The 72,089-nt window shown below is 36.5% G+C and overlaps 2 long non-coding RNA genes across 2 annotated transcripts; one reads left to right on the forward strand and one right to left on the reverse strand.

The window, feature by feature from the left end:
* Positions 1-3,061: 3,061 nt before the first annotated feature.
* LOC149787070 (uncharacterized) lies at positions 3,062-9,754 on the forward strand. The gene is made up of 3 exons (XR_016425252.1): positions 3,062-3,235; positions 5,139-5,187; positions 9,262-9,754. It is a non-coding gene; the product is annotated as an uncharacterized LOC149787070 (long non-coding RNA).
* Positions 9,755-24,976: 15,222 nt separating this feature from the next.
* LOC149787071 (uncharacterized) lies at positions 24,977-31,804 on the reverse strand. The gene is made up of 3 exons (XR_016425253.1): positions 31,475-31,804; positions 29,625-29,687; positions 24,977-25,134 (listed from the first exon to the last, which is right to left on the reverse strand). It is a non-coding gene; the product is annotated as an uncharacterized LOC149787071 (long non-coding RNA).
* Between the last annotated feature and the right edge of the window lie 40,285 nt (positions 31,805-72,089).

Consider the following 72,089-nt stretch of genomic DNA (forward strand, 5'->3'; position numbering starts at 1 on the left):
TGGTATTGACCTCTATGAAGGGTCACTATTTTTTTTGGGTCTAAACACAAGGTGACCATTCCCTTAAGTGGTCTGTTCACCCCCTCTGCTGCTACGTGACCATAGCCTAGGTTATTAGTTCTGCATCACCAGTTTATTTTGGGAAAATGTCAGGATTGCTGATGAGTACATATTTTATAAATAAATCCATGAATATTATTGTTTCTAAATAATATCCTTAACCTATGTTTTTAGATAGAATCAAAATCTTCTTAAAATTGCTATCACTGTAACAAATTGTTTAGCCAGTTTGTTGTCTGATAATGTCCAATGATGTTATACAAGAGTTAGATCACTTGATTACTGTGATGGTCAAGGACTGGGAGATCTAATCTATGGTAGCACATAAGAGTCAAAATGTGAAGCATGTTAATGTCATATTTTGGCGGCTTTCGCAGTTAACAGATGTTGACTTGAAAGCTGCATTGTACACGATTTATTACTTTTCATTGGAACACCGGTTGTTGTTCAAACAGTCTTAGGTTGATATGTACTTTCATGCTCATGTTGAATGTTCGTTCTCAGCAACAATCCCAGAGCAACTCCAGTCATCATGGGTGGTTTTTTGCAAATGCATTTCTTTAATTCTTTCTTATAAGTTTATGTTGCTGTATGGCACAGGTGGCATAATGAGTGCCATATAATTAGCATCCATATATATGCGATATCTTAGTAACTCCCCTTTCATAACTAGGACTGTACATAGCATCTGTTTATTGTTTGTTTCCCACAGTTATCTGATTTATAGTGGAAAATAAATTCATTTTAATACAAACAACGACAACCAGACTTAAATTATATTTTGAGGGTCATTGTTTTTATTAACTTATTTGCTGATTGCAGACTTCATGACTTGAAATATCATAGCACTCATGATAGTAGAAAACAGAAAATTGAAACAAAATGAAAGAAATAATTCAAATTTTGAATCATTTTAAATCAAAAACAATTGACTGATTCTCATAAATTCTGTGACATAACTACACTAGCATTAAGACCTTTTTTGGTCGGCTTAAATGGTAAATAATAAAAAATATACATTATACATCTACATCACTAAACTGTGTATTACAGTAGTAGTTGTAAAAACTTTGCAGGGTCTATATACTGGTCCAAATCTGCCCATATCCTATATGTACCAAAATCCATCAAAAAATCTCCTAAAACAAACATTTTACAACCTTGATGGTAGTCGTATTGATATTTTACAATCAGCTGATCATTCTCATCAGAAGTCTGTTCAGCGGATGCATTAAGTTGAATGATAACTTTATCAGTGCTCATCCATATCTGGTGACAGTAACAATCAGTACTGTTCGAGTTTTACAAATAACAAGTCCATATAAATGTACATTTGCCAGTATATTATAGTATGTGTTTTAGATTCAAATCGCAAAGATGTCTGCAGTGGCAGTTTATAGTGATGTCTAGCACTGGTGCATCATTCCCCAGACATGTATCATCATCTCCCACCAAGTCACATTATCCTGACACCAGGCTGACCAGTCCTAACACTAACCTCTTAATATTGAGTGCCAGGCGAGGCTGCTGTTAGTACCATTTTTTGAAGTCTTTGGTATGACTCAGTCGGGGTTTGAACCCACGACCTTCCACATCCGAGGCAGACGCTCTAATCACTAGGTCACCAGAGCGGTCACTTGTATAATATATAATAATGTATGTGCTGGTAAATCTTGTGATAATGACATGATTAGTCGCTTTATTTTTTATGTGACACTAATAGGTCGTGCATAAAGTATGTATTCATTGAATGGAGGTTGTTTTTTTTTTTAAATTCAAAAAGCATTAGCCTGTGTATGTGGCATTGTGACTGCTAAGTATGTTCTGCAGCGGTAGGGGTCAATATTCCTTGATAACTGTGATGTTTACGAAGAGTAGTCAAGTCAGAAACATAACTAGTAGATGAGTTAGACGCAAAGTGGCTGGTATGCCATGTCAGGCAGAGCCAATATCTGCTTAAAATTATGAAGTGTGATATGTTGTAGTTTTATTGCCCATGGTGCACTTTGTGGAAGACGTATTTTCCTCTTCATTTTCTGACATGACCAGTTATTTTATCTCATGATTCCGACAGATTCTGCATTCCAGACCCTGGTGCCTCGTGCGAATTTGTGAAGCCATACCTTGCCAGATTGGGACAGTATTGTATTTGGATAGACACATGGATTGCTTTTTTGACACCTATTGTCCTTTTCTTTTATAAGAGCGAGATTCAGAAGCATGTCTTAAATTTATTACTCATCCTAGGCCAACATGAAATGTCACATGATCGCACACACCTTACAAAAATTGTCACCCGAGAAAAGAACTGTTATTTTTCCTGATTTGGATGATACTGAAGCTGATGATAAAAATTTGAGGTCCAGTTATTCCAAATGATGATAAGGTTGATAATATTCCAATTTTCCACTGTTGATATCAAAATTTTAGTCACTGGCTGATACTTGACTATTAAGTTAAAGTCTACTAAATATTAGCTGCTGTCACTTGTTTAAAACTATCATTAGAGATATATATTTACATTTTCCTTAGAAAAGCATTGGTTATGATTTCTGAAAAATTCAAGCTATGTATCACTATTATAGTTGATGTTAATACTTTCCTACTTTCATTTTCAAAGTTTGTTTTACATGGTATTAATTTAAACCTCTGCTTATTTGTAATGACTGTACTAATAACTTCATCTTTTAAAATTCAATTGTCCCAGCTATTCTTGGAAAGGGGATGGTGACTCAGCAGTGTACATACACAAGGGTGGGATACAAAAATGTATGCTTTGCAATGAGTAATGGGAAAGGGGCTAAAAAATCACCAAATTGTATGCATATGTGCTTTATGGACAACCCCTAACATTATTATCAGAATATTATTATTGCCAGTGTAACTGTTCTTGGGTAAAGTTATTGGATCGATTAAATGTTTTAACAGCTGACCATAATGTCAGTATAGTTCATTTGTGCATGAAATATCATTCTACATTATAACTATTTTCTCTTCTTTTTGTTGACTTTGCAGATTAGTGTAGATTTCGGCTGATTTGGGTAATTATATGGACTTTTACAAATGGGCCTTGTTACCTGATAGGCAAAAAGATGTTAACTTGACCATTCCTCTGATAAAGGTGTGTAGATGTGTCAGCGGCTAAGGACAAGCTGAAAAATGTGATGCTGCAAAGGTATATTTTCCATTTGATATACCATAGATGACTCATATCAGCATCCATACTAGAAGTATGGGTGTGACTGACTATCCCATATTCTGCATGAGACAGAAAAAGTTATCTAATGTTGTCTGCCACATCTCATAACATATATGCTATACATTATGTGTATAAGGGGAAATATTATTTATTTTGTAATAGAGTGGGAACATTTTAATTTGTCATAAAAAATGGTACATTTTCCTTAAGCTATGGATCGCCATTTTGAATTATGTATTATTTTTAACATTAACATGAAAAATGTCACCCCCAAGGTCCTCCTTCCGTAACAGACCATACAGAATCCTTAGTAATGTCATTTTGGTGTCACCCCCTCTGATGGTGTCACCCGGTGCAGTCCGCACCCACCGCATCCCCCTAGCGACGCCACTGCTGTGCCTGCTAGTCATGTATTTAACTATGATCGGGGGGCCCCAAGTGGCCGAGTGGTCTAAAGCGCTCACCGTTACAGATCACTGCCATTTCACCTCTGTCTGCGTGGGTTCGAGTCCAAGGCTCGGCCAGCGTGGGTACGTGGGAAAGCCTGCCAGTAGCTTCTCGTTGGTCGGTGCTTCTTCCCAGGGTTCTTCCTCCACCATTAATACTGGCCGCCATGTATAGCCTATCTTGTGCGTTAAACCCTAGAACAACAACAACTATGATCGGTTATCCGCTTATGTAATCCTTCTAGACCGAGCAGTGTGTGCTCTGTAAAATTTGCAATTTTTCATTTTAGTGTCACCCCTCTGAGATGGTGTCACCCGGTGCGGTCCGCACCCCCCTAGCGGCGCCACTGATTACTCCAATACACTAAATCGTTTAACCTTCTATGAGCAACAATTATTAATTTTTCCTACAAACACTAAAGGCATCACATGCTACATTTCTGGATTAAACACATTAATTCCATTATGTCTTAGATATTTCACTTTGAATTGTTTGCATGTAAATATAAGTTATTGCACACATATTGTATTATTATGTGCAGTATTAATTTTAATCTTTATTTGGGGGGTATTCATAGTGATGATTTAGTATCATTTAATATTGAGCTTTACATGCTGGGTATGCAGATGAGTTTGAATGTTTATAAACCGCTGTTGCTTTTAATTGCTGCTGTTCTAGTATGTTGATAGCCTCTGTATCACAAGTAGAGCAAACTTTTACCTAAAGTTCGGAGTGAAAGCAATTTTTCATTGTAGGTAATAAGTACAGGGAGAGAGAGAGAGAGAGTTAGTTCACAGGCACTTTACTAAGAAAAAAACTTAGTATGACGTATCCCAAAAGATTACAGTCTACCAAAGAATCTTGCAATTGCCAGTCACGAAAATATATCGTGTGTTAATTCTGCCAGAGACAAAGAACTCTTTCGTCCTGTGTCCAAAAAGCTTAGAAATAGACAGCATTGTAATAAGTCCCAAATGAAATCAAAGCACAAAGTACTGTGATAAAACTTCATGTAGCAACACAGTTTTGATTCAAAAAGATGATTTGTCACTGACTGTGCACAGCTTCTAACTTACAGACAACTGTACCAAAGTGACACTGTTACAAAGAGTAACTAAAATACTTTCCAATCAATAAACAAATTATATGAGCACACTATTGGGCCAGCAGGGTATTTGTTAAGAAAGGTAGGGACTAAATTCTGAGTACTGACTTAATGTTAACTCCGATGTAAATATTAATCACCTAAATTTTCTGATAGTTAGAAATAGACTTGGTACCTCTTTATGCAATTAAATGTGACCTCTGCTTTATGTTGGTGAAATAAATTATGTAAGATGGGTATGTTTTGATTCCTTTTTGTTTCCACCAATGGTATGCAAGGTGTTCAGACATCTAATGCAAAATGTTTCTTTTTCTTTCATTTGTTCAGTGATCCAATAAAGGCAGTGGGCAATTTCGGAAGGATTACAGCATCAAAGGTAAAGTGAAATGCTGCGTTACCAGATTACATTCAGTTTTTTGGGTAAGTTAATCAGAATGACGAATGTTGATTTGGATGTTAAGATTTTTGTTTCTTGAACACACTGGATACTGCACTTTTTCTGCAATCATTCAGGTTCAGTTGTATGGATAACACTCCAATTTCATGTATTTGAATGCAGTTAAAGCAAGTTTTGGTCTGAATTTATATTATGCAAGTTAGAGGCATCATTTGTCTCAATAGCAATGTAAGGAGCATTGTTGACAGCACTTTGATTTTAGTTTACTTTTATAACATCAATTTTTATAGTTTAAACTGCTGAAAAAATTAGTTCAGTTTATCAGTGTTCAATGTTGCTTCATTACAAGGTATATATTTATGGGATACTTTTTGTCTTAGTATTATATAATCGAAAAATTAAACTAACTTTTGAAAAATCTACTACATTTCACAGCATTTTAGAGAGAAAATTGGGATGGTTCTAATAAATGGATGATCTATTTTGAACATATACATTATTATTATTGCAGAGGCTTCATTGTTTATCAATATTGCTATAAATTAGTGTTACTTGACTTTTAATAATAACTGTATATATTGGACCCAATAAAATAATTATTTCCTGTACTAGAACTTATGGTGAAACTTTTTTACACCTAGGTCATATGTTCCAAGACTTAGAAAGTGAAATAAATTTGTGTTTAATTTGTACCCCCATGTTGCATTAAAATTGATAAACAAAATGCGTATTTGATAATAAAATGAAAGAAGTTAACATTGTATTGTTATCACTTATTCCTCTCTTTTTTCCATCATGAGCATTAATGAAAATGTATCCACAAAGTCCTTATATGTAGCGTAGACATCTATACTGTAGCATGTTTCACTTGCATCAGATTACACAAGACACAATGTTTACTGACATGAATATACAGAAACAGATCGTGTTTGGTTCTTCTCAGAGGTTTGAATGTGTTATCTGATTGAAAACTGGATCCAACAAAATAACAAACGAGAGTGAAAAAGTGAAATGATTGCTTGAAGGTATGTGCCATTCACACATGACGCAGTGGTATGTGCAAAATAACCAAGATTGTATTATATCCAGTTCAATTATATGACAGTATCTTGCAAATAAAATATTATTTGTCATTTTGCCAACAGGATATTGAAGACAAGGATTATTTTTTTATTGCAAAGCAAGCTGACCTTGGAAACCGACTTTGGATACTTTCAAGCCGATTATATTTTAAAGGATATCAATAAAAAGGTTTTTTTTTCTTCAAGCAAGCCGACTTTGGATTCTTTTAAGTGTGCTGATTATATATATATATATATATATATATATATATATATATATATATATATATATATATATATATATATACACACACACACATTCAGCGCACATAGGGAAACTACTTTACTTCCATTTGACCAGTATTCACAGGAATTTTTGAAATAAAATGAAAAAATGAAACAATTTTTAAAGTGACATAATATAGTACTTCGTACATGGACATCGATGATCGAGGGTCACTTAGATGAGTTGGAGAAAATAAAATCATTTGATGAATTTGTGAAGGCCAGAAGAGAAGATACTTTTGCAGACAATAAGATCATTAACATGAATGAAATTCCAGTGTGCTTTGATCTCATTCCTAGATGGACTGTCAATAACATGGTGGTTGAAAGTGTGAGAATTAGCATGACTGGTACAGATCTTAAATAAAATGACTTTAGTCCATGCAGTTTCTGCTTAAGGAAATGTGTTGCCTCCAACAATAAATTTTCACTGTATGACAAAGCTAAAAAGATATTCATGCACTGAAAGAATGGATCATATATGTGCAGGAGAAGGGTTGGGTTAATGAGATGATGCTGCAATGGATTTAAAAAAAGTACACAGTTTTATATTTTTTAAAATAAAAATTTAAGTTGGAGTGCATTTTCCGACATGTAATTTTCAAATGATTTAAAATTGCTCACAACTTAAGACTGGAAAAGAAACTATGTGTCCCAGAACATACAGTGCACAAAAATATACATTCAGAATTGAGTTATGTTGTCTCAACGTAAACGGTATATATAACTTTTTATGAATAACAAACTTTTGATTGAGTTGCATAGCTAAATGTAAGTGAAATTGCCATAATGCTTCCATGCTCTTACATACAAATATCAATACTATTGTCACTGTATGAATTGTTTGCTAGTCATTTAAAGAGTGATATATTTATTTCATGATCTTTATATTATTATTTGGCAGCGTAAAATTTATTTTTCAGCACACTGATGCAGTTCACTAAGCTCTATAACTGTTAAAAATTTCACCAAAATGTTTCCAAAAGTGAAGAAAAAAAAGTTGCTGCAATTATACTGCAGAAAAAATGTTTTTCCTTTTCTTGATGAAATCCACACTAAAATCTATTAACATACAAATTCCTAATAGTAACTTTTCATCTGAAATGTTAATTGTCATAACTTTTTCCATTTATTATGATATTTTTAAAAAGAAAACTGTTCTGGAATGATTTGAAAAAAAAATCTTTTAAATCGATTCATTCCTTCATAGAAATTCAGAAAAAAGAAATTCATTTTCTGTTTGTTAAATAAAATCATTCTTACTTCATTCACATTATTTTCACCCATCCATTCCTCTTTTCTGGGAAATAGATATAAAATATATGTTATGGTTTTAACCGTGACAAGTAAATCCCAGTCCAGGGGTTACATTATTTGTCTCCCCACAAGGCTTGCCGAGTGGGGAGACATATAATGTAACCCCGCAACTGGGATTTCCTTGTCTCGGTCCAAACCCCAATGTAGATTATTTTTCTCACCCAATATTTTCCTTTAAAAAGAACTCTTCATTAGTGTAATATAGTTCATGTGCAAATGTTTACATGTGGCTCATTAATACAAATATGTTAATGAGGGGTGTGGTGTGACCATTGCATCCAAAATACAGTTTATGCAGATGTTATGTGAAATTGACAATAAATAATTAATATTTATTACAAGAAACTTTCATTTTCATCAGTTTCAATTTTGAAAAGTTATATTGTAAATAATGAAACGATACTGGCTACTCAGCTCTACTGTAGTTATACTTAGTACAAGCTGAATCGAAGAGTAACGTCTTGCTTTAGATTATTCATGGGTAATTAGAGATCTGTGTCACTATCGTATATAACTCTCCTTTTCTTTGGAGGAGGTGAAACTGTCTGTGACATGTGTTGTCCTTAGTATTGATTGTAAAATTACCCCAGGTGAAACTGTTTGACATGTGTTGTTCTTAGTATTGATTGTAAAATTACCCCAGGTGAAACTGTTTGACATGTGTTGTTCTTAGTATTGATTGTAAAATTACCCCAGGTGAAACTGTTTGACATGTGTTGTTCTTAGTATTGATTGTAAAATTACCCCAGGTGAAACTGTTTGACATGTGTTGTTCTTAGTATTGATTGTAAAATTACCCCAGGTGAAACTGTTTGACATGTGTTGTTCTTAGTATTGATTGTAAAATTACCCCAGGTGAAACTGTTTGACATGTGTTGTTCTTAGTATTGATTGTAAAATTACCCCAGGTGAAACTGTTTGACATATGTTGTTCTTAGTATTGATTGTAAAATTACCCCAGGTGAAACTGTTTGACATGTGTTGTTCTTAGTATTGATTGTAAAATTACCCCAGGTGAAACTGTTTGACATGTGCTGTTCTTAGTATTGATTGTAAAATTACCTCAGGTGAAACTGTTTGACATGTGTTATTCTTAGTATTGATTGTAAAATTACCCCAGGTGAAACTGTTTGACATGTGTTGTTCTTAGTATTGATTGTAAAATTACCCCAGGTGAAACTGTTTGACATGTGTTGTTCTTAGTGTTGATTGTAAAATTACCCCATGTATAAAAGACCCTCCAAAACTTTCAAGTTCACGGATTCTTTGAAAATTTATTCTTGTCTTGGAAATATGGCAAGTGATACAGTAAATTTGCTTATGGATTAATGATTTCTTCTGGCTGGTAAGTGCATTATTTGTCATTAAATATTGTAGGTTTATCTTTCAGATCCAGTGCTGAATGTCATTCTCATGATTGAGAGGAACAAAGTTATGCTCCACTGAAATCCATGTACCTGCTACAGATTGCAGATTTACACAGAGAATGTGACCTCTACTTTGTCTGTCAGAGCACAAGCAGAATTCTAAAGTCTTCAACAGCACAGATTTCCAAGAATCACCAATTATTAGTACTAAACATGTTATTTGTATTGCTAATTCAATATACAGTAATACTGAAAGGGATGTACATTTCTGACCACACTTTCTGTTGTTCCCATGATTTCACTCTTCACAAAGCAGTACTGGTTTACTTAAGTTATAATGTTGCTCTTTTGCAAGAGCAATTAATAGAGCTCCATTTTTCATTATTGTTTACCTTTCTTGTTTAGCAAAGGCATCTGCTCCAACTGTATTTTACATGATTGTGTTATTGAATAATGGTTAAGATCTTGCTCATTATTTCAGCTTGGTAAAGAAAGTAAAGGAAATATAAAAACATATTACAGATTGCTTTTTATTGCTGATTAAACTTAAATGATGGCAGCCAGATTAACAACTATTCCATTAAAACATATGTGGGACCCAGAAAGGCACTTTCAAAGTGGGATACTCACCCATTGATGCAGTTTAGAATTTTCTTATCATTTTAATATGATATCTGTGAAATCAATGTACATATATTTTGTTTTAAACTGCCTTCCCTGGGTACTATGTATGTTTAAATGGAACAGCCCTAAAAGCAAAGCTTACAAATATGGAACATATAGTGAATAAGCTAAATTTGAAAGAATCGGGGGGGGGGGGGAACGCTCCATTATTTAAATAATTAGATTATTATATGTGCATGCTTTATATCTTGTACTTGTGACAGTCATTGGCTTAAAACACTAAATATGTATATATGTTCATAAATATATGAAACATGAACAAGCATCAAACCATGGGCAATAATTGTTGTCCAAAGAGTATTCACATAAAATATTTTGGTAGCTATCTGGGTAGAAAGTAGTTGCCTATGGGCACGAAACGGTGGGTAGTCGACGTGTTCCTCCTGTCAAGTAACAAAGTGAACAATATGTACGTACGTGATAGAATGTTGCCTTTGCAACAGTAAACCACTTTTGGATACCATAAATTTAATTTATTGATTTTATAAAAAAATGACATCCAAATGGCCAACATTTCATGGTGAAAATTTAGTCTGATGAATTTCCCAGAAAAATTGTTCTTTTGGTAACAAAAATTAGTTGTGTATAAAACATATCCACTGTTGTTTCATAATTTACTTACCTAGTTTAACATGCTTTGAAATGTATATATTTTCTGTATTCAGTCCAAACAATTTCATTGAGATTTTCTAATCGTGACTGCAGGCCATTTGCAGTCGCATATTGTACAGTTCTTTAATGTAAGAGCACAGTATACGTGTTAAGTGTTTCGACTGAACTTTTTAAATAATGGTACAATGTACCTCTGCAAACAAAAAACATGTGTGCAGATTAAAATTATTGAGGTACATTTATTGTAAGTGTAAATTTTCTTTTCAGTAAGTATACAGTATTTGGCTTTTAATTGCTTTATAGACTTTAAATCTCTGCACAGTGATGCAGTGAAAGTTACATAGAGTGTTTGCAAATGAAGAATTGAGGAATTAGGCGTACAATATTTATACCCAATAAATGCAGAAACTGTACTCCAATTTTATGATCAGAACTATTTAGAATTGGCTTTTTGTCATAGCCACCATTATATGGCTTCCCTGGACACTATGAAAGGCTTTTTCCCAGCCTACAAATGCATACCATATCTGTCCTTTAGGTCTACAACAGTGATCTATATGAATTGCAAGTTGTACTATGTTCTTCATAATTTCCTACCATTTCATTCAGTATATGCTTTAATAATGTTTTCAAGTAGATAAGATGCTGTACATAAAAGATGTCTTAATTGTCAAAAACTTTTTACCAGTCTTCCACCTCCATTGACCCCCATTGTGTCCCAAATCTTTTTCAATAATTTACACACCTGGACAGCCTCTGACGAGGCTATGAGTTATATTGTGATTTGTAAACACCATTAATTTCATTGTAACTATAATTAAAATTTATATACTAAGAAGTTGCATTTTTGGTGCTTGAGCTTTTGCATTTAAATAAAGACTTATTTCACATGTTAAGAGGTCTTGTAATAAGTATTAAGGAAAGAAATGAAAAAATAGCAATGTCTATCTTAGTTATATTTGAAATCTTTTTAATTACATGATTTCAAATTCATTTTGTATTCAGATGTTGTGGTCTTGAATGTTTCTGTGGGAAATAAAAAAATTAATAAAACATTTAACATCATACAATATTTCTTTATTACTTGCTTGTTCATTCGACCATATTTATAGGCCACACACTGTCATAATTCTAAGCATCCACAATATGTTTCTTCAGATAGGGCAATACTTGAATCAAAAGAAATTATTTTCTTTGAATTATCTGTTTCCATTCTAGATTGTATATCTACTATCTTCTCACAATTACCTTCTCACAATTATCAAATGTATTTTTATCATCAAAATTAAAATAAGTATTAGTCACTATAGTGCACAGGCCAAGAAATAAAATTACTAATGGGAAATGATAATTAAGGCAAAATAATTTACTTTTGTTAAATTATTTTCCATTTCAGGAGATGTGTGTGTGTGTGTGTGTTACAAGACTGCTATTTTCTCAGACTACTCTGGTGGTCTGGTTGCCCAGTGTCAGGATAATGTGACTGTGATGCCCCAGTGCTTGACACCACTATAAACAGGCCCCTGGTGGCTGATTGCTTGAAGACATCACCATACAAGCTCTGGGTTTATACACTCTCATTAATATTACCAATATGTAAAGCCCATAAAGCTACAGAAACCCTAATAACTCACAGAAACCCAGGTAACTCTGTAATTATATTCCATCAGTATTCAATTCCTACATTTGTATCATAGGAATTATGGTAAATAAATGGTTCTGAATTATTGGAGTGAGATCCTTATCTGATTTCTTGACCTTCTCGCATATCATTCTACCATTATTGTTTCTGTTCCCCACCCCACCCCAACTGGCACTTCATAGAAAGTCTTTTGACAAAATAATTTCTTGCATTATGTTGGATTCGTAGTCGGCATGCATGACTATAAACAAAATTCCCATGCTAAATTCAACGACAATAACTGCATTTGTTTTTTCCTCTCCAGTTCAGAAGTTACAAATGTAGAAATGGCTAAAAGAACAGCACACTCCTTTCCCAACCACAACCCCCAAGCTGAAACTTCAAAACCTTAACTGTCTAATTCTCCCAAGTGCAGGTCCTGTACTGAGGAAAATACGTTGTCTATTTCAGCAGCTTCATACAATGTATATATGCTGTCTTACTTTCATGGTGAGAACAGGAGAGTGACTCAAACATGAAGGCAATCAACATGCTAACTGACTTAAAATTGACAAAATATTATTTGTTGACTAAGTGAATGACATTAATATCAGTCAAACAGAACAAATAATTGTGGTTATTTGTTGACTGAAAGAGGCTTGACGATTTATTCAACAAACTAAATGTTTCATAGAACTAATGCCATGTTTTTGTGTAACACTCAAGATTGGCCTTACTATATATATATATATATATATATATATATATATATATATATATATATATATATATATATATGTATATATATATATATATACCCTGAATTTTAAGTTCAACTCCATGTGTGTTTTGATGTAACAAAATCTAATGGAAAAAAGTTGCCATATACGCATAAACGTCCACATGATTCGGGGACGACAGATTCTTTATTATTACTTACAGCATCTGCGTAAAACATTAATATTTAACTGGGACACATGCGGCCAAAGTTCAGTCCCATCCGTGTTTGCATTGACTTAAAGAAGAAGGCTTACATCTTTCCTTCAAAACACATAATACACTAAATGGTGAGCTACCATTGTACTAATAATGACATTAGTGGTTAAGCAGAGAAGAGGTTTTGAAAGGATACATAAATCATCTTCCAATTATAAAAATCTCTTTTAATCTAAATAGACTTTTAACATAAACAAGATGACAATTAGTTCCATTAAGATCTTGTTAAATAAGCACAAAAAATTACATTATACACAAAATAAGATAACAGAGTAACATGTAAAAGACGCGTACAATGCAAAGCAGAAAGGTAGGTATTATACACAAGTACTACTACTACTACTACTACTACTACTATAATAATAATAATAATATTCCAAGTATTAGTATAGTCTGGATAAATGTATCAATGGAAAATACCACATACTGAGACAAAAATGCTCAGGAAAAGAATACAGGTGAAAAATAGCTCAAGTTGATTCCCTGCAGAAAAGGTGTTTTCATGAATCGTGTTGCAGTTACATTATGATTAAGTTCAAGAGGCAGACTATTCCTTAAAGTTGGGCCCTGGTAATCAAAAGGATGCTTTCCAATGTATTTTAATCTAACATTGGGAATAATGATGATATGAATACAGGAGATGAGTGCAATTGTCTGGAAAGTGTGTATACACGATGAACTCAACAATGTACTTAGGGTTTGACATATTAAAAATGTTGTAACAAAGAAGTAACTTTTTATTTAATCCTTGATATAACCAGAAGCCTGTCAAGGATGCTACACATAGAAAATGAGTACTCACTGATAGGAATTCATTGACAAAATAAGGAGCATTTTGCACCTTTTTCATATTTATTTTTTACTATGTACTGGGGAAAAAGCAGAGAGACTGGAATCGAAATAATCAAGTACAGAATTTATAATGTAAAGATGCATCTTGAGGAGACGAATCCAATGATACCTCGTTGATAAAAACCAGTTGAGGCATTTGTGAGAAAACTGTGTTCTTGTGACAGGGTTAGGGTTACGGTTTTCCGAACAGATAGTGCCATTTTGGATACCGTATTCACTGAAATACTTGTCTCATGGAGTCCGATAGAAAGGTAATTTCGTTCATGAAAATCGGTCGAGTGGTTTATGAGAAATTGAATTCTTGTGATTTCCCATATATTTATATAGGTTATTGTTAGGGTTACGGTTTTCTGGTATAACGTACGAATGGACCCGGCAATTCTGATGCGCTTTTTGCTGCAGTACGTGTGTCATAGAGCCCAATAGATAGGTATTTCTTTCATGAAAATCGGTCAAGTGCTTTGGGAGAAAACTGGATTCTTGTGATTTCCCTTATGTTTATCATAGGTTAGGGTTAGTGTTGCAGTTTTGTGGTAATACGTAAGAATGGACCCGGTGATTTTTATGGTCTTTTCACTGCAATACGTGTCTTATGGAGCCCGATAGATAGGTGCTTGGTTCATGAAAATCGGTCGAGAGATTTTGGAGCAAAAATTTTTTTTTTTGGTCACTTTGTGTTAGGAATTAGGGTTATCCATGAAGTAACTATTTTCTCAAGATCTTGGGAACTTTTCATGCGGTGTGCTTTGCTTGATCTGCCTTGGGTAAACCTAGGTAAAGATGTGCGTATGTCTTTCTGCGACCTGCAGCACCCATTATAACGCGAAATGAGTGTTTGGTATTATAGTGAGCAGACGGATCATCGGAGTTTTATGATACCTGTATCCAAATACGGATCTTAAGGAGATAAATCTATTGATACTTTGTTGAGAAAGAGAGCTTGTTTTTTTTGCTAAGTTATAGCCTTTCTTATAAAATTTTGACTGCGTCATTTTTAGATGAATTTCGTCTTTTTTTGGTGAATATCTTGGTAACCCCTTTGAATTGCTTGCTGACATTGGCCCTACCAAATGAGCCCGGTAAAGACGCATGCTGAGACGCTTAGCCTATGAAGGTAGCTTGAGGACTTATGGAGTTACTTGGATTCAAGTGACAAACAGACCCTGTACGACATAAATTTGAATGAAGCCCGTCTTCCAAACAAAAACCATAAGACAGTCTGCTTGACGTAAATTGGCCAAGTTGCCACAGCACTATTTTCTGATTATTTCGATACCGCCTTGGAATTTTGACATGCGATTTGCTTTGCTAGATCGGACTTCGTGAGACAAACATAAGGATGGTTCGTCTGCCTGTCTGCGACCTACAATGTCCACATAATAAAAAATGAGTGTTTGGTACTAACGTAGCGGACGGATCGTCGGAACTCTATGATACTTATGTCCAAAGATGAGTCTTCATGAGAGTAACCCAACAATACTTCGTTGGTGAGAACCGGTCGATGCATTCGTTAGAAAATCGGATTCTTGTGACTTAGGGTTAGGGTTATGTGCTTCTGGTAATAACGCAAGAACAGACAATACGATCTGAATGCTCTTTTTACAGCAATACGTGCCTCATGGAGCCCGAAAGAGCAGTACTTGGTTCATAAAAATTGTTTTTAGTAGTTTGGGAGAAATTCAGATTCCTGTGATTTCCCACAGATGTAGCATAAGTTAGGGTTAGGGTTACATTTTTAAGTTGATAGCCTACGAACGGATGTGACGATCTGGATGCAGTTTTCACTACGATACATGTCTCATGAAGCCTGATGAATAGGTAGTTACTTCATAAAAATCAGTCCTGAGGTTGGATAGGAAAATGGATTTTGTCATTTAGAGTTAGGGTTATATATGAAGTAACATCAATATTTCGGTAACTCATGGGATTTTGTCATGTGGTTTGCTTTGCTAGATCAGCCTTGGCGAGGCCTAATTAAAAATGGTTCGTCTGTATGTCTGTACAGCGCCCCCTATAATGTGAAATGAGTGTTTGGTGCTGTATCGGGCAGACGGATCATCGGAGTTCTACGATACATATGCCCCTTTTGTCATAAGTTGTTTCCTATGCTGGATAAAGGTAAATCTGTAATCATAGTTAATCATATGGAACTAAGTTTTATCCCTGGTATCGATGACACGTCAAGTACTAGTTCACATCAGTTACACGTATGCAATGTTTTTGTTTTATAAAATTTCAATTAATCTGCAGTTGATAATTCCGATTGAAAAATATGTAACATAACAGTTACTGACCATTAAATGTTGTCTTCTGCTAATATCTTCAACACTCCCAGGACTCAGGAATACGATGTTGTCAAGAAAATTATTGTATCAGTTACTTTCCTATATATATATATATATATATATATATATATATATATATATATATATATATATATATATATATATAGTGATTGGACATATGTGTATATATTTATGCGGGTTTGTAAGGAAATTAAATTTCAAAATACATTATTGATCGGATGTTTGTTGTATCGATATTAGTTATGAACAAATATCATTATTTTATTGAATAAATGCAAATAATTACTTATTGGAGAATTTGTAAATGATTAGTGTACAGGGGCTTAGACCTTGAGATTACCCGTCTGTTGAATTAAAAACTGATTTTTTTTGGCCATGCGGCTTGAAAAGTGACCAGGCTTATATGACGGCGGGGGGGGGGGGGGAGCAGTCGCCATTGAAGGGTACGAATACAGGTTGGATGATAGTCATTTTCTGAACGTACGTGCTTGCAGTGTTTGTCTACGCACCTTATCACTTGGAAGGCGTGAACTGGTATTTACCTAGGTGCAACGCAATTAGTGAAGAATTGGTGTCAACTATGTTTTTTCTGGGTCATACGGATAAAGAAAAACCAAAAACAATGTGCACATACACTAGAACTAACAGGACACAGCATACAGTACATAGAAGCTCAAAATGTAGATAACAGAAGAGCAGAGAGAGAGAGAGAGAGTGAGATACAGAGCGAGCGAGAGACAACGTGTGTGTGAGAGAAACAGCACGAGAGATAGTACTAATATTAGTACCCTTACTCGTACCTCGTGGACAGGGTACTAACATGAGCATATACGTGTTAATGGAGCAAGCCGGGTGTGAATCACACCCGGCGATTTTTTAGCCTAATAATAACACCTTAATCATATTCCTTACATATAATCCACTAAATAGAGTAGTCCTCTTATTTAATACCGGAAGTATCGAAAATCATTGTAGAAATAGTTGTAAAATCTCGTTTACTTTTTCAGCCGATGTTTTCGTTTAGATCGTCCGCCATGTTATTTCAAATAATGATTACTTCCGTTCTCAGCCTTGCTTGTTTGTGTGCCATATTAGGACATTGACGCCTTATTTGGAAATGTAAACAAATCGTAGTAAAATTTTGGCACCGTTTGGGTCAGAAAATCTGCGCATTAAAAGTAAATACGGTTTATCGGCAACTTTGAAATTCAACCAAGAAGCGATTATTCGCACTTGATTGATAATAATATAGCGTAGAATATCCAAAATATGTTCTGGCAAGCCTTACGTAGAAAAGGGGTCACGGCGAGAGTCTCGCGTTGTCTGTCATGGTGGACAGGATAAGGTTAGAGTAACCATACAAATTTATTTTATCGTGTAAGGGCTTAATAAAGTCAAAATAAGCCAAACTTCTTTCACAACATGATTATACTTATGTAGTTGATTTCTACACTGTTTGTTTTTCTGACTTCAGTGATGATTATTTTTTGCTCCATTACATGATATGGGATCAGTTCGTAGCCTCAACCACAACAAATCAAGTTGAGGCTATGACATTGTAGCTACACGAGAGAGAGCGAGAGACAGAGCGAAAGAAAGCTTGAGACAGAGCAAGAGACCGAGTGAAAGACAGCGAGCGTGAGACAGGTGCAGAGAACGAGCGAGCGAGACGCAAAGCACGAGAGACAGAAAGCGAGAGCGTGAGAGCGAGAGAGACAGAACGAGAGAAAGGCAGAGAAAGCATGAGACAAAGTGGTACAGGGAGAAGATGGACAGAAAAAGCAAGTGGGACAGATCAAGAGGGAGAGAGGGATTGAACAAGAGAGACAGAGCACGAGATAATGAGCAAAATAGACAGATACAGAGAGAGCACGAGACATACATATGGAGACAGAGTGAGAAAATGACATATAATCTATGTTGGGGTTTGGATCGAGACAAGGAAATCCCAGTCAAGGGGTTATATTATTTGTCTCCGCACGAGGCTTGCCGAGAGGGAGACAATATAATGTAACCCCTTGATTGGGATGTCCTTGTCTCAGTCCATAACCCAACGTAGATTCTTTTTCTCACCCAATAATTTCCTTTAAAGTAAAAAGGAACTTCTCACTTTTGCAATATAGTTTACGCGCAAATATTTACATACGGTCCATTAGTACAAACATGTTTATGAGGACTGTGGCGTGACCGTGTCATCCGAAGGACACAGTAGTTATGCGTGAGCCCGCAAAATATAATAATAACATAAAACGTTGCATATTATTGAGGTATTAATTATATTTAACATATGGATGTTATATGAAATTAACAAGAAATAGCTAATATTTTTTATAAGAGAATGTTTCATTTTCATCAGATCCGATTTAAAAAATTTCGTTGTAAATAATGGAACAATACTGGGCCCACACCTCTATTGTATCAGTAGAGGCTATTATTATAACGAAAAGTAACATGTAGCATGTGTTCATGCTTGGGTTATTCACGGGTAATTAGTAATCTGTGTCACTATGGTATGTAACTCTTCTTTTCTTTGGAGGTGGTGAAACTGTTTGTGACATACTTGTGTTGTCCTTAATATTGATTGTAAAATTACCCCAGTGTATAAAACACCCTCCAAATACGGACCCAAGCGGATAATCATGTGCTAAACTTTCAAGTTCACGGATTCTTTGAAAATTTATTTTTCTGTCTTGGAAATATAGCAAGTGCTATAGTGAAATTTGCTTATGGATGTGTCGACGGATAAATGATTCCTTCTGGCGGGTAAGTGCAATATTTGTCATTAAATATTGCAAATTTATTTTTGATTCAACTGGGGCACAACGGATATGCTTAACAAAATTAGAATAAAGCATGTTTGACAACACATTTCTGTCTGTTACTAAGTTTTCCGTAGTTGTTAAGAGAGTTGGGAGGCTATGAAGTGTATAGGTCTATAGTCTGTGTGCATAAATCAATATTTTCTGTCATAGTTCATTTCACACAGCATTGAGAATTTTGTCCTATCTGTAGCACGGTAAATTTTCAGGTCAGCGTCATAATTGTTGCAAACAGTATATTTTTCACATGAAGTATCTAAAACTAGTTAGGTAGCTTTAGCTACATTTAATGACGCTGACCTGAAAATGTACCAAGCAATGCGTGGAACAAACTAGCATAATATCAAAAAGCTCGACATCATCTGCATGTGTATCTCTGTCTCTCTCAAAATGGTTTTTGTATGGTGTGTTCTCAAAGATGGTTTGACATAAGTTACTATGTTTTTTATTATATATTTGTTGTTGTTTGATTTTAAAAGAACTACGTAAGGCACAACAGAAGACAACAAGGGTTTCTTTTTTTAAAGTAGTTCTGAGCGCCTGGACACCTTGACTGAGATAAATGGTCTGAGATAAGAAAAGTAAGGTTAGCAAAACAACTATATTTTTCTGTTGCATGGGTGAGAAAAACAAATAATAGCCATTTGAAACTTTTATTATGTATTCCCAACCACAAGAACAACATAAAAGAATTTATAAAACATTAATAATTTTCAACAATGGTAACATCAATAGAGCAGTTCAAATACAAATATTGAAAATAAAGTTTTACAAATGTTCATCTCATGAAGACGTTTGATGAGTTTCACTAAAAACCCCGATACAGTAGATGACAGCTGATAACATGAAAAAGAAACAGTGGGTCAATATTTGAAGGGCAAATAGCTCTGGTCAATTTCACGTGGACATCATATAACAGAGCAAAATCAAGACCCATTTATTGATGTGATTGAAATGTACATAAAAGTTTGGGGTTAACAAAAGAATTACTATATACCATGATGAAAGGAGGGGATAAAACATAATACTGTGTAGACTACCTGCAGTTTAAGGAGCCGAGCAGTGAGACCCATTAACTATGTCATCATGTCCAGTAGGAACTGACATGCAGTCACTCTAGAATTAGTACTGGAAGACAATAATAAATAAAAGGAAAACAAACTGTCCAATATACGGAAATATTCTGAACTGGAACAGCTATCAAATCTATTACATCAAAGAAATTAAAAGATTTCCGACTCTCTATTAAGTTTTTTGTTGATTAATACCACAACTGTTGTGTCAGTTACAATCATGAAAACAAATGAAAAAAAGACATTAAGTGTAAGTGTTTTAGATTTTTAGCGCATCATTAACAATTTTTCAGTCATATCGCTATAATATCTGCAGCATGACATTTTGTAGTGATATCAAGCACTGGGGCATGATGCCACAGATGTGTAGCATCATGCCCCACCCAGTCACATTATCCTGTCACCAGGCCGATCAGTCCTAATACTAACCTCTTAATACTAAGCGCCAAGCGAGGCAGCTGCTAGTACCATTTTTATAAGTCTCTGATATGACTTGGTCAAATGTCATTCATTCTTACCAGCATGTACAATACTAGTGCATTGTCTATTTACTGAAATGTATTGATTAGGGCTGAAAGCAGCCACAGGTTTTGTAGATACAAACAATGGAAGCAGACAGTGCTGTTTTACACAAGAACAAATTTCACTGACTGGAGGATAGGGTTTCCCCCAAGGAATCTGCTGTTTTGAACCAGGCAATTGATTCCTTGAAACCATTTTATGTGTGACTATGATGGCTTTTCCACAGAATGCATCTGGATGGATTGTTTTCTTATAAAGCCTGTGCAAGATGAAGAAAAGTTGAATAAAATGTTATATTAAAAAAAGGCTTAAAACTAAACCTGACTTTAACATGGAATATGATAAATAAAGAAATGGAACTTCAAAGATTCTTGGCTGCAGAAGTTTCTGTGGCACGATGCCAACAAAGATCAAACAATTGCAGCTTGTAATGCATGTAAGAGATGGTCCTGATACCAACAAAAACCAGTGGATTGTTTGCAGGACAGGTAATCACAAGGAAAGATGCACTGTTTACAAATCAAAAAGTGCAAAGCACAATACGTGTCAATTAAAATGTTTCAGTGAAAAAGTCAAATCTGATAAAGATGTTGTGGGTGATTTTTAGATTGAGTGATCAATAAATACAATATGAACCAAACTGAGTTTTACAAGAATCTGTTTAATCAATTAAAAAAATGCACAACTGAATTAGTTAAATAGGGTTTTCAGTAAAAATAGGAAAATAGTGAAGTACAGTAGTCCCCCTCTTGAACGGCCCCCCTGACCAGCGGCCACCTGCTCCTTACGGCCAGAATCCATTGGCACCGACGAGTTTGTGTTCAAAAGTACCCCTCGCGAAAGGCCACCCAGCTAACGCGACCACCGGCCAGCATATTTGTGCAAAATTATAAAATTTACCCCTCACAAGCGGCCGCATTTTATTTGAATATGTATCCAGAACCAGTATTGTATTCATAACGTGTGTTAAGTAATCCGATTTCTGTTTCCCGATGTCAGGTTTTCGTTACTGAAAGAAGTGTTGAGTAAAGTACATTTACCACTAAGGTTAGTATTATATCATTTACGCCTCACGAGAAACCAAATTTATTCCATATAAACCGAGAAAGACTCAAATTTTAATCCATACAAAAGGGTACGTACATGTAATCCAATTAGCCTTACTGCTGTGTTATCATAAGATGTCCGGTTTAGTCACTCTGATAATTGTTAAGAATACAATTATCGAACAGTAGTAACAGATGAGAAGTGGCAGTATCGATGTACAATACCCAAGTCAGCAGGAAAATGGTTTAATAGCCTTTATGGTTTCCCTTAGTAAGATGTTGAGCTTGTTCACTTTGGTAATCAGTGGCTATTACTACTGACAATAATTGTCAAAATTACGAATCCTAGCGGCCGCGAGGTCAAATCAGCGTGATGTTAATGGTACATATCGAAGCCGTTTTGGCTTCTCTCACCTAGTTTCAAGAAATGTATAAAAACAATAGGGTACCAGACTGCGACTAACAAATCACGTGACAAGATCACTTCCTTTAAAAACACACGGCAATTTGTTTAGATGCATACAAAATTGTTTTATCAGTATTGTAGTTGGCAACATGAATAACTTACTGCAAAAGGATCAACTTGTCATCGAGGAAAATAAAAATTCTCAGTTTAGAGGAGAACGTGAAAGTAATTCAACTGACGGGGGCGGGTTGGGGGTTCGTCGAGGATCCTTGCAGAAAACTAACGTCAGGAAGACTCAGATAAGCAATATCGTGAAAGACAATGAAACAATTCTGCAGAAGTGGAAAGGTGAAATGGACGGAGAAAGGAAGATTGTTTGAGCCAGGAGACATTTGTATCCTGATTTGAAAGACAAGAAAAAGCAAAAATTTTGTCAGTTGAACTGGGATATGACGACTTTACCGCAAGTAACTGATGGTTGCACAGATTTCAAGTGCGACAAAATATCAAGTGTTCTGTCATTAGCGGCGAATCAGCTGATGTTAATAATGAAGTTGTCGAAGATTGGAACAAAAGACTAAACGATATATGCAGGGGATATGACAGCAAGGATATTTTTAATGTGATGAGACTGGTTTGTTTTTTAGACTGTTACCAACAAAGTGACGTGATGTGAACTGTAACATAATCAAAAAGACAGTTTTAAAACTATCAATGGTTATTCATAGCATTCTTTTGCAAATGATGACAAAGTTTGTTTTACATTTATTCACATCATGCATGTGATTTTTTTAATTAAAATATAAAATATTTAAAATTAAATGTATTTGTGACTTTTTTCATATGTATTTACTATTCGCATTTGTCATCCCCCTCTAGAAAGGCCACCCGCATTATAAGGCCACTTCCCTGCTGCATTAGGGGTGGCCTTATAAGAGGGGGACTACTGTAGTACAAGTTTTCCTCATTCAAAACTGGTGATGACAGCTATAACCCAAGGACCCAAAATAAATATTTTTAGTTCACAATTTTATGTAACACAAATATAATACATAATACATAATACATAATACATTAATACTGTATTGTTTCAAAATTAATAATTCCCATTTTCACATTCTATTCAAAAAAGTTTATATGGAGGAAACAAAGAGCTAATTAGTTCTTTAAGAAAAAAAAATACTTTTGTACTTGTACTCAAAAATGCAACCAATAAAACTTTTTATCACAGAAAACACCAAATATATAATACAATAAAATTCTAATGCATGTATGGTGCCCAAAAGAAGCAAATTAATTGGGCTAATTCTGAACAGTTACAGACTTGTTTACCCATACATTTTCTTGTCAGTATTTTAAGCAGTGTCTGTAAGTATTTTCATTCAGTGTTTCTAGCATCTTAGCACATATCACCTATGAAACAGGGCACAAACTGTAGACACTATAAATAAACTATAATTACCATTATGTAGTATTGCACGACATACTGATGATACACTATTTTGTTGTTGTTGTAGTAGGGTTTAATGCCATTTTTCAGCACAAGATAGGCTATACATGGCAGCCAGTTTATATGGTGGACGAAGAACCCGGGAAAACCCAGGAAAGAACCACCGACCCACGAGAAGCTACTGGCAAGCTTTCTCACATAAACACATTGGCTGAATCCGAGACTCAAACCCAAGCAGACACAGGTGAGATGGCAGTGATCCGTAACGGAGAGCGCTTTAGACCACTTGGCGCCCCACACTATTCTGTAAATAACTCCTAGTTTGTAAAGACATTGATATTCAGCCACCTCTGTGTTCTAAGCAAAATCTGCAGATATTGACCATTGACTTAAACATGTTTATATTACAGTGATAAAAACCCATAAAGGAATACCTCCACACATCCAAATTCATGCTGTTATTTACCTCTGTTACTTTCTCTAGAAAATCTGTTTTCTCAGCTTCATACATATCCGTAACATTTAAAATAAAGCCAAATCCCTACATTTTACACGCTTAAGGAAGACAATACAAAACATTATGACATAAATTGTTACCACCACCCATCCTCTCAGAAAATAATAAGTTCATCTATATATGTGAAGGCAGTCTTATTTATTTCATAAAATCTGATATCAGCTTTGTTAACATTTACAGTAATGGATTGCTTCTAAATACCTTGTGCAATTTTGGAATCTGGGAACATATATGTCATTGCTTCTGTTAACTTGTCAGCGTTGCTCAATGACAAATTCATATTTATGATCAACTCACAGAGAATCACCTCAGCCCGTGTTATTTGCTTTTGAAATATGTGTTGATCACTGACTTCCTTTCCCTTCATCATTGACAAAACATTTATATTTCCCTTCACTAATGATTCCAATTTTGCATGATTTTCTGATTCCACATGCTGTGAACAGTCATTCCATCCACCATGTGCACAGGAAAAGTCTAAGTTCTCTTTCAGACAATGGTTTAAAGCATGGCCACAGAGTATTATAGACTGGTAGAAAATGCTGCTTTCTATTTTTAGACTTTCTATTGTCATGCTAAAACTTTCTTATCATCGACAATTTTCTTTGTTTAAACAACCGGATGTGGAGAATGTTAAAATCAATGATGTGGCACAGACTGCAGACACGGACGTGGATTGAAGAGATGATACAACAAAACAAAATGGAATAAAAACCACTTACAAATTAATTCAAAAATATTAATAATAAATGCATCCTCAAATCATATTTTTTGATCAATGACCATACATATGGACTTTATTCTCTTCAAATACGGTGAAATATGGACGGGTAAACAGGTCTGCAGCTATTTCAGATTTTGCAATAAATGCTTCAAGAAACATACAAATCATCTCCATTTTCATTCTATAAAGAAACATGTCTGCACAATTAATGGTTCAAAATAAAGTCTTCGTTAGTGAATTTCACAGGACAACCAGGACAGCAGAATACCTACAATAAAAGAACAGTTTCAACAGTTATAATGTTACTGCAAAAGGAAAAGTATATACATGTTACCCATGCTGCATTTAAAAAAAATATAATAGCTTATTATTTATAATAATTCTAGCATAGTGATGGAAAAATTGATCAAATCTAAATATCAGATTTTACCTTCACTGGTCAACTGTAAAAGCAGTAGTTACAAACATGGTTCCCATGCTTTTCAAAAGATAAATGTTCAGGTCATTTCCAGGATGAAATTACTTTGCTCAAGATTCACATATGACCATTACTGAATGGAATTAAAGAACATTTTGGATTATAAAACATGCATTTTCTAAATCTAAAGCTGTTTATCATTCAAGACTCTCCAAAATAGTCAGAAAAGATGAGCATGTGCAAAACCATGAAATGTATCACACAAAACAAGTTTGACTATACTCATATAAATTGGCATGTAAAGTCATTTCAATGTACAGAATACAAATTCTAATTTTACCATGCTGACCTGCACTATGTTGTTATGTGGAAACAACATAACGAACATATGCATGTTATACAATGTAAACATTTCCTATCACAGTAGGAAAATAAAATAAAAGCTAAGTATTAAAATCTTTTCTTGAAACGAAAACAGTTTAACTTTAAATTTACCTGTGCCAAAAACCCAAACAAAATTTTTCAAACGACCTAAACTCATTAAGATGATCTAGTTTAACATCAGTCATTTAAAAATATTTACAAAAAGGGTTGATTAAAATTTTGAGAAAAAAAAGCCTTCAAAAAGATAACTGCTGCATAAACAACTGAATTTCTTTAAAATCAAATTGTCTTCTTGTAATTGATAAACCAGTTAGGGACCCCTTGGTGTCAATCAGGTTAGAAATTATAAAACATTGAATGAAATGACAAACTTTTGTGAATTTTTTATATTCTTGATGCTTTTTGTTTTTAAAATTGGTAGAGGTTACAAACAAATGGGTAAAGATGCTAACAGGTACACAGGTATTCACCCATTGATAATAACCCAGGTAAAATAATGTACAACCGGGTACCCATTAAAAAAAAAAAAAGTTTTCCAAGTTCAAATCGAGACACAGAAAAATGATTTCAGTTTGAAGATTGTGTTGTGTGCTCATTTATTCATCATCAAAGGGGCTCGTATGGTTCCTTACAAATTTACTTATCATACATGTACTATATAACAATACAAGGGAGGACACTTCTCTCCTTTCTCATGCGACCTATTTAAGAAACGACGCTGATATTTCAGATTGTGTGCCATTTTTCTCACGACCTAAATGCACCTGTTTTGAGTTCCAGATGACATCAACTCGTCAATACCTCTCGTCAACAGCAACAGTAAGTACTGATTAAGAAATATTATTTATAAATAAAATTAAAATAAAAAAAAAAAAAGAAAGCACAATAGAAATGCCCAGTTGAACTAAATGCCATTATTGCCTCAAGTTTGTGGCCCTGGAGTGAGTGTTAGCTGTTCAAGTCAGGGACGCTGCTCATATGTTTACTGCGTTTTTTTTAATACCAGGAAACCTAAGTCAGATATTTTTTGTCACGGCAAATGTAACACAAAAATGTGGTTACCATAACATACACTTCTTATATCTTGTTAGGAAAAACTGAACAAACTATACAGAATGAAATTTTTCACTGAAATGTTTAAAATTAAGGGTAAAAAAAAATCTGTTATTTTATAACACTGAGAAAACAATTCAAATAAAAATTCACATGTGTAAATGTGCAATTTTTGCGTGATTTTTTTATATGAAACAGTTCCAAGAAAACAGGCGGGTTTCTCGCATCGAAACAACATCAGATTCATTCTATTTTTATACTACATACATAGTGAACCAGTCTAGGTTGAAAATAAATGGTGCCAGACATTAATAATAATAATAATAATAATAATAATCTTTAGAAGCTCTAAGTGCTTTACAACATTAGACAACACCTATAAGATAAAAAATCATATAATAATATTATTACAAAAACAAATACCATGAAATTAGAAAAAAAATTAAAAAATAAAAAACAAGCTGAGAATATTTCAGGTAGCAAACATTAGGTCTTTAACTTTGTTCTTGCAGTTGAAATAAGTGAGTTTTGAGAGCCCTCTTGAATGTGATCACTGTGTCTTTGTGTCTAAGTTCAATGGGCAATTCATTCCACGTTGCTGGGCAATGGTATGCAAAAGAACGCTGTCCATATGACTTTGTTTTCATAGTGGGAATAATGAGTATACGATTGTCAGAAGGGGAGCGTAAGTATCTTGCTGATGTGTACACATGGGTGAGGTCGGATAGGTATGTTGGACTAGAGTCTGTCAGTGAAACGTAGTACAGAGAACAAATTTTGTGTTTGATTCTGGATCGAATGGATAGCCAATGTAGGGTACAGAGCAGCGGGGAGGTGTGCTCTGATCGTGGTACTCTAAGTATGATCCGAGCAGCCGTGTTTTTAACTTTCTGAAGTTTCTGGAGTAGATATTGAGATGAACCAGACAGAATTGAGTTACAATAGTCCAGTCTTGAAAGTACTAATGAACACACAAGTGTTTTAGTGGCAATATAATAAACCCCCAAACTGGGATGAATAGATGTGACTGATGGATGTTATACGACTGAAAAATGTTAGGAGAGGGATTTTGTTAAACTTAAAAACATGTTGCACTGGACTGCTGTTGAGGGACGAACCATGGCAGGTCGAGTATAATACAACAATCATCATTTGGACTTTACAACTATTCATGAACGTTACTGTAGACATGTAGACTAGTTAAAGTGAGTGTTACGCATAAATAATCTATCAATTTCTTTTGTCTCTACTATTGTACTACGGTATTTACAGTATGTTTTCAGACGGCAACAAATAATTACTTTTTTTTGTCGTCCAAAGACATTAAATTCTTTAATTAGGTGTCTGAAAACATACAGGGGAAGATAAATTTGTGGCCCCCCCCCCCCCCAAATCCATAACGAAATTACCGTTAGCTCACATGATGACATGCTGCCATAAAGAAAAATAAGTACTTTGTCCAATACCATGGAAAGGATAATAAATGAAAAACAGGTGTGTGTGTGTGTGTATGATTTGGATTTTTAATGTAGCTTTAAAAAAAATTAAGTCATATCGTTACGATGTCGGCAGTGTGACAGTTTAATAGCAATGTCTAGCAAAGGGGCATCATGCCGCTGACAGGTAGCATGATGTCCCAACCCGTCACATTATCCTGACACCAGGCCGACCAGGCCTAACATTAAGCTCTTAATGCTGAGCACCAAGTGAGGCAGCTGTTAGCATAAGATGTAGAAAAATTATAGTGGAGCAAGATCCGAAAATTACAAAGCATATAAATGTTATATTTGCCCCCCCCCCCCCCGAAACGGTGTCCAGAAACAAACTGTAAATACAGTGTAACTACTAATCCAAATGAATTTAGACGATTTGAGACGAAACTTTTAACCACTGATCCAGATAAGTAGCAGACCCACTTATAACATGGGGTCAGTTGTAGAGCCCATTTTATTTTACTAGAAAGTACCAAAAATCTGACCCATATTTGTTGAACAGAGGAAATCTTGATCAAAGTTGGTAATTGAAACCTGTTGGAATTGTTATCGATCTCTAAGTGGTTGGGCATCTTGACTATAAAGGTCATTTTTACATAAAAGCAAATAACTTAATTAGACAAAGCACTTTATTGACAGTTATTGCCAACGAGATTTTAAAATGAGTATTCAGCCATTAAACAGACCAGCTAGCCCTACCTCCCTTAGAGGCTTTCACAGTGTCCAGCAAGGATGGCATCATTTCATATAGCTATGGAGGTCCCTCGATAAATTACACCCTTGCCTATAGAGCAGTCTGTTTTTGGACCCACGGTGCGCGAGTTATCAAGGGAGTGGTGTATATTGCTCTTTTTATGCTCAGATTATGCCTTTTAGCTGCTTATATTAGTAATAATTATGCTTATACCTTTATAGGGGGTTAGCACCTGTGAACCTACAACAAAGCAGTTCAGGTTCACATTTAATACAATTTTCGTTTGATTGGGTACCCAGGTAACTGATTGATAGGACTAACAGGTACCTGGTAGAAATTTCCCAAACTTTTGACATCTCTACATATGGGCGGATATGAAAATAGTTTAGAAATAATTAATCTAATTGAAAACCATACATAATGAAATCTTTCATTTAAATATTTTAATCTAAGGGGAAAACAACTCTGTTGTAACATAAAAAAAAAATCTTTAAAAAACTTCACTAACTATTGTATTGTCATTTTTGGGGGATAATTTTTGTAATTATTACTTACAAGTGTATTATTGCAGATAATATGTGTTTGAAAGAAATAAAATATATTAAAGATGCAAATATTAATAATACAGGGACACAAAAAACGATCCATTTATATACCCTGGACTAAATGTCATATCTTATGTCATGTGGCATGTATTTGGCGAATGGAGAACTTACCAATGGAGAACTCGCTTAGGGAAAACTAGCCCTAGGTTGGTTGGTGAATTCACTCCAGGCTGACTGAAGAGAGAGAGAGATAGAGTTAGAGAGCTTCTCTGGAGAAGTGAGAGATCTTACTTGTATACTGATTAAGACTGTCAAATTGATACCTTAAGTGTTCACAAAGAAATCAATCAGTTATCATTAATACATGTAATATCGATTCTCAAAGAAGATGAAATTGTCAATAAATACTGGCATAGTTATCACCAATTTGCTTCATGTACCAGCTGCATAAGCTTCAGCAGGTGAAGCTTAAAACATAGGTAACATTGCATGTAGAAATAAAAAAGCGCTGGATTTTACACCTCAAAAGCATCTTACATAGTTGATTGAGGGGGTAGGGGTGCTGATGCACATCTGTGAAGTTAGTGGACAAACAGATGGAGAGAAGCCTTCAGATACTCATATTTAAATTATTCTAAGCCAGGTTTGTTTTTACAAAAAAGGGTATTTGGTGATATAATTTCGTTATTACTAAAAATATGAGGCAAATATTAAATTCCAATGACAATAATTGGGATCATTTAAAATAAATAGTTAAATAGACAGTTTCAATGTGTTTTTGGGGATGGAGACAAAGCTTATGAGGAAAATTATCAGATATATGCTGAAATAAATGAGGCTGCACTTAAGCTGTTACTATCTAGGATACCACAAAGATTATTATGTTATCTTGTTTTTGGTAAGTTTCAAACAAACAAGTCTGATATAATGATTTAACACCACACAATGGTGACATTACTATAGTACAAGTCACATGGGTCATGTATGCACATTTACTCATTTTTATTTAAATATAAATTCTTTTTAAAATTTAACACTAATTTTATTTAACCAAAGTCTATTCAATCCCAATTACTGAATGCTCTGCACCTTAACTGTCTCCATGAATCTTCCAGACAAATATCTATTGCTATGGGCTTTTACAATTGTGGCCATGTACTGAACTTGGGTCAAAATAAGAGCATGTCCAGTGTAATCATCACAATCGAGGGTAGTGTGAATTTGTTTATCAATATGTGTAGCTTTCATTTTGACATCATAGTGTGCACCATTCAATCCAGATTATACTGGATCACACCGTTAGGTTCATTTTGTCAAAATATATACGTACATTAATATTGATTTTGCCGCTGGGACCTCTTGGGGCATCTAAATAATGTCCTTCCAAAGGAATATGGATTTATAAGAATCTAAATGAAGTGAATACTTGCTACTCAAAGGAATGTAGAATCAAAGTATAAAAAATGGCACCAATTACTGAAATAGTTGGTGCTGAATGCCTACATGTCCTATGTGACTTGTACTATATAAAAAAAATCAACAACAGCAAAAAGTTATTCTGCAATGACCATCAATAATAGTCCAACATACACAGGGCATAAGTAAACACTTGCTATAGAAATGAACAGGTGTGTGTGTGTGTGTGGTATATCTGAATTTAAGTGTGATTAAGTCCTAAATGATGTATGTATGTGTATATGATATGTCTGCATGTGGCAGTTTATAGTGATGTCTAGCACTGGAGCATCATGCCTCAGACATGTAGCATGATGTATCTCGGTTATTTGGTAACTGAACAATTCAAGAGGCGATCATATAAAGCGGTATCCATCATTGGGCGATACCTCTGAATTAGTATCTATGATCTTCGGGGCGACTTTTCCTGACACTTGGAATGATGATTTCTCCAAGGGACAGGTTCTCCATGGAGCTAGTCCTACATGTAAGACCATGACGCTGATATTTATGTTTTGGGCGTCAGGACTAGCACTAAAACAAAACCAACTTGTGCAGTTTCTTACATTGTAGGACTATTCATGGGGCGAGTAATCCCAAGGCGAGTTCTCGACTATTCCAGCAGCACGAACCATTTAAAGTTGAAACTCAGGTCAAAGCTAGGATTTGAACTCAGCCTATCAATTATTGCTTCAAAATACAATACGTTCATACACCATGCTCCTGAATATGCGCTCTATTTGGTTAAATTCGAATGTCTTCTCTTGTCGTCGTCTAAGCCCCAGCAAGTAACAATATTTATCTGGTAAGTTACTATCTATCTTATTCGGTAATACATTCAAATTCTACGATTGATCATAGTCGACAGACGCTTACAAAAAAAGACATTACAATGACCGGCCCCTAGCTGGAGAACCTGATAATAAATTTGATAAATAGCTTTTATATTTAATTTTAAAAAATATTTTTATCATTAGTCCTTTTATGTGACTTATTTACATCAATTTGTACATACTAGTTGTCGTATTCAATGGTTTTTTTTGAGTTTAATTAAGCAAGGCTGATAACCAAGGATGATTGCCGTTTTCTGAATGCTATCATACCTGAAACGCGACATACTATTAGCATCCGGTTCCAGACTGTGCCTCTAACATATTTACCATTGGACTCTAAAACACAAACACGGGCCTGGTTCCGAACCTTGATTGGGTGCACAAAATCATTACCACTTCGGTACGTTATATGAACAAACTTTTTCTGTATAAGATTACTTTGGGAATTTGGATTATCTGAGATAGAGATTATGTGAATTAGGACAAATGGAACATTTATGCTGATTTTCACATGCAATTTAACACTGAAATTGTTGTCATTTCAACATGCTTTATGAAACATCTGTTCTGAAAATTGGCAAATATTATAATTCACTATTCTGAGCACTAGAATTTGTGAGAAAACACATTCAACCCTGGAAGACATAATAAATTGTGTTGACTATTTATATTTGTTTTGTTTTGTGCTTTTATGACCTATATAAGAACTTTTGTAGTGAACACACATTTCTTGACACTACAATACACTGGAGAGATCTAGCAACTGAAAAAGGCGTGAGCTGTCCATCTATTCCACTTTATTTGACATTGACCCTTGACACGTTACAATACATGATGGCCAGTATAAGTGTACATGATAGGCTATACATGTTGGCCTGTGAAAGTGTACATGAGAGCCTACTGGCAATCTTTCCATATTTCACTGCTATGGGGTTATTCCATGTTGTTGCATGATGCATGCATGCCATTTTTGGGAATTTAGTCTTAGAAAGTCTGATTCAAATGTAGGAAATGTCTTGGAGGGAGTCTTGGCTCAGCATAATGTATGCATGTAGAGAGGGAAATAGAAATGTGTGTTTTTTTAAAAATATCTTCCTTACAACAAATGAGTAGTAAAAGGTAGGGAATCTTTTGTTACAAAGGGTTACAGCTAAGAATTCTCATGCTGGATTAAAGGCATTGCCATTTTATATGTGGTATAAATGGTACAACAACAACAATGTGATGATTGGAAGAATTTTGTTTGCATTCGTATTTACAGTTTTATAAATATCAAACAGACAACAAAATACACATATAAAGAAGTAATTCTTTGTTGACAACTGTCCTGGATGATGACCTCAGCATCAAGATGGGAGATGCCTTCAACATCTGCTATCATGTGCATCAGTACCTTGAAGCAGATGACAAAATACAATCTGCTTTAAAATATTTTATCAAACTTGAGAAGGTGATCTAAGGTGTCCAAGTACTGTATTCTATATATATCCATATTCAAGCCAAGATGTACTGTTAGGACTCTTTGGCCTGGAAGTCAGTAACAGAAAAGAATGAAAACCAATAGTTATGTAAAATTAATTTAAAAACTTATTTCCCTAGAATACAAAGTGAAAAGTGTGTGTGTGTGTGTGTGTGTGTAATTCGGATTTTTAACACAGCTTTAACAATTTGTCAGTCTTATCACTACAATGTTTGCAGTGTGTTAGTTTATAGTGATGTATAACACTGAGGTATCATGCTGTAGACATGTAGCATGATGTCCCACCCAGCCACATTACCCTGACACGAGTCCTACCAGTCCTAACACTAGCCTCTTAATGCTGAGCGCCAGGCGAGGCAGCTGTTAGTACCAATCTTATAAGTATATGGTATGACTCAGGCAGGGTTCGAACCCATGACCTCTTGCATCCAATGTGGATGCTCTAACCACTTAGGTCACTGGAGTGGTCAAAGTGAAAATTTAAAAAGGACTTACAGTATTGTGAATTCAATTGCTAATGGTCCAAACAGTTTTATTACAATCCAAAAGTATTCCAAATGAATTCTAGTGGTGTTATGAATGCATTCGAATCTTGAAAGTGCTGATGTACCAGCAACCTGGAATAGCCTAGAATAGTGTTGATGTGCTAACATCTTGATGAATCACAACGATGTAACAACACTTCATTCCAAGATGTGGAATACACAGGTAAGAATGTCAAACAAGGACCAAAATCAGTCTCCATTATACAAATATATTTTTTGGCTTGTTTAAAAAAGTTTGTAATTGTATAAATCTCTGAAACTGCTGATATAAATTGTAGGATGGACATTTCTCATAACACGTTTTCTGAGCGTGTTTTAGTCATAACTGTTGTATGGTATCTTCATTTACAAGTTGAATATTTCTTACACTGTAAAAATTCATTGAAATGATTCAGTCTGTTGTAAATGAACTATAGGTTTGTTATAATTTCTCTAAGATGGAATATTAGTGAAGGTATTAAAATGATTTGCAATACCATTGGGACTATGCAGTTGCTACAACTACCATCAGAATGATTTGCAATACCATTGGGACTAAGCACTTGCTACAACCACCATCAGAATGATTTGCAATTCCATTGGGACTAAGCAGTTGCTACAGCTACCATCAGAAGTCAATACAGTACTATATTAAAATTCGACTGTTAGCATAATTTTTCTTTCAGTCATTTTTAATCACTTCAACTGTGTTACAAACATAAGTCTTGCCTAACATTCATGTGAACTTGATTTCTAACTTTACTTTAAATAGCAGCATAATTTATTCAGTATGTTCATATAACACGAAGTATTTGATAAATTCCTGAGTGATATATAAACAAGTTTATTATTTATCTGTGTTAATCAAAATGAATTTATTTTTAAAAAATTGTTTCCAAAATTTAACTAATATAAAAGTTTCAAGAGTTCATAATCATTGTTGTAATAATTAGGAAAGATAGAAAAATCATATTAACAGTCATTAAAACAATTTTAAAATTAACCTGAAACTGTGATGAAAGTGAAAAAGAACCTAATTACCTTGACCTTTAATTTTGCTAACTTTGCCAAGAAATAGTTTCAGAAAACCTGGCACATCTTAAGGTCTCCCATCTAATATATAAAATACATTATTGTCAAAAACCCTTGCCACAAATGTATTTGTTGTCTTATTATTCACGTAACTTTCCCCGCAAAAGGAATATAACAAATGTCTCTATTAACATCCTCCATTATTCAAAGGCACAAATGGAACTGATACAAAATCACTTACTTACTTACTTACTTACTTACTTATCCTCAATTTCCAACGTATGCGAAATTTCGGCCATGTGCATCAAATTACACAAACCAGCCGCTCGGTCTGTGTATAGTGCTTGACACAGTCATGCAATTTCTTGAGAAAGAGCAGAACTCGGGATTCCGAATTGTTGCATTATTCCAAGTTGGACCCCAACATCTGGAATCGGTTCACAATTAATACTTCCAGTTCAGTACCCACGAATGTAGTTCTAGTCTATTTTTAGAACATTTTTTCCTCTCTCATTTTGCTGGTGATAGAAGAGTTTTTTATGCATTTTTGGTAGGGATTTAAAGGTAACCGTTTATTCTTGATAATATGAGCTTAGGGTGTTGTTGTCTGTGTGTATTTCGGTGACAGTGCACAGTGAGTAATAAGGCCTTGGTGATGATCCGGAAGTGAAATCTGTGTTCTGTTTACATGCTGCTATGTTGACAGTCTAGCATCTAAAAAAAGAGCAGGTCAACCTTCGACTAGAACTTCACCGTGAAGTCATCTTTGAAGGTGTTTTAGATTAACATATGATTTGTATTGATTTTCACACAGTGGAAAGGTCAGTACTGAGAAACAAATGTAGAGAACATATAGTAAAATTAATTGTGTCCTATGACAATCTTGAATCGGGTCACAACGAATGTAGTTCTAGTCTATTATTAGAACATTTTTTCCCCTCTCTCATTGTGGTGGTGATAGAAGAGTCGTATTTATGCATTTTGTATAGGGATTTAAAGGTAATTGTTTATTCTTGAGAATATGAATTCATGGTGTGGTTGTTTGTGTGTATTTCGGTGACAGTGCACAGTGAGTAATAAAGCCTTGGTGATGATCCGGAAGTGACATTTGTGTTCCATTGTATGCTGCTCTGTTTACAGTCCAGCCTCTCAAAAAAAATGTTGGTGAACCTTTGACAAGAACTTCACCGTGATGTCATCTTTGAAGGTATTTTAGATTAACATATGATTTGAATTGATTGTCACACAGTGGATAGGTCAGTAATGAGAAACAAATGTAGAGAACATATAGTAAAATTAATTGTGTTCTATGTCCATCTGGAATCAGGCCACAATTAGTACTTCTAGTTAAGTACCCACGAATATAGTTCTAGTCTATTTCTAGAACATTTTTTCCTCTCTCATCCTGGTGGTAATAGAAGAGTTAGATTTATGCATTTTCAGTAGGGATTTAAAGATAAATGTTTAGTCTTGAGAACATGAGCTCAGGGTGTTGTTGTCTGTATGTATTTCGGTGACAGTGCACAGTGAGTAATAAGGCCTTGGTGATGATCCGGAAGTGAAATCTGTGTTCTGTTTCCATGCTGCTCTGTTGACAGTCCAGCATCTCAAAAAAGAGCAGGTCAACCTTTGACAAGAACTTCACCGTGAAGTCATCTTTGAAGGTAATTTAGATGAATACATGATTTGTATTCACACAGTGGAAAAGTCAGCACTGAGAGGCAAATGTAGAGGACATATAGTAAAATCAATTGTCTTCTATGGCCATCTCCAAAGTCTTGTCGACAACTCGGAATAAGCTATTTCTCAAAACCATCCTAAAACAATTTGGAATTAAAAATTATTGCGCTCTTTCTCGAGAAATCTCTATGTTTCCGAAGTCAAACTATCGGAGGGCTCTTTTATTTTTTATTTATAGATTGTCGTTGCAGTACAAGCATATATAAATGCCTGATATAAATTTATAACATTAGACACATATAATTGTTGATATTTTGCGATTTTTGAGGGCGAGCCTATCGTTTGTTCCTTTTGAAGGCAAAACCTGGTCTGTTACACAGAGTCAATAACATCAGTGCATTTTATATCAAAGTAAAAAAAGCTATCCAAAATAAATTCCTGTTTAGCAACCATATATATACGGTGATGGCCCTGGAAATTGTTGGTCTTGTTTGAAACAACTCCAATGATCAGAGTAACTCAGCTATTCATATTGTTCAAATTTAGTACTTTTTCAGCAGCATAATTATTTTGTATTTATTGATTTGTTTAATCTAACTTTGATGCTCCGTGGCATAATTAAAAAAATTTGTTTCAAATAAATTAATATAAAAAATAAAATATTGAATGCTATAATATATTTAAAATTAGATTTATTTATTTATTCCATTTAACAAGTATTTTTTCGAGTATGTTGCTGAAAAAGACTGAATCAAAACATTGTGTCCAAATATTGCACTGAACTATTTTGTTAAAATAGTCACCGAGGAAACGTTTACTGGTGTCTGATGAATATTTCACAGGAATGAAGAATATTCCTGGCTGTTTGGTGAAAGGAAGGAAATTTTGGGAATTTATTCCTGATAGAATACGTTGTAGAATACGTCGAAAGTATGAAAAATCTGAAGGGAATGCTACTGTCGTCCTGTTGACTAAAATTTCACGAATATAATGCATATTGCAATTGTTGCATGATGTCTGCATGCCATGTTTCGGAAGTTAAACCTAACGAGAATATTTTGAATTTGACTGGGATGATCGTTTTGACAGCCATAGCAATCTTTCTTGATCAATTCTGCAATTTTTTCTGCCAGGTGTTTGGCAAAACAGGAGACGAAATGTTGTTCTTGTTCTGGCCATCTGGACTTCATCGCTATGTCCTTTTCGTTTTTGTCTTGGTTTATTTTCCCCACGGTATCTTCCCATTCCATTTCCATAGATTCTCCACCATCGCTTCTAATAGTCTATAATGACTTCTCTCAAACTGTTGATTTTTATGGTATTTTCAAATTCGGCATACAGGATGACGTTCACTGTTTCATCAGGTTCTCGTTTTGTAAACTGAATTTCCACACGAATCTGGCCAGATTTTATAGGGTGGAAATGTCCCTCGTCGCTGCCTTGGTCCGGAGTCAAATCAAAAGCCCACAAAGCATATCCTCCTGCATAATCGTCGTACGATATGCCGTGACTGGTGTTGGTTCCTAATTGTCCGGTAGCTTCGTACAGGGACAAGTACGACCTCAAGTAGTTCTTCCTGGCAAAGTTAGCTTCGAAGGGTCTGGTACACAACGTCGTGCCATCACGACTGACTTCAATTTTGCTCACGCTGTTTTGATGAAACTCGAAAGGATTTTCCTTGTAGGCTACGTTGAAGGCTGAATTCTTGGCGATACCAAGGATTAAACGTTTGGTTAACTGTCCTTGGAACAGATGATCTTAGATCATGGATGGCTGACGTCGGGGAATGGTGGAAGTTTTCACTTCCACGCGACGTATCGGATACTTGGCAGTCGTTCTGCTCAAAGTATAACTGATGTCGTTTCCTACTTTAGGGAACACTTCCAAGCGTCACGCGTAGAGTCTGGCTTCTTCGATTTTGGTTTTGTAAGTGGCATAATCTTCATCCATCAAATGGAAAGCGGCACTGCTGAGATTCAGTCTCAGGCGAACATCCACACTGTTCAGCAAATACTTCTCTTGCAACCACATGTCCAAATGCAAACGATCCATCAGTTCTAAACTACGGCCTGCTTTGATTTTTTCTTTACGGCTATTATAACCCACATTTTTAAGACTGACACCTTCTGACGCGGTTATGTCGTTACACTTGTTATCGCCTGCTGTATCATGTTTCCATACCACACAAGCATCCAGATGAGTGTTCTTGGCCTCATTGAGCACGTCAAGAGATTTTCCAGGTAGGCTTGGTAAAGGTATAAATATACATGCTGCTGCTGACCAGTTTGTTATTCAAGTACAAATCCACTCCGCTGTACAAGGAATGCGTGGAATTGTTGACGGCGGCTACATTATCTCCGTCGTCTATATTGCCACCGTCCGCTTCGGTTACTTTGACTTTCAAGTACAAGTAACTGCTATTCAGATCAATGTAATCTTCGGGCTGCCCCTTGATTTCAAACTCGATGGGAGCTAAATCCGTCAAAGAGGAGACGGGATGAAATTCGACCCATTGGGATTGTTGCATCGTCATCATAGTGGGCGGCATGGCAATCAGGTCTAGTTCCGACTTGGAACAGGCGCAAGACACTCGGTGCATCATTTTCTTTCTTTTTCTGTGTTTTTTTAATAATCAAAAACGTCTAAGTCTCGGACGGTTCTTCTTTTCTTAGTCTTTCTAGCTTTGTGGGTGTGAAGTCCTCTGAAGGGACGTTTTCTTCGTCGTCTCTTTCTGCCTTGTCCTTGATGTGGCGTTAGGGAAGCAGGAATGACTGACTCGACAACGTCCATGTCATTTATAGGCGTTTCTCATCGGCCCAAAATGTCTTTACCTGTTTGTAGCAAGACATTTTTGCCTGCTCTCTAAAAAGCTTCTTTGATGTTTTGTTTGTCGATGGTTACAATGTGGTGAAATTCTTTGCCTTGCGTCAATGCAGCATCTTTTAAGGAATGCAATCCTCGTGTCACCATCGGTTTCAAAACCGATGCCACCGAACGAAAGGCCGATTTCAAAAATATCTCCTAAACCATGTTCTCGCTGACAAGCGACGCCTCGGTACACTGGATACATGACTTACGTGTCGTTTGAGAATCGTTTCCAAAAATTGAGTTTCACCGGGTCTTTCCCTTTGGTGAATTGAATATTTTGTCCCAGATCTCGTTTTATAGCAATGTTGACAGTGTCAAAATACAACTTACAGGCGGGTAAATAGTGAGGATGTAAAAATTCGCGGTGAATGTGATAGGTGTTTCTACCTTCCTCGTCAGCGTTCGTGGCAGAATCCACTTTAAATGTAATGACACGCAGTAACGGCACGGAGGTGTATCCCACTATGTTGTACTCCACCACATCTTAGTGCACAAAGATCAAATTCAGTCCTTGGTTCATTTCTACCGTTGAACGAAATAACTGGCAAAAGAATCGTTGTCGGAAATGACTGGTAATTCGTTTTTCTTGATCATCGTCATCCTGATCTCAACGTTCCCACCCAAAATGTCAAACAATTCAGGACAAAATAAAATGGACAACACTATACTCTCCGGAAATTTCATCAGTAGGCGACGAGCCACTTTATGGTACTCGATGGTGCAAATTTTTTTTTGTCCAAGGCTTTGCTAAAAATGGCATTGAATCGTGCTCACCAGATGATGGCCACTAAAATAATAGCCTGGGGAAATTATCAAGTTATAGCTATACTCTTGAGTTTTTGGGTTATATATTTTATTTCTCATATTTTACCTGGGTATCAAAGTACATTTGCACTTGCTCGTCATGAACTTCGTCCGTAAAAAAAGTTTGATTCGGAAGGACATATAGGACTTGTGTAGGGTGAATGATTTCCACCAAAGCGACTTTCCAATGGGCTTCATGATCTAATTGGATGTTCTGAGGTAATTTGTCCGCGTAACAACATAAAGTATTGTTGGGAAACACCCCCATGGAACTGTCACTGGGTATAGTGAAGTAAAATTGGTTGCTGTTGTTCATAATTCCAGAGTTCTGCTGCTGTCCGAGGGGTCATTCGAAGTCAGAGGAGTGTCTCCGCACAAAATGGGGTTGTTGTTGGGGTGGTGACTGGCGTTGGGCACAACACTCCCGTTGTTCCCGTTCGAGGAATATTTCAGGATTGGGAAGATGGTAACCGATGCAACTGCTCAGTAAAATGGTCCACAATTGTTTGTCTCCTTGCTGAAAACTTAAATTGGCAATGGCTGCACCGATGACACATTACACCACAAAGATTCGGGAGAAAAACACGATTTGAGTTTTAGGCACACGTTCTCCACACCACACCCACAAGGGATGCTTTTGTAGATCTTGCATGGAAGAACAGGGTGAAGGAGCGGTCACTGCAGTGGTAGCGGTAGCTGAGGTTGTGTGGAAGGGCATGATGGTCACTTCCTTTTATAGTCGATGACTTGCGAAGCGTCGATCCAAGAATCAAAACTGGGAGGATATCCTTTCAAACGCACTTTGACTTCTTTGACACGTCGTTTTCCCGCTTTATGGGTTCTTCGTTCAAGAATGCTTTTGATGTCGCACACTTCGTCTTCTTTTTTGGTTACGCGTTGTAACTTGGGCAAGTGATACTTTCCTTTTAACACTTCCCCGTTCATGTCTTCCAATTTATAGACGGCAGGATGACGACCACGCACTCGTCCAGTAACAAGAAACAATTCGGTGGTCCAGTTGGGTAAGTAACCTTTGTCGAAAGTGCGATTGCTTTTGCCAATGCACACCCAATCTCCTGTTGCCAACACTCAACATTTCTGGGGGACAGTCACTGTCGGGTACGTACCAAACAGGCGCTCGAAAACAAGCACTTCGTTTTCGGGAGTCACTTCTTGCGGGGCACGTCCTATGCTTCAATGGTAAGAATGGTTGTACGCTTCTACCAAGTGCGGTAAATCGTCAATGTACTTGCGAGTGTGTTGATGCGTAAAATATTTCCACATGCGTTCTTTCAAAGTGCGTTGAAAACGTTCCACGATGCTGGCTTTGTTTTCGGGATTCTCGGTGGTGAAAAAATGAATGTCACGTTTCTTTAATTTTTTTTGGAAAGCTTGGTTCAGAAATTCGGTGCCTTTGTCGGTTTGCCATCGACGAGGTTGAGGAGCACTTTGTTTCACTAATTCACTGCTCGATTTGGAAGTCAATAGCACGGCCCAGGTAAATTTTAAAAAGACGTTGATGACACAAAATAAATATTTGTAGCCACGATTGTAGGTGGCCAAATGAAAGACATCGGCTAAATCGGCTTGCCATTGATGATCGATGCCCTCCATTCGGGTGCGACTTCTGGAAAGTTTTCGTCGAATGGGTTTGTGTAAAGTGTACGCCACTTGTTCTTGTAACCATCGTTGCACTTGAGGTAAACGGAGACTTTCAGACGAGTTTTGGCAGCACGATACGATTTCTGAACTCCTCTGTAACCTGCAGGATGGGATGGATTGTAATAAATGCTGGCTAACACCTTCTCCATATTTTAATAAGTCACCCACTCTTCTCTGATGCTACTTTGGATGGGGCGAAAGGGTTCATTTGGAAACGGCTTTACGTGTCCGATGTGCCACGGGAGTCGAAGTCGAAGGTAGTGGTGGTGGTGGTGGTGGAGGTGGTAATGGGATGGCTTTGGTTTTTTCTCTTTTTTCACTTCTGGTTTCCCTTCTTTCTTTTTCACTTCTGTCGAAGGAGGGTGGACATCATCTTTTGAACCCAAGCTTTCAGGTTTTCTCATTGGGGTGTGGGTGAAGGAATCAACAAGGACACTGAAATCTTACTAGGAATGGAAGCTGCTGACGGCGTTTGGAAGACTTCTTGTACCTCTTCTTCCTCAGGCATTCGTGGGGCTGCGTCTGTCTTGACCGATGGGGTGGGGTGGGTGGGGTGGTGGTGATGGTAATGGACTTTTCATTAAGGCCTTAAAATCTTTCAGAGTGGGCAGAGCTGTTTCGTCTAAAGTTTTCTGGTGAAAGAGTTGTAGTCGTTGCAAGAGTTGGCCGTACTTTGCAATTTTTCTGTTTTGGACAAATCGTTGCGATCCATCAACAATTGCAATTCGTGTTGAAACTGCGACATCTCGGTCAAATTCGGATTTGGAGGCAAATGCGGGGCCTGTTGTTCTTGCCAACGATGGTATTCCATCCATCGTTTGTAAGGCACTAATCCCAGTTTTCGTCCTTCCATTCGATTTCAAGGGTCACATCTGAGATATGTGGACTCTTTTATCTTCTTAGTCCCTTTTAATCTTGCTCCCATGAGTCCTCCCAGCATTGTTCCCAATACTCCTTTCAGCAAGGGTCCTAACAACAGAGGCAAAATTTCTCCACGTTGTACCAACATCTTATTCTTTTGACAAATGGTTATTTTCTTTTGAACCATTTTTCGAAGAACGTGACGATTTTTTTGGCTAAGCATTTTTTCTGGCGTTCAGAAAACGGTATCGTGCCTTTCAAGACATTCAAACAACATTCGCACACGGTATATCGATGGCGTCTTTGGAGGATGTTTGTATGAGTTTTTCCCATGGGTGGAGAAGCTTTGGATAAAACGGACAACATATCCCCATGTTTGACTAAACGAGGAGGCAGTCCTTTTCTTTTTTTTCCTTTGGGGTTAGAAGAGGGATGGCTTCTGGGGGGTCCCATCTTTGGGTGTTCGGGAGCACAAAAACACTAACTACCTTCCTTTGCCTCATGTCTATTTTTATACTGGAAGGCGTCGACACTGATTGTCTTAACGTCGTATCACCTTGATGACAGGCATCACGGGTCGTATAGTGGTTCGCAACGGACTAAATCGGGACAGTTCTTGCTTGGACAAATTTAGTACACTCTGTAACATGCCCGATCTCTCTTGGACTTTGATTTTGGGAGCAGGTACATTGTGAGCAGCTCCTATTGCAACTAAAGAGGGAGAGGGTGTCACCGCTTGAGGAGAAGTTTTGGAGACGTGGTTTTCCATTCTTAAAACAAATGAGGAAGAACGGGTGTCAAATTGGCATCATCAACAACGGAGAAGTGGTAGAACCTGAGGCTACTGAAGATGCGGTCACCGTCGCTGCAGGTTGTGATTTGCGAATGTAAGGTTGCGTCCTGGCTGAAGTGTCTCTCTTGTTGGTAGAAGCTGTTTTCTGTGGGCTTTACTTTTTTTTAGGACTTTTTCTTTTTTTTGTGGGCTTTCCTTTCCTGGGGTTGTGACCTGGTATTGGCACCACTGCTCTTTTTCTTCTTTGGGGTTCGTTTGGCTTTTTTCGGAGTGTTTTTTTCTTTCTTGGGGAGAATATTTTGGGCATTTGGATCCCATTTTAAGAGGGCGCGAATGATGACACCTCCTAAAGAACTGCTACCTCCAGGTTTCAAAATGATTTGCTTTTTGGTTTGAGTGTCGATGCGGGGGATCGGCCAGTTGCGTCAAGGCTACTTTGTTTCTCTCAAAAAAGCGTTTGGTTTGATGAGGAATGTGAATGATGCCTTGCAGTAATTGACGTCCTGTCACCCTAAACCATCTTAATACTTTTTTGAGACTGGTTTCTAACACACGAGCACGTACTTGTAGATTTTTTTAGCGACTGATGCCGTACAAGGCCCGAGTCAATTTGAAGGGAAGATGAGACTGAAGGGACGTCATGTTGACGATGTGTGAGACAGATCCAAATGTCCGAGGTTTTTATAGATTTTTTTTAAGTCGACGACGAGGACGTGTACACGACAGGCCCTCCGTCTTGGCAACAGTGGTGAAACAAATATATACGAAATCGCAAATAATCTGGGGTGTTGGTTTTTAAATCCACAAGTAAATAGGCGCGTGGAGTTTGAGTAGCATCGTCGTACGCATGAGTCAGCCAAGGCGTTCCTAACTGTTTGGCTAAGACTTGCACTTGCGATTTATCTCTGGGGCTTTTAAACAAGACCACGTAATGATCATTGAGACTGATGGTGCGATGGGCTTTACTTTGTTGAAACAAATTTTGGGTAATGTAAATGACACTGGCATTACGATGATGATCTATGCGCGTAAACCAGTTTAATTTCTTCTTCGTCTTCTCCTAACATGTCGTCGAAATGACCAGATGGGTTTGACTGGGGTCAGACACGATTCCGTCGTCTTCGCTAGGAATGCCTTCCACAAACACGATGGAATCGCCTTGACTTTCTCGCAAGAGGCTGTACGCCGATTGCCACTCTTTATAACACCATACGATCCGTTGAGGTGGATGATCGATCAAATGATGTTTATGTTCGATCAAACGTTTGACAAATTCGGTTTTGCCTGAACCACTAGGTTCAGCAATTAACATGTTAAAGGGATGGTGAAGATGCAAGGCCTCCCAACTGACACGATCTAAGTGTTCGTCGATGACTTTGAAAGTGGAGGAAGAGATAACAGGGGTAGCCATAGTGTAGGGAATGTCACTTTTGACACGAAGACAGACAAGACAAGAGTTTTTATACCTTTTTTTCAGGACACGTTTATTGCAAGTTAAAACAGAACAACACGAGAGACAAAAATACATAAAATCCAAATGGTTAAGAACAGCAATAAGAAACGACCAAAGTGGAATATACTGTACATGTTTTTGGTAACCAAGGTGTCCTAGGGACAGTGTGTAATGTTCTAACAGTCTCTACATTGGGTACAGTCACACAGGTGTCCTCCAGGAATGGCCTTTCGGGAATGTCCATGACATTCCTGTCCTGAAGGGAGTGGTTGTCCTCGGTGACGGGTTCGTCTTCTAGCACTGTCACTAACAGAGGTTTAAAAGTTACTTTTTTCCCCTGGACGTTTGAAGTAAGGATCACAACTCTTGGGCATAATTGGCCACTTCTTTGGTCCAAGCCTCAAAACCCCAACTTTTCCAGTCACGTACATCTGTCCAATGAGGGTGTAAGTAACAAGCTACACACACAGCTTCGTACATATATTCAGTACCTAAAAGTTGACGAATCTTTTTTTCCCATAGAGGTCGAAAAGTATCCAGATGAAACCGCAAGGCTTTGAACAAGATGAGTCTCTCGTGGACCTTTAAAGGGACCACTTTCATGTTTTATTTGGTGACAAGTGCTGTTCGTAAAGAGTCCACAAGGAATCGGCTGGTAAACGAAATCCCAGAAAACAAGTCACTAAGACACACTACACGTCGACCCCAATTCAATGGACACAGTTCTTGTAATAAGTGTTGGTAATCTTCTACTGTCTGAATAGTGTCATTGGTTTCCTTCCACGGAATTTGTTGTATCACGAGTGATAAATGTTGTGGCATGGTAGCCCATTTTTATACCATCTTTTGTCGGAGGTAATATTTGTACCTTTTGCACAAAACTGATCGTACTTCAGTAGCGAAACCAAATTGTTTAGTCACTAGTTCACACACCACACATCGCAAGGAATTTTCCTCTAAGGACAAACTTTTATAGCGTAAAAGATTTTGGTAATCCTCTAACTCTTTCTCTGGTACTCGTTATAGTATGACAAACATGTAAGTAGTAGAAGGATGAGTAGACACCAAAGTCTTCTGGTCCTCGTCCAGTTGAACAATGTCTGACCATTGGAACATTTTCAAATGAATCAGTCCTCTTACAGCATTAAGGTACCAGTGGTTTAAACATCGGTGACGTAACGGATGCAATTATTCTTTGCGTTTCACTTGTATTTTGACCAGCTCTCGGGAAATGCGTTCTCTCAACTCCACAGGCAAACCACGAATGTTCCCTTGTAAAGTATCCATGATTATGTCAGTCAGTATTATTTTATTTAAAATTTTCTCCCAGAGCGAAAGTAATGAACATAGTGAGCAATATCTGACCAAAGCCATTCAGAGTAACAGTCTAGAATGTCAATAAAATCTTCTGATGTAAACGGTCTAAAGCGGAATAATCGGAAGAACACAGACTTGATCCAGATAAATCTGACGCGTTTCTTTTTTCACTTTCCTCTTGTGAAGTTCTCGACACATAAGTTGTATAGTCACCAACTGAGATTTTGCTCTGGCAGGTATGGGGTTTAAATACTTGTCTAGGTGTTGTCCAACGTTTGACTCCTAGCCTAGCTGGTTTCTTAAACGACATGGCTCAGTCCCACTAAATGTAGGTAGTGACAATCCGGATACCATCGAGCATGTTCCAGGAAAGCCGAATCTTTCTGCTCCCATTGGTAAAGTGACACACCGCAACTGAAGCACTTGACTGTAACCCCTTCGCCCAAGTAGGAAAATCCGGCTCTGGTTAATTCTTTGGGCTAGGTCCTCCCAAATATTTAGGCCATTTTCCTTGGAATCAACTTTCAAAGTTGCAGTATTCAGGCAAATGCACAGGGAACGAATATTCATCTTTCACTGGTTCATTTCGATGACGGTAGGGTGAAATCCAGAGGAGTTTACTCAGTTTTGGTTGTTGTTGTTGTTGTTGTGGGGCTTAACGCCATTTTTCAGCACACGATAGGCTGTATATGTCGGCCAGTATTAATGGTGGAGGTAGAACACGGGAAAACCCTGGAAAGAACCACAGACCCACGAGAAGCTACTGGCAAGCTTTCTCGCATACCCACATTGGCTGAATCCGAGACTCGAACCGGCGCAGACAGAGGTGAGATGGCAGTGATCCGTAACGGAGAGCGCTTTAGACCACTCGGCCACTCGGGGCCCCACTCAGTTTTGGATGACATCCGTAGGGTGGTAGCTGCATGACGTCACGTGGAGAATGACATTTCACATTGGAAATTGTTGTTCCAATTTTTCCAACATTCCTGAACGCATGACAAATTTATATAGTAAGAAAAATAAATTCCTTTGGACTGAAAAATGTCAGGAGGCCTTTGACAAGTTGAAAGCCATACTTACAGCTCCGAATTTAAGCCAGTTTTTTAAACCATCTCTAGATGCAAGTTATGGTGGGGTTGGAGCAGTTTTGATTCAAGAAGATGAAAGTGGTATTGATCATCCAGTGTGTTATTTTTCCAAGACATTAAATAAGCACCAAAAGAATTATTCAACAATCGAGAAGGAATGTTTGGCTTTAATACTGGCATTACAACATTTTTAGGTTTACCTTAGTTCAGCTCCTTCCTCGATTGTTGTATTTAGTGACCACAACCCCCTTACTTTCATCGGCAAGATGAAAATAAAAATCAAAGACTACTAAGGTGGAGTTTGTTGTTACAAGAATATAATCATGGCATCAGGCACATCAAGGGAAAAGATAACTTAATAGCACATGCACTTGTATAGAAATGTATTATTTCATGTACTCTATTTATAATTCACAAGAGTACTTATGTTTTTCTTAAAACTCGTGTATAAATTGTCACGGAATGGTGTAAATGTTGTTCATTAAATACATGTACTCGGGTTTCGTTTCTTTTCTCTGTACAACGATACCCGAGGGTGATTATATATATGGTCTATTGTATTTCGAAATCGTGAGTACGATTTGTCCTATGCCACACGTGCAAGGTGCTTTCGATACGGCAAAACGAAAAGTCTAAAGGTATAAATACGTTACTGCATGTAAATGGTCTTTACAATACTAATGGTTTTGTCAGCAAGCGGCCTGCTTAAAGGATTCGCACAACTCCAGCTGTAGGGGTAGGTAATTTGTCGGTCTTAAGTGATAACTAGTGTATTACCATATTTACCTTTGCATGTTTGTTATATAGTTTTCTTTATACAGCATAATGCGTGCAGTTTTTTTATTCTTGTTGCAACGTAGTACAGGATTTATGTTGGTAATGTAAAGCTACAGTTTTTATAAAGAATTGTTTACTATAGTCTTATCGAGCAGGGTTAGGTTTACTATTGAACTTACCATTTTGTAATTGCCATAATAATATAATCTTTATAACTTACCATGTATAACGTCCTTACGTTATTATGTCTGTATCAAGTTTAGTACACTGTATCGGGTATATTTTCAGCCGTTCTGAGGGTAGGAATATCCGGGGTGTCCGGTGTTGTCTGAGGGTAGGAATATCCGGGGTGTCCGGTGTTGTCTGAGGGTAGGAATATCCGGGGTGTCCGGTGTTGTCTGAGTATTGAAACGTCCGTTTGTCCGGAGCGTTTAAGGTGGCGGAATGTCTAATGTTTAGTGTCCGGAGTGTCTAATGTCAAGAGTGACTAAGGTGACCCAGCTGTAGAGCCGTCGAAGGACCAGGGTGTCTAGAGGTTCTAATATTTGGAGTGTCAGGAGGGTCTAATGTTCCGAGTGATCATAGTATTCCGAGGGTCCGGAGTCTGTGGCAGTTGTGAAATTGATTCGTAGGAGCTGTGGAGCGGATATGGTGCACGGGTAACGGAGTGTATCTCCATACATGTATTTTATTAGATGTATGCTAATTTTGGGTTAGTAAGACCCAGTGTATCATTCAGGACTGGAAAGATAGATGGTATATCCGTTCTTGTGTTTAGCAACATAATTTCGCTTCCTGAGCGAATACATTTTTATTATGAGTAAAAAACTTACATTGTTTACTATTTGAGTGAACTATATTCATCTTTCCATTATTGAATCATTTGTGAATCATTTATTCTGTGTTTTCTTTTTGTTAATGAACTAATTTATTCGTATTATTTCCATCTTTGAATCTGTGCGTTTTATGTTAAATAAATCCAATATTTGGATTATAAATACGCACACATCTCCATAATCTACTGCTCGTATAAATCACCACATTAAACCATATATATATATGTGTCGTCAAAACGTGTTCTGCTGTCAATCCGAAATATCCCACCCGGTTATCTTGTTACATAAATAATCTATTAACTTATCATATAAATCTTTCTTTTTTATGGGAGAAGGTGTTACGTATATCTGTTTAAATATAACTAATTTAATTTGTCAGTTTTAATTTGTGTTTAATTTTTCTGACATGCTATTGTAATGTAAATTTAATCACTGGAAATGATATTTTTTTCAGAATATTGGTTGACCTGAATCATTCTGTTCATAAACACCAGGTGTTGGCATGGAAGCTAACCTTGATTCAAAAATTAGTAAACAAAGTTCTATGTTATTTTAAAATGATTGGTTGTTGTCAAGGTCATGATGGGACTACGTGGGTTAAGAAGTAAGAAATTTTTTAAAATTTTATTCTGGGAATAAAATTATTGGTCTAATCAAGGCCACATTCAGTGTACGTGCTATAAAGACGATCACGTGACCCCTTCTGATTTCGCAACTTGGGAATTTCGAAATTGCGTCTTATGATACAATATAACCGTTGTTTTAGAGAGATCGAGATCTGTTTTTGGGCTTTTCATACTGATGTCAAGTTAATTTGTTGTAGCCAGATCTTGAGCTATAATTTTCTTCAGATCATTTGGATTTCAAAAGGATTCATTCTTTATTCTTTGGAAATATTTTGAGGAGTGCTCACACATAAATTTTGGAAAGAAATTGCTTACAAATTTAATTTGTATTTCCAACACCGGAGTGCCATTATTTGTATTTCGACAAGGAATTGTAGATAAATACAGTACTGACTACAACATTCGTCATCCATCTTGGATTTTCCATCAAGATTCGAACTTGAAATTATTAGAACATTTATTACTTAGGACTTTTGCAATTTAATTCGTGAAATATTCTTAGATTATTTTTGGATTTGATTATTCAAACCGTAAGTTCTTATCTTTTATTCATTTTTACAGAATTTTACAGGAAAATAAATTATTTGTTAAATTTTAAAAGCTTGTTGGTTTTACCCTTTCTGTGTTACTATTTATTCGAGCCTAAACACGTAACAATCATGTCACTTTGTCCTTACACAATGAACATCATTTTTTAAATAAGCACTCCTCAATTTTTCACGAGCTACCTCAACTGCAATAACCTGGTTCACTGTTATTGCACATCGCCATTCCCGGACCCCATAATCGTCTGGAAAGTCTCTTTTTCGCGAATAATCGACTCCCTTCAATTTATAAAACCTCCAACATGACAATTTTCTCACCCTTTTGTACATACGTATATCTCTTGTCAGTGTTCATCAGGCGCTACAACACAAATTCTTTGGACATAAAATTGCCTGGACTTGGCGCTCTCCTCATTGTGGTGTGTTTTTCGTTGCCATTGTCTCTTAAAGTATTGTCACTAAATTCCCGTGTTATCTTTCTCACCGAGTACATTACCATCACAGAGGATCTCGTATCAGTAGCGTTTTCTACATTACTAGCGCTTTGTAAATCCCAAGCGCCACAAAGTAATTTGTCATCGTCATCACTTAATACCTTAGAATTCCGGCTTCTGTTTGCAGTACCACAAGGAAATTCATCATTAACACTATGAAAAATACTCATGGGATGAGTTTCGCAATACGTTTGGTGAGGTCACTCCAGATCCATACAGTTTCCCTACTAATGACTTGACCAGAACCGTCCTGATAATATCGAGCCGGTTTAGAAACTTTAACATTATAATAAACATATCAAAACCTGCCAGTGATGTTATTGCAGAGGTTGCTGGCCAAGATAGCAAAGCCACGCGTGATCAACTGGAACTTCTGCTTTAATACGTGGATGCACGCGAACGTGTTCAAGATATGTTACGGTCTCACATTTGTCATGGAACAAACAATTGGCACCGCTGATCAAACTAATAAGGGACATTGGAGAACGTGCTGATGATATTAAGATGGCCACAAGGGTAACCGTGGCATCGCTGATGGAATAAAGCAAGAACCAGGTCCATTCATAAGATAGCTAAATGCAACCCCGACAACCATTGAAAACTTGGCAAAGCAGACGGAAATATTTGAAGAAGACTTAGATGGCACGAACGAAGAAATTGGGGGAAGTTCGTAAATTGTTGGTGTAACTATAAATGGCACCCAGGTATTTTACGTCAGAGAGGTATTTCAGAATATTCTAATGCCGACAAAACTCTAGTACACGGCAATGATATAATCACAGTAGCAATTATTTACCAAAGAAGGTCGCTAGTTTATTTTTGAAAATCCTGAAAAATAGGCTCGTGTTCGCGTGTGGTCGTCTTGCCAACGCATGACTGATGCATTGAGCAAAAACGATATTAAAGAAGGTGAACAGATATGCGAATAATTGAAGGCACAAGCAGAGGTGGCGAGAAAACGTACAAATCATAGAAAAGATATCACCGATTTTTATTGTTTAAATCCTTTCAGTTTTATATGGGTTTGGTAGGGATACTTGTAAGGTTATTTTCGGAGCCAACCATACAGTCGCATTAAACCGAAAGGGTAAAAGCAATAACGCGATTTGGCGTACTGATGGTGTTGATGATGGTAAAATTAGATTGTGAAAATTAGCATTGTGGATGGCCTTGTTAATCCTAGCTGCAGAAATGATTGTTGTCCTTTAAGTTCTGGAGGAACATCACCCCTGTCATTTCAAACATTCACCACAGATTCGATAGATAGCAATGCTCAACAGGTTTCATGGCAAAATATCTAACCAAGAATGTATCAGCGTACCAAGACAATTTTTGTTGTATTTCAAACTGTAGCGTGTGTACATGTTTGGCAGGTCCGTACTAAAACGGCGCTTGATAATTTAGGAGTCTCTGAAGTTTCTCTGTGGTTAAACAGCCGTCGGGAGCCTTCAGAACAACTGACTTTGACGTGATTGTATAACAAGCTGTTGTCGTTTAGAAACCGGGCTCAAAACGGAGGCAATGGTCTGCAGATTCCTCCAAAATATATCACTATGTTGTATCCGATTTATTACTTTTTTTGGAACACCCGGACCTGCTCATGTACATGTTACTCGTCCGCCTGTTACCCCGATCCACTAAATTACAGATACATTACTGCGATTCTCTCTGATAAGCTGCTGTTATAAGAGGGCGTAGGTGGACGAATAAGGGTTATTGATGCACCAGTAGAAAACTAGTATACCTTTCCTCGAACCAGTAATAAAACTTGTTTCAAAAAATAATCTCCTATTATGCAGTTAAGGTTTGCCTTTATCCAAAGCCGCTTGCAAAAATCAAAAGTATAATAAGAAATGATTGAGATATTGCAATCAATCTTTCTACGGAAAAGTTAACTGGTCTTGTTCCCAAATACAACGTAATCGGCTTAACGCATCCAAACAACAAAAAACAAAACAAAAGAAACCCCACCTTGGTAACATTAAAATGATTAAAATAAGAAGTAATACAACTACAAAAGACTAGCTGTATACTTCAATTCCTCGCGGAAATGCTGTCTTAACATTTGTATCATTTCACACAATATGTCATACCAGCATAAATTTGCCACGTTAAGCCGCAGTCAACTCTCAGAGATCTCAACCGCGATGTATAAACAAACAGGAGATAATTTGAAGCTATCCTCTGATAGCTATCTGGAAACTTTCCACTGATGCTGACACCAACACAAGTGCAACAATTTTGAAGAAGACAGTCAGCAACGTCGCAGGATAATTCTTAAGTTGTTTGCGACCGACTGAAACAGTACGGCAGAATATATCAATTTTATCGTGTCTGAAGTTGCGTTATGGGTGGTCAGAACTGCATTCAGCCAGTTGTGTTAAAGGTGCTTAGCAATATCAGTGGACCATTGACAGTGGTGCTTGACAGTGGACCATTACCGTCTCGAAAAAGTTGCAAAGGTCTCCAGCTATGCGGTTGGGGAGGGGGAGGAATTGTGACCAAGATCTTCGGCTGTGAATTTGCCATTGATGAATTCTGCGTGTTCTTGACCAATTTGGATTAATTCGAGATAACAACATGAATCAACTGCTTCCGAGGAACCTTGTTGCAGGATGAATTCGCGCCAATGACCTACTTCCCGTAGGAAACCGGTATCACCAACTTCAATTCGTCAGCGGGATATGGAACTAACTTTGTCGTGTACGCGGTGAAACCTTAACATCTTTGTTTTTACTCGTAAGGGCTTATACCACCATGTGGAATTGTTGATGATTTACATGATGGCTCTGCCCGGAGCTCCAGCGCCCGTCGCCGACAAAGTTTTGTACCACTGTTTGATTCAGTGCTGCTGTTGAAATCTCAGATGCATGGCCCGATATGTGGACATCTGGCCGTTGAAACAGCGTGTGCACTGAAACGTTTACAGACATCGCATGCACTTGTCGATTCCGCGGTGTCGAAGGCACGTAGAAATTACGCTAAACTTAAACAAAATACATATTGATATTTACGGAAGATCAAATGCATAACTCGGTGAAGATGTGGATTGCTGAATTTGTTCCCTTTAATGATGAGGGTAGGACCGTAGATGATACTGGTGGAACCGCCGCCCCAACCACTGTTGGCCTTGGTGTTGCTGTAATCACGCCTAAGGTAACTATTATACGTACACTAATCGTGTTTTCTGCGGTGCTATATCGAGAGCATTCGGTGTAAATGGCCGCGCGAGTAAAATAATTTCGTCAAGGTTGCATTCGGAACACGCTTCTATAAGAAAATTTCGTTGTGGCACATCTATAAGCTTCAGAACGATTGTCAATCTCGACTCGGTAGACATTGATGATAGACAATTACCACAACGGAGTTCAAGTTATGCTGACGGAAATGGAAAAATTTCGACGATTTCGAGTACCAATAAGGTCATCAGGGACGTCCGCGATAAACTCTGCTTGGCCAGCGGAGTAATTTTTCTTTAGACGATGAAAGTATGTAAAATTCCAAAAAGGCAAGCCGAACTCGCGCCGTAAATTATTGTACTTAATAAAAAAATGCCACGTTTCACTGTTCCTGAAGGAGCGGTTCAGAAATGTAATGGAATCAGCTCAACCAGATTTTATATCATATATGGAATGGTCTTAAATATTGTCTAGAATGAATTAATCTTGTATCAGCGTAAAAGATATACGGGTAATAATTGACAATAATCAGTCGTCAATGGCTGGATGTGGAAGAAATAACTTCCCCGCTGGACAGAAAAATCATTTAGAACCTTTAAATAAGCTAGCTCCCAATCCTTACAATCCTTACTGAAGCAGCCGGACACTTTACTGAAAAATTATTCTACATTATATGGAACAACGATGGTCGAAAGGACGCAAACGGTTAACAAAAGTCTTGCTAGGTTAACTCGAAGAAGAAATCCAGGAAGAACTGGAGATAGAAAAGGAAACTACTAGGATTCTTAATTGGCCAGTCAGTCTCTGCTTCAGGCTGAAAAGTGTTGCTTTCCGAAAAGAGGCACCCTTGAATTTCTCTTGAAGAATGAGTCCACTGTTATCAATAATGGAAGCAAACGCTGTACAGTATTCACGTGTGCATAAAGGGTAAAGTCATGGGGCATGAAAGGTGCTAACCCAAATCGGTAACATATATTTCAAACCCTTATTTTACCATTATAACTATTTAAAGCATATTTACTTCCGAGTCCCTGAAGCTGAACAATTAATGTGCTGGTGCTGCATCTTATCGTCTGTGTGCAACGAGTTAGTTGAGCGACCTTATCTGAAGAATTCTGTATTACGACTATATGGTATTAAACTAAGTTGCAGAAAAGAGGGAAAAAACAACAAGTTTTGTACAATGCAACAAGTAATTTACATATCAGAATACAAAATGAAAATTTAAATAGAACTTACAGTATTGTGAATTAAATCCAAAATAGTCTTGAAAGTTCTATCTGAAGTCCAAATGTAGAGTTCCAATATAATTCCAGTTGTATTCGAAATAAATTCTAATTTTGCATGTGTTGATGTGCTTATTGTCTTGAATATGCTAATGTACCAATGTCATATAATGTGGCGACGTGTAACGACCTTCTTATGCATCTTAGTATAATCCAAAGTGTCCTAGGCTGAGTCCACTATAATTCCAAAATAATGTTTTAGTTCAAGATTATTACTGAGAATTTGTAATTCCAGTGAATAATAATTTGATTAAATAATTCCACCAAAGTGAAAAACTGAACACGACAATAAGAGATTAAGGCAAGAATGATTATTCCTTAAGGAAACAAGTTTATATATCCGTCTATTTGACCAAATTGCAATTACAATATTCTGGAAATACACTGTCAGCTTAATGGAATATTTTTTTCGGAACTTTCTACGCTTCAAATCAGGACTGTATTTTTAACTCAAACTGAAGTAAACGTGTTTACAATTAATAACGATTAGGTATGTATTATGTCATTGGTCTTGTAGACCATTAACTTGATTTTGGATCAAGGTCAATTACAACATACAAATATACATAAAATATAAACAGTCAATAATTCAACAAATAATACAGTTATATGTGCATAGCACGTCCCCTCATACAGAAAAATAAAGATTTATATAATAAGCTTGCTTTTAAATATTATTATGATTAATATTATATAAGATATCGTATAAATGAAACAAACTACACATGAAGCAATATAAAGCTTCTATGCAAGTGAAAGTGCATCTGCAATTAGATTATCTTTTCCTTGATGTAACTGATGTCAATATTGCATTCAGTTACAAGTGGATTAGCCACGACCTTATCTCCAGCTGTCATTGCCTGGTAATAAATGAATACCCTCATAATAATATAATCTAAAATGTTTTTGTCTAAATTCACTATACTTCCAAATAAATATGTATTCCTACCCAAGATTATTACTGAGAACATTGTAATTATATTTAATAATAATTTGAATACATAATTCTACTTAAATGAAAACTGAACACAACAATTAGAACGATTTTGCTTCAGATGTCAAGACAAGAATTATTAATTCTTATGTAAACAAGATCATAATACCCTCCTATTGATTTAGGTCGAAATTATCATTTTCTGAAAATAATTTGTCAACTTAATGGAAACTTCCATTCTAGAAGTTTTTAAGTTAGAGTGAGGACCGTAACTTTAATTCAAATGACATAAACTTAAATATACATAACAGTATGCATAACGTCTGTATTAAAACCATCCAGCAAAAAGCCAAATTGTATTGACGATAAACATACTGATTGTAACCTGCACGCCATAACGTTGTTAATTTGAATAATTCCACTATTCTTATGTTCAAAGAGGGGTTCAAGGTATGTTGATGTGTTCAATGAACGCATTAGGCGAAATGTATTGTGAATGACATCTCAGTGTGTGGTTCCATTATAAATTAGTAATTCTGGCTGTGAGTTTGAGTGAAAGATCTACAAGTAACAATTATTTAAAATTTTATCAAAGTAAATTATTTCCAATTAATTATTAAATGATTAGTTTACGATCAAAGACTCATGGTGTGATATCTTTAAAAAGTATATCCGATTACCCTTTTGTATGTTTATAATAGATTCGTCCATTTTGACATCATGTTCAAGATATGTGCCTCGAGCATACGTTCATCATGTAAACATAAACCCTTAACTGAAGTTAATAAATTGTAAAATTAATCTATGTCACAGTGACCCTAGATTGTAATGATTTGGTACCAACATAGTAATTTAATAGTTGAGGGATAAAACAGGAAAGTATCTAAACAAGAAAAGCAAAAATTTATTTAAGAAACACAATATTACCCATATTTTTTGAGCCCAAGACACGTGCTTAGGATAACTCTTATTGTAATATGTTTATTACTGGCATCGTCTAATTATGTTTCAGACGTGTGTGACATGGAAATCGCGCGATATATTCATTATGATTAACATACTAAAACACACAAACTTAACAAATACCATTAACAGGTAATATGGAATCGGGTCACAACTAGTACTTCCAGTTAAGTACCCACGAATGTAGTGTTAGTCTATTTTTAGAACATTTTTTGCTCTCTCATTTTGGTGGTAATAGAAGAGTTATATTTATGCATTTTTGGTATGGATTTAAAGGTAATTGTTTATTCTTGAGAATACGAACTCAGGGTGTGGTTTTCCGTGTGTATTTCTGCGACAGTGCACAGTGAGTAATAAGGCCTTGGTGATGATCCGGAAGCGAATCTCTGTTCTATTTACATGCTGCTCTGTTTACAGTCTAGCCTCTCAAAACAAATGCAGGTTAACCTTTGACAAGAACGTCACCGTTAAGTCATCTTTGAAGGTATTTTAGATTAACATATGAATTGTATTGATTCTTACACAGTGGAAAGGTCAGTAATGAGAAACAAATGTAGAGAACATATAGTAAAATTAATTGTGTTCTATGTCCATGTATCGGACGAAGTGGTCCTGTGTTATGTCATTGTGGTATCTCAGTGGTCCTATTTTTGCACGGCCAATCTGAAGACAGCCGGCCTGCAGATGAAAGGCCAAATTGTTCTGCAAGGCCGTATTATTATTCCATCTCCATCCGTCTCAAAAGGCATGATTGGGACGGCCTTATAACTGATATACATAATATCATCCAGTTGTTGAATCTAGCATCAACACGTCTTGCGGAATGGGCTTAGAACGCAACAGTCTATGAAATATGGGTCACAGTAACTCACTTTTGCGGAAATGCAATGCTTGACTGACAGTTTCTTTGTTCAGATAGCCAGGACAAGTTTTTTAAAAAGTTGCTAAGCAATTGAACTTTTATATAAATATGGATTAGAAGAAGAACTTTAGACACTCGATCTTGCTGAGTTTGTAGGTCATAGATAGAACTATCTCCCATAATGCATTGGTTCAAAACTTGAGAACAACAAGTCCTTACCTTTGGATTCACATGCAAAAAGATATGCATGAAAATAAGCGATATCTACACATTACGTGGAAACAGTACAATTACAATCACTTTGGGGAATTACAAGCTGAACAATTCCGCAATTTACAATTCCTACAAGAGATAAGGTAAATCTGTTCATTATGAAGACAAAATAGAAAATGTTCCAGGTTTGCAAGCTTTGAGATTGTAAATACGGCAAATCCTGTACACCCCTGTACACCCTTTTATATAGCTTAAGCTTACTATTATTTTGAACAGAATCTTCTGGTGACAAATGGCAAGCATTGCGGTATTTTATTTTTGTCACTCGGTCGACTTCGGTATGCGTTTTGCGCCAGTATTGGTGACGAAATCCTTACATGCGCATGTATGTATGTATGTTATGTATGTATATGTGTGTGTGTGTGTGTATGACAGTGACGTAATTCATCACAGCTTTCATGATTCATATATATATATATATATATATATATATATATATATATATATATATATATAGAATACAAATCATATGGCGAATAACAATCCTTTTAAGTGCCCTGGATCCAGCAATGCATCACGTGTGTCAGGGATTGATTAAGATAAATGCAATAAACTGACAACGAACAGTGCGAAACTAGTATCTAGCTAGCCGAGCGCTTTCGACTCTCTTGCAGCCGACAAATTTTCTTTTAAATAATTCTCTAAATTTGCTTAATAGCCTATGACTACTATGATTATAATAATGAAATATCCGGGATATAATCTGCGCTTACATAATTTCAGATACAATAACAGATGTCGTCAAGACTCATCAATTTCTAGGTCAATACAAATATTTACCAGTATCAGCAACAAACTGAAATAAACTAGTTGACACATAATAGAGTTAAAAGGTTGAATTCCTGTCGAAACAGTCATGTAAAGTTTCGCAAACATAACCGTTTTTCTGTTTTATTTGTTTTGTATTTCCCTTTGAAAAAGACTCATTAAAGAGTCGAAAGCGCTCTGCTAGCTAGATACTAGTTTCGCACTGTTCGTTGTCAGTTTATTACATTTACACACACACATACACACATACACACACACTTTAGTCATGAAAGCAGTAATGAACTACGCACAGTCATTAACACGTAATTCAAACTCGGGACTTTATGGGATAAAAAGAAACTCCGATTTTAGGCAAATTTATCATTTAAAGGTGTTGCAATAGCTTATCAAACGATATATATATATATATATATATATATATATATATATATATATATATATATATATATATATATATATATACACACACATATGTATATATATATATATATATATATATATATATATATATATATATATATATATATATATATACACACACACATATATATATATATATATATATATATATATATATATATAATAACGGAATAAAAAATGATATTGAACCTTTATCCTAGAAAGCGAATCAACAAAGCTTTTATATAACGTCGACCTTAAAACAATCAGCAGCAGAGGTTTACCCACTTTTTTCACAGCACAAAAAAACTGAAAAAAATCAAGGATTTTGCCCCAAAAAACCTGAAAAAATCTAGGATTTTCGCGGTGAAAAGAAAGGTAAACACCAAAGGGCTGCTCTTCACGAAACAACAAGGGTTACAGCGGGTTTACTTACCTTTTCTCGTAACCATTAATTTTTGCAGATACAAGCCTTATTTTGCACATAAAAAACATCCTTGCAACAAGACTGAAAAAAAATCCCTGATTATTTTTCGCAAAAAAATCGAAGATTCGGGTTTACCTCTCGCAAGGGTACATCGCGACTCAAATTAAAAAATTAAGTAAATGATAATGACCAACATCGGAGAATCACTTACCGCTAAATTAGCTCGAGAGCGGTTAGAAGCAATCAAAAAATTTCTTCCCGTGAGAGATTCTGTTAAACGAAAACTTCAAGCGCGTCAGGAAGCTCAAGTTGAATTTGCAGCAGATACAGAACAATTATTTAAACCTGTTACAACAGCGCTTTTGGGAGAAAAGATTATCGTACCAACGCTAAAACAAACCGTCGAAGCCACATCAGCGCTGCCAAAACAAATTACCGAAGCTGTGGAAGCTGCCAATAAAACACGCGCTGAGATCGAGGATGTTAAAAAAATTGTAGAATCTGAACAAAAAATAGAACCCAAATACTTTACTCAGGAAGGTTATGAACAACTTAAAAAAAGATCCTGTTGAATTTGCCGTAAGAGAATATCTATACCGGTATCAGTTTTTAAAGCCAGAACATTACAAAAAATCAGAGCGTGATTGGTTCGATAAGGTACTTTGCGAAAGCAGAGATATTACAAGAATCAGCAAAAAAAGATAAACTCGAATATGCTAAATTTATCGAACAAGTTAGTAAAATAACGGGGTCTTTACCTGAAAAATCTCAGACACGGCGACGACAACCTGACCCTGTTGAAAAAACTGGCAGTGGTTTTTGTCCTGATAATATCATCAATGATGTATCACGGTTAGAAGTTCTCATCGGAGGCAAACGTGCTGGAAATAACTCTCCGGAAATTATCAACGAAGCCGCTGATATCTGTCAGCGATTGTTTCAAAATAATATTATGGATGCTTATGTCTACCGAGAACTTCTTGATGAACTCGTTGACAGCAATTAGATAACCATTTGAAAAATGCCCAATCAAATAAAATGATCATACACACTGCTCACCGCGCATCCACACAAATCAGGTTAATGAATTCACGACTGCCAGTATATAAAGCAGTATATGGAGATGGACAAAGTGATGTTATTCAAGGTTTATTCAGAAGAATGGCACCCAAAGCAATACCAATCGCAAACCAATTATCCATGAAAGCCATTGATGTTATCAAAGATAAAGCTCCTGGTGTAATTAGTGATACTGCCGGTAAGGCGTTTTCGGCAATCAAAGATAGATTAACACGATTAATACGTAGACGTCAAAAACCTCCACCGGTGAAATTACCATCCACCGTGGATATGCCAGCAGATGTTAGCAAAGTAATAAATGAAGTCGCAAATAAAAAAATTGCATCCCCTGATAAATGAAGGATAAATCAAGAATCACAATATCAGAAAAATCCAAGTTTTATATTAGGAAGTGGTCTTCATTTTAGACGATAATGCATTATAATAAAATATTTAAACGTGGATCTGATCAGGCGTTCGACATGGATGCGCCAGTGCTTAGAGATGAATCTGTGCGCGATTATCAGTATTATTCTTATGAGGCAATATCACCCAATCAACGTGGGCGAATTGAATTACGAGTTCAAGATACAAGTAGATATTTCTTGCCCGCTGAAGCATTTATTGAAGTCGCAGGTGAACTTGTAACAAATGTTGACGCTAATACTCCATACGACCTTAATGTACAAGTTGGCTTTGTTAATAATGGCATTATGGCGTTATTTAAAGATGCTTCTTACAGCATCGACGAAAAGGAAATTGAATCAATCCAAGATAACGTTGACATCGCTACAACAATTACAGGGTTAGCAAGATACTCAGATGATTACACTAGATCAGCTGGCCCATCCATGATGTTTGCTAAGGATATTACTGACAACGCTGATGGCAGACCTAATATTGTACGGCGACCAAGAAATTTTGACGGTACCGCTGACGCTGACGTGGAATTAATGACAATTATAAAGAACCCAAATTACAATTTAGGTTTTGCTACGCGTAAATTAATATTGAAAGATAATCCTAGAAAATTTTTATGTGCGATTCCACTTTCTCATATTTTTGGATTTTGTAGAGATGTTAGAAAAGTTATATTTGGAGCTAAACACACTGTTGTACTTTTTAGGAAAACTAGTGATAATGATGCTATCTGGCGAGAATTCGGTGCTGCTGATGGTAAAGTGGTATTATCTAGGCTAGTATTGTGGATGTCAGTAATGTCACCATCGCTTTCTCAAGAACAGCGTTTACTTGCTTTTATGGATCAAGACGGTAAATCGATGTTATCATGGCTTACAACAACAACCGCTGAAAATCAAAATTCTGTCCACGGTACATTTACTTGGCATATATTATCACATCAAGGTATTTCCGCACCAAGACATGTCTTTGTTGCCTTTCAACTAAAAAACCGATTAGGTGATCAAGAACAAAATCCTATGGTATTTGATAATTTGTCACAGGAGTATAGCTGAGGATAAATGGACATCAAGAGCCATCTGAAGATATAACGTTAAATTTTGCAAACAATCAAGTAGCACGTGCATATCATCGCTTGATGACATTCATGGGACGTGATCAAAATCCAGACACTGGTTTACAAATATCACAATTTGATTCTACAAATTTGTACCCGATTTATTACTTTTCGCTGGAACATCTTGACCTGGTTAAACAATCTGTTGTGGATTTGCACTTCCGAGCTGATGTAAATTCAGCTGCTGATTACAGAGCAATCGCAGTTATAATTTCTGATAAGACAATGCAACTTGAAGGTGTTGGCGGACGAATGAGAATCATTGATGCACCAGTAGAAAACATGTAGACAATTAGATCATACCCATCTAAAATAAAATGTCGTATAATTATGTTAACGTCACTTTGACTCCTGGTCAGGTGAAGAAATTTCAATCGAGAAACGCAAGCACATGAGGAGCAAAGATAACACTATCACAAAATCAAATTACTGGCGGTCCAAACAAGCTATCACTTACTAAAACACAGCTTAACCATTTTAACAAAGCAAAACAAACAAATACTGGGACTCGACTTAGTTTTGCTCCCGAGTGGTCTAAAGCGCTCTCCGTTACGGATCACTGCCATCTCACCTCTGTCTGCGTGGGTTCGAGTCCAGGATTCGGCCAATGTGGGTATGTGAGAAAGCTTGCCAGTAGCTTCTCGTGGGTCGGTGGTTCTTCCCGTTGGTTTCCCGGGTTCTTCCTCCACCATTAATACTGGCCGCCATACATAGCCTATCGTGTGCTGAAAAATGGCGTTAAACCCCACAACAGCAACAACAACCAAAGCTATCAAGGATATGATTAAGACCGGTGGCATATTTCCTCTTCTTGCCGCGATACCAGCACTGATCGTCGCCGCCGCCGCTGCCGCAGTTGCTAAGGCCGCCGCGTTAGGAGCTGTTGGAACCGGTGTTGGAATGGCATTAAAGAAAGCCATTGGGAAAGGTTATAAAAAAAAAATGGACGCGGGTTAAGACTTCCAGGAACTCCGCCATCATGGTACCCAAAACGGTTCTGAAAACCAACGGTTTAGATGCAAGGCGTCTCACACCGATGTCAAATTTTGATTTACTTGATGCTGTTAAACAATTAAAAATAAAAAAATTCAGAGGCGTCTTTATGAGAGATCAGTTACCGTCGCAACCAAACAATCCAGAAACTGGAATTATTAACCTTGATAACAGCGAAGGTCCAGAAACTCACTGGGTTAGTTACGTGATTGATCCACGTGGAATTATTTATTTTGATTCGTATGGATTTGCACCGCCAGTTGAATTTCTCACATACGTACAATCAGTTCCTGTAAAAGTCTGGTATTCAACATTGCCAACACAAACACTAACCGATCCTCCATTATGTGGTCAACAAGTATTAAATGTCCTTGATGCAATACCGACGTCAACTAAACCGCGACACAAACGCGTACTCGAATAGACTTCTAATTTTTTCAAAATTAGAAACGGACAGTTAACAAAATAATGGTTGATATTTACGGAAGATCTTCTACGAGAGCGACGAAAAAAATCACCGATGTGGATTTGTCAAAATACGTAACCAAAGATGAAGTCAGCAATCTCTTAGCGTCGTCTGGAGTAGACCCAGATAAGTCGTTATTTTTCAGGACGTGCACGGTAAACTAAGAACCAGTGATATCAAATGGACCGAGATAACTCGCAGAGTTCTTGGTGCAACTCCAGATAATATTCCTGTGTTTACCATTGACGGAAAAATCAGAGATTCAGCAATATCGTTTGCGGCGTTGCGAAGTGAAATACAAAGACATGTAAAGAAATCCGGCGACGTAATGACCGCTGAACTTAGTCTTAACGGAAATAGAATAACATTGTTAAGAGATCCAGCAGATGATGAAGATGCCACAAACAAACAATACATTGATGCGTAATTTACAATTCTTGTTGGATTACTCAATACCAGGCTAAGAAATATCGGCGATACAATGACTGGCATAATCAGTCTCGGCAACAACAAGATAATATCACTGGCAGATCCAACAGATTTAGCAGATGCCACGACGAAAAAATACGTTGACGACGCTGACACTAAAGTAACCACGTTGCGGGCTGGGTATGACGTTCATGTACCTGGTTTCAATAGACTTCGCAGAAATTATCAAGAGACGGATAAAACCATAGATAAATTCTTTGACGCTCCTGCCGCCGTCGACATGAAACTTTCTGATATCAAGACAGACATAGACACAAACAAACACAGCAAAATATTGTATCGGGAATCCCCGACATCGTCAATGAAACTAATTTGATTAAAATTCCACATTTGCCAGCGCAGATCAAAAACATCGTATACACGGTAGCTTCCGGATCTGCAACATGGACCGGTGGTGGAGACATCTACATCAAACACAAAGCCGCGGTCACTGGCGTGTACAGATTGTCTCTATTTTCCAAAGAAAAAATTGAGATATTTACAAAATATCCCTGGCGACATTCCACAAATTCTCTGGAGTTGCAAATGTGATAATAAATAAAGACACCGAAGAAGAATTTGTACTGGTTCCCGACGACAGAACATTAACCCCGATACCTTATTGGTGGTATTTGGAATTTGTAGCTGAAACTCCTCAATTGGTTATTTCGTAATGTAAATAAGGGTATTAACAAAGTCAATGACGGTGGCAGAGTCACTGAACGCGCAACAATATAGGTATGATCAAGTACGTGAGTGGCAGTCAGAATTAAAGACACTCATCGACGATTATCAAGCAAAGGTAAAGAAATATCAGCGACGCGTAATCATCCTAGACACAATAGTGTATTCGGTATCCGCGATCGTTGCATCCACGGGTGTGTTATTATCCGCGTTAACTCCAGTAACAACTGCGATCGCGGTAACAATTACTGTTTCTATATCAAGGACAATTGCAGGCGTTGCTAATATTATCGCGAAAAAATATCATCATGCGCGAGTACAAAATTACGCGAATTTACCTCGATGACAAACAATACACAACACGCGTATTCGAAATTATCGACGTCGATATAATCGAGCATCGAAGACACCACAATATCAGATTCTGAATTCGCGGAAATGACAAAGATATACGAGGATTTATAAACAGCAAGGATAAATAATGACCGATTTACTTCAACAGATAGTCGCAAATACAAATCAGACAGTCGAAAATACAAAACCAGTGAGAACCACAATGATAACAGTAACTTCAGCTAAACCAGAATTCGTTATTAATTTTTCAACTGCGATTCCAGTAACCGAGATCGCGTTAATACAATTGCGAGTATATCACAGGTGGCCGAATGTTAGATCATAAACGTTCGGAAAGTTGTCAGCGAATAATTCTTTCGTGTTCGCATGGAAAAACAAAGACGATGGTACCCCCACACTGGAACGTTATTGGAATACCTACAGGGTCTTATCAAATCGAAGAAATCAACGAAGACATACAATGTCGAATAAAAAATATCACCAGGGTAGAATCCAAAATAAAAATAACTGCTCATGAACCAACGTTGTCGTCGGCGATCGAAATAGAATCTCCGAACTATGCCGTGGACATAAATCAGTGTTCGATCAGAACAGTGTTAGGATGGCCTAAAACTCCACCAGAAACTCCACCACCAATACTGGAACCTAAAGAGTCTGATTATATCACGGGCACGCAGTCGTATCACGAAGTTACCCCATCGTACAGAGATGATATGAATTCACTAAAAAAGAAAAAACGATATTGCGTACCAAGTTTGAATTTTACAGCGGGAATGACATCAGATAGATATTTATTAACGAAGAATATCTCAAAGAAAATTATACAATAGGTACAGTTATACGTCTACATAATATCAATGATTTTTTTTAATTTATTGATCAAGAACATAAAAGACAACTACAGCGACTACTGCAACTTTTCCAAGAACATCTTTTTGATACATCGCTACGTAGCGAAATTATCAAACATATAGAAATATTAAATCAGCTCGCATCCGATATGGAATATTTTAACCAGCAATTAATTCAGGTGATAATTAATCATGTTGACGACCATAATACATATAAGAAACAGTTTTTAGACTTATTTAAATAACAGAGGTAAATCTACCAAATTTTAAACTTCCTTGGTATAATACCGCGCTAAGAAAATCCGTCGACGATCTCATCAATGAGTTCTTCGATGACATACTTGCACAGCACAGACGAACACTTCCACCGCCAACTATCCTCAGACATAACAATAGTCAAATCGGAGACGGCAGACATGTATCTCCGGGCATCGTAAATATAACTGAAGTGGTCGCGGTCAATCTTGTATGTGATGTTATCGGTGACAGCTACATCACTGACACGACAATATCAAATCAAGCTCAACAAGGGTTTGTTTTTTATTCATTTACTCCGAAAGAACCGCCTGGGTTTCTGATTGTGCAAGAGCCAATTAATCCTGTTTTTGTACGATGTCATAATCCGTGGTTATCAAGAATAAATTTCAAACTGACAGGTCAATCTGGAAATCTTATCGATATGCGAGGTAAAACACTAGCATAAATCTGCTAGTGAAATCCTAGGATTTCCGTCTTAAGACTTTCAATCCTAGGATTTCCAAATCATAGATTTCAATCTTAGAAATCCTTTACGTTTTCCAGCGAATAAACAAATTCAAAGATTTGGAAATTGAAAATTTCAGATAAAATATATGTACGTCCACGCAAAAGTTTTCGTGTATGATAAACAAGCACTATCACAGGCAGTCAAAGATGCATTTGTATATCTTCTTGGAACTGTCAAGTTAATCATTGATAAATTCGGTGATGAAGATTTTCTGCTAACAGAAGAACAACTAGAACGACTTCAACGTGAACAGATCATTACAATCATATGCAATTACGACCAGATTTTAAATTACGCGCACTCTTGCATGGAAATACATGTAGAAGATTTGGAAATCCTAAGGATTTCTACGTGAAATTGTAAATGGAAGTCTTTGACTTCGAAAATCGAAGATTTTTACGATTGAAGATTTTCAAATTCCGACCTATTTTCCTAGAAGATTTTTCGATAATATATCTTCGACGGATTCCTTCTTCCTCTGGCGTCGCACAATATCTTGCAATTGCTCGATATTATTTTTTTGTTAAGCGATTACATGGTGTTGCTGCTTGATAATATTTTCTGTTGTTGCTGTTCAATAATATTATCTCGTTCGGCGAATACTTGACGCGCGTCAGCGATCACATGCAGTAATTTGTTTTCCTGTTCGGCGATTGTTTGCTGTTGTTGTTTAAAAATATTTTCTCGTTCAATGATCGATTGCATACCCCCGATGGTTTTCTTGTGCTTGGTAATAATTTGCTGCGCTTGTGCTATATCGTTTTCATATTTTTGTTTGCTCACCTATTAGCGCTCGAAGTGTTTCACGGTTGTTTTCATTTGTTTGATGTAATCGTTTAATCGCATCAGCATTATTATCATATTGTGCCCGTAATTCATCATGAATTTCGTTTCCTTCAAGTGTTTTTTCTTTAAGTCTATTAACATATTTTGTTAGGTTTTTTCCTCGTTCTGTCCCAGCAAACCCTGCTATAAATTTTTCATCGGGATAGGCAGCCTTCCATATCTTATATAGCCGCGGAAAACCGATATCATAATCCCTGGCAATCTTTGCTGACCGTTCCTTCGCCCGGAGGTTTATAATTGTAAGCTCTTCCTGCGAAAATAAATATTTGCTGTGTTAGGCATGGGAAATTATACATGTAACAATAAAAAAACCATGTAAAAAATGACAAAAAATAATATTGATAATATCGTATTATTGATACATTTACAGCGAAAATTTGTTTTTCGATGAACAATTTTCCGTCATTGATATCAATCATCGTTTTCCGTCAATATTTCTCAATAGACTACCCATGGCGAAAATGGAACTCTTCGATTTCTAAGATTTTTTATCATTATTTTTCATGGAAAATTCTAGAATTTGGAAATCGAAGATTTCTCACGTAAGTAATTTTTCAAATTCAGCAGCGTTATCGTCTATGCGGCGTTGTCGCTCAAAGATTTCTACGATTGACTTGAAAATCTTTTTGATGACTTTTGATACCGGGATAAAACCTTTGATCGTCGCGGGATTTTCATAAATAAGTCCATTTCGCTCCCCGATGATGATTTTCATTACCCGGTATTCACTTTTGTGTGTCTGATAACCTCGCTCGCGTGCTTGTCTAATTTTCTCGTATTCGTCGCTGACATATTCTCATGTAAAAATTCCAAAATCTGCGATTTTCAAATCTTTCGTGACAAGATCAAGTTCGGTTACAAGCACGGTAATATTTTCGTCGATCATATATGATATCTATTTCTGTAAATAAATATCATCGCTAAGAAAACACTTAGAAATGGAAATCTTTGAAATCGAAGATTTCTATTTCTAATTATGTCAAGCATACATGCATCATGGATGCTACGACTGATTTTATAGTATATTTCCACTAATGGGATAATCTTGTCGGCGTGATTATATGATAAAGTTTCACACTGTTTTCTAAGCAATTCATAAATTTCCGTCGATAAATCAGTTATTATTTTGCAGAGATCAGCTCTATGATCACTTATTTTTTCCATTAAAAGGTTTCCCATGGAATTTTATAGCAATCTTCGTAGGAAATTTCATCCAAATCGAAGAATATCACGTATTTTTTTGTAACTGCGTAAAAGTTTTGATCGGCGTAAACGAAGTTCTTTTATGTGTTCGTAGATCTGAATTAGTTTTTCCGGTGTAATCCAACAGAGATTGCAACGCTGTTGGATTTTTTCATGTTCGGTTATCATCGCGGTAAATATTTCGTCGGTCATTTATGATATATTATTTATCTAATTCAGATATCATCGTTTATCTAATTCAGATATCATCGTTAAGAAAAATATTAGTCGATAAATGATATCCATGAGTAAAATTTTTTTGAGTATGTTGCCTTGATTACATAATTGAGAACTCGTACCACTGATGCAAAATTCACATCAAAGTATTTTCCCGCAGAGTAAATTGACGGAAATTCAATAATTGAGTCGTCGATAAACGCGGTAACTCGTCGTGGTTGGCGTTGTGTATATTTTCGTGCCGTGTTACGAGAGTTTTCGCTAGCAGTGATAGCTCGCAAGTTATTTATGTGGCTATCAAGAATATTTCTATTGATGTGATCTATGACAAAACCATCTTTGATCGGCCCGTAAAAACACTCGTAAATAAATCTGTGAGCGAGGTAATCCTTACCTGCGTAAATTTTCATATAACCGTTATTATTAATGCTGCCAATTTTTTTCTTTAGTTTTCGATGTCTGATGACTCCATCTGAGGAAGCCTCGCAGTGAACTTGAACAGGATGAGAACGGAATTCGTTTTCATTCATATATTACTTAGATAAATTTACTGTTTAATTATCATTACGATGACATCGCAGAATATAGACTTGTTCGTGCACTATAACCTTGTGTTTGTTTGCGTAGTATCTTGCTAATGCTCTAAATCTTACTCCGCAACAATCGCTACATGTTTGTGTTTTACCTCGTGTAGCATTTCCACATTTAATACAATTGATAGAGCCTTGAGAACCTAGTTTGATATACTGGTTGTGACTTGCACAGTATTCTCCTTCACATTGTTTCGAACATAGCTCATCTGAACCCATCATTTTCCACTTACAATTTTTTGCCATTGCTATATCAAGAGTGTTATAATTAATTGAACATAATTTTCTTAAATATTATATGGAAGAAATTTCTAGCATCGCTGATGTGACATCGTCAAGGCATCGGCGAGTATTTGACTAAGATGGCCGAATAAAACCTCAAATGTGGAAAAACAAGATCAGAAAAAGCATCAACGAAGCAAAATATCAGTTTAGAAAGGAGGGAGCCAGTTATGTGTGGTCAACGTGGAAAACTCCAATCGATGATAGGAACATGAACGATGCCGGAGCCGCTGAAATGCTTTCAAGGATAGATTTATCAGCGAGGTATGCTATTCATGTAAAACATATTAAATATAACGATGGTCCATTTCGGTGGTTTGTTTATAATGGATATGACCGTGTATAAAGTAGTAAACGTAAACTCGTAATCGTTGACAGATACACCAGGCCTGGAATGTTGACGAGAATTGATAGCGTGTACTACAGGCAGGCGTTTAAGTTTACTGTTGTTGTTTATGGATTTTTTCAGGAAGAAAAAAAGCTCAGCAATGATGAATTTGAGGTGGAACTTTCGTCAGATTTAAATTGTGCAGGCGAGCGTGTTATCGAACATTTTAAAAACACAGAACGAGGAAACGGCTTAACTGATCAAAGACGTTCCAAGACAATGACATGGGGTGAATCGGTTAAGGGTAGAGGAGCGACAATAAAAGATATTGCCGTGTTGGGAAAAAAATATCCAATAATTGTAAAAACTATCACCGACGAAATACTATACGATTCAAAACACTACAAAAAAGCCGGAACTTCAGTAATTATAATTGTTCATAATACGCAAGCGTGGAATCCCACAGATGCAATATTTCCTCCGGATCGTATCGTGAAATATTACCCATCAGAGGATTCTGGTGGAAATATGTTTGATCTTATTCACGAAATGAGCAAAACAAAACCAATATCAATTTGGTTGTTTAAAAGTTCCGAAATTAGCAATTATGATCAATTTGTAACACCTAGCGGCGAATTATATCGAACAGAAGAACTACATAGGGAAATGTACAAACTCGCACAAAGATAGACAACAGAAAATATTGACCAGCTGTTATGTATGTGTTTTATAGTTCCTAGTGTTGCCGCTCACTTTGCTCGGAATTTTTTTTATGGAAACCAACTCGAGCTGAATTTCTTTAGGATGTTCAGTTGAGTTGTGTCGAGTATGGACATGGAGGATTATGGAATACCAAGTATGATCACAAGGATGTTATTTCCGTAGATATTGTTGCGTGTTTTCCGGGAAATTTTCTTAGGATGGGCGAGTGTAACGAATATTTTAAAAGGTTTGGTCACCCTTGTCATGAAATGACTCGAGTTGCAATAAATGGACCATTACCTGATTTTGATTTAACTGGATTTGCTTACGTGACATCGTTTAAATTCGCTGAAGGGCTTCATCCGATTTGTTATGTTTGGTTTTGTAGACATTTATCGGAAAAACGTTGGTCGCCGATAGTATTATTATGATACATGCTTGACAGTAAAATGTTAATATCGCTGACGGTCAGTGAAGCGATTATATCATATCGAAAACAACCCAAGGTTTGGCTTCCAACGCCTGAAATAAAAAATACAAAACTAGAAAATCTCGAGGGGGAAAGGTTCGCAAATTAGCTTGGAAGAAGAATTATCGGTAAATTTACTCAGGGTGGTTCATGCGATCACAAACGATTCTGTTCACGGTTAATTTTAAATGAAGTTGAGCGCAAATTCATAATCGCGGATACAATTGAGAAGGAGATGTATAGGTATCAGAGAATTGCTTATTTATCTAACCGGGAGCCATTAGGTACAGTTGTCGAGTATGATGATGGTGGATCGCCACAATGCACTCATTTAAGATCCTCGATGTTAGCTTATGTTTCCATTAACCTGTTGTCGATGGTAAACAGATTTTCAGATATCGCTGTCAGAGTTGCCACGAATTCATTTTACTTTGATTAAATACAAACAAAGGGTAAAGGCATATACAGGAGATGGAGAAAAATTGGCTTCGTGGAGAATAAAATAAGAAAGGATATATGGATATGATGAATTCGCTGATGTTGCTATCAAGGATTATCCATCAGAATTATCTAAAGTGTCATTTGCGCCGTCTGTGTATGATC

The sequence above is a fragment of the Sinohyriopsis cumingii genome, chromosome 12 (assembly GCF_028554795.1).
Source record: "Sinohyriopsis cumingii isolate HCF-2022 chromosome 12, ASM2855479v2, whole genome shotgun sequence".
In the NCBI taxonomy this organism is placed as follows: Eukaryota; Metazoa; Mollusca; class Bivalvia; order Unionida; family Unionidae; genus Sinohyriopsis; species Sinohyriopsis cumingii.